The sequence below is a fragment of the Triticum aestivum genome, chromosome 3A (assembly GCF_018294505.1).
Source record: "Triticum aestivum cultivar Chinese Spring chromosome 3A, IWGSC CS RefSeq v2.1, whole genome shotgun sequence".
NCBI classification, from domain to species: domain Eukaryota; kingdom Viridiplantae; phylum Streptophyta; class Magnoliopsida; order Poales; family Poaceae; genus Triticum; species Triticum aestivum.
The window spans coordinates 555,117,309-555,189,397 of record NC_057800.1 but is presented as its reverse complement, the minus strand read 5'-3'; the positions used below and the strand labels follow the sequence as shown (position 1 = coordinate 555,189,397).

At 45.6% G+C, this 72,089-nt stretch overlaps 1 protein-coding gene across 9 annotated transcripts; it reads left to right on the top strand.

Annotated features, from left to right (window-relative positions):
- The first annotated feature begins 32,666 nt into the window (after window positions 1-32,666).
- LOC123062198 (uncharacterized) lies at window positions 32,667-57,527 on the top strand. Of its 9 annotated transcripts, XM_044485585.1 has the most exons (8): window positions 32,669-33,314; window positions 33,493-33,569; window positions 33,708-33,822; window positions 33,917-33,996; window positions 34,544-34,629; window positions 34,714-34,858; window positions 34,926-35,035; window positions 56,650-57,527. In XM_044485585.1, exons 1-5 carry the CDS (start codon window positions 32,945-32,947, stop codon window positions 34,565-34,567), a joined length of 666 nt encoding a protein of 221 aa, XP_044341520.1. In that variant the 5' UTR covers window positions 32,669-32,944; the 3' UTR covers window positions 34,568-34,629; window positions 34,714-34,858; window positions 34,926-35,035; window positions 56,650-57,527. The 9 variants fall into 9 exon arrangements, 7 of the variants coding, with proteins under 7 accessions (XP_044341523.1, XP_044341521.1, XP_044341526.1 ...); XM_044485588.1 differs by lacking the exon at window positions 34,714-34,858 and having other exon boundaries at window positions 32,667-33,314; window positions 34,972-35,035; XR_006429585.1 differs by lacking the exon at window positions 56,650-57,527 and having other exon boundaries at window positions 33,432-33,569; window positions 34,926-35,271.
- The last annotated feature ends 14,562 nt before the right edge of the window (window positions 57,528-72,089 follow it).

Genomic DNA, 72,089 nt, shown 5'->3' with positions numbered 1-72,089 from the left:
CTATCGCGAATCAATTTCACTTTCTGTTCAGACTCCTTTATCAGATCCGGTCCAAACAACTGGCGGTCTCCAACTTCATCCCAAGACAATGGGGTCCTGCACCTCCTTCCGTACAAGGCTTCGAAAGGGGCCATCTTCAAACTGGATTGATAGCTGTTGTTGTAAGAGAACTCTGCATACGGCAAATTCTCGTCCCAGCTAGATCCGTAATCTAGCGCACAAGCTCTTAGCATATCCTCCAAAATCTGATTGACTCTCTCGGTCTGTCCATCTGTCTGCGGGTGGAAAGCTGTGCTAAACTCCAGTCTGGTACCCAAAGTTTCATGCAACTGATTCCAGAACTTAGAGGTAAATTGGGTTCCTCTATATGATACTATGCTCCTTGGAACTCCATGCAGACAAACGATTCTAGTCATGTATATCTTTGCCAACTTTGCACTGGTATAGGTAGTCTTCACTGGAATGAAATGAGCTACCTTTGTCAAACGATCGACTACAACCCATATCGAGTCATAGCCTGAACGTGTTCTGGGCAATCCTGTAATAAAATCCATGCCTAGCTTATCCCACTTCCATTCGGGTATCGGCAATGGCTATAGCAATCCGGCTGGCTTCTGATGCTCTGCCTTTACTCTCTGACATACATCACAAACTGCTACATATTCCGCAATATCCTTCTTCATTCCGGTCCACCAGAAAATATCCTTCAAATCCAAATACATCTTGGTATTTCCTGGGTGAATCGAATACGGTGAATCATGGGCCTCTTGTAAAATTAACTTCCTGATCTCCGAATCATTGGTACATAAACACGGTCTTCAAACCATAAGGTATCGTGCTCATCCTCACGAAATCCCTTAGCTTTTCCTTTGCTCATTTTCTCCTTAATAGAGGCAATCTCCTTGTCAGTCTTTTGGCTTCTCTGATCTTATCCATCAAAGTAGACTGAATCTCCAATGCTGCTACATAGCCTCTTGGAACTATTTCCAAACATAGCTCTCGAAGATTTTCGGCTAACTCCCTTGGTAAATCTCCCGTCATTAGGGTGTTGACATGGCTCTTACGGCTCAACGCGTCAGCTACTACGTTAGCCTTTCCGGGGTGATAATGCAATTTCATATCATAATCCTTGATGAGCTCCAACCATCTCCTTTGTCTGAGGTTCAACTCCTTCTGTGTGAAAATATACTTCAAACTCTTGTGATCCGTGTACACCTCACAATGGTTTCCAATCAGAAAATGTCTCCAAGTCTTCAATGCATGCACTACGGCTGCTAACTCCAAATCATGCGTAGCATAATTCAACTCATGGGGCTTAAGCTGTCGTGAGGCATATGAAACAACTCTTCCTTCCTGCATAAGCACTGCTCCAAGTCCTCGACGTGAAGCGTCACAATACACCTCATAATCCTTGGTCTGATCCGATAAAATCAACACTGGTGAGGTAACCAAACGTTTCTTCAACTCCTGGAAACTAGCCTCACATTCCTCAGTCCATTTGAACTTGGTATCCTTCTTCAACAACTCCGTCATAGGCTTCGCAATCTTTGTGAAATTCTCAATAAACCTCCGGTAGTATCCTGCGAGTCCAAGAAAACTCCGGATCTCTCCAACTGTTATTGCAGCTTCCCAATTGGTCACGGTATCAACTTTAGTGGGATCTACTGCTATACCTTCTCCCGATATAACGTGTCTGAGAAATCCAACTTCCTTCAACCAAAACTCACATTTGCTAAACTTGGCATATAATTGATGTTCTTTGAGCTTTCCAAGAACCAAATGCAAATGCTCCTTATGCTCCTCTTCATTTTTCGAGTAAACCAGGATATCATCAATGAACACTATGACGAACTTATCCAAGAACTCCATAAACACTTTGTTCATCATGTTCATAAAATATGCAGGTGCGTTAGTCAGACCAAATGACATAACGGTATACTCGTACAGCCCATACCTGGTGGTAAAAGCCGTCTTAGGTATATCCTGTTCTCGAATCTTCAACTGGTGGTATCCTGATCGCAGATCGATCTTGGAAAATACCTTAGCTCCTTGCAATCGATCAAACAGATCATTGATCATTGGTAGTGGGTACTTGTTCTTGATGGTTACTTCATTCAATCCTCGATAATCAACAACCATCCTTAACGATCCATCCTTCTTCTCCACTAGAAGTACTGGCGATCCCCAAGGCGAAGAACTTGGGCGAATATATCCTTTATCCAGTAACTCCTTAATCTGCTTCTTAATCTCCACCAAATCCTTTGCGGGCATCCTATATGGTCTCTTTGATATTGGCCCTGTGCCTGGCAAAAGCTCAATCAAAAACTCAATATCTCTATCCGGTGGCATGCCTGGCAATTCTTCTGGAAATACATCGGGGAAATCCTTCACTACTGGTACTTCCTCCTGCACAACTCCTGTTAAACAATTTACTTGAGTCCTCTTCGGCACATGCCGGGATACATACTTGATCCTTCTCCCTTCTGGGGTGGTAAGCAAGATCGACTTACTGGCGCAATCGATGTTTCCTCCATACATCGACAACCAATCCATACCCAGAATTACATCCAAACCTTGTGATTCCAATATTATCAAATCTGAGGGAACACATGCCTACCTATACTTAATGGCACTTGAAAACATCCTTGGCTAGCCATATACTCCGCTCCTGGTGAGCTTACTAACATAGGTGTTCTAAGAACTTTGGTGGGCAGGTTATACTTATCCACAAATCCCCTTGATATGTATGAATGCGATGCACCAGTATCAAAAAGAACGAGTGCAGTAAATGACTTAACCAAAAACTTACCGATTACTGCATCCGGCTGCTCTTCAACCTCCTCCACGTTAACGTGGTTCACCTGTCCCCTGTTGAAAGGGTTCGGCTTCTTCCCAGAGCTTCCATTGCCATTACCATTCTGTGATTCAGGACATTCATTGGCATAATGTCCGGTCTTCTGGCACTTAAAACAAGTGACTTGGCTCAGGTCTCTCTTGGCTGGGGTCGATGGGTTGGTGCGGTTCTGGCCATTGCTTCCTCCATTCCCATTACCATTCTTGGTGCCATTGTGATTGTGCGAGCTACCTCCTCCATGGGTATGCTGAAAATGTCCTCCCGGTCTAGGGGTAAAACGTGGCTTCTGCTGAGCTCCTGAATTGTGCTTCCCTTGTCCATACTTCCTCTTGCGATTCTCAATCTGCTGCTGCTTCCCTTCAATCATGAGAGCACGATCTACCAACTCCTGGTAGTTGTTGAAAGTTGCTACCATCAACTGCATGCTCAACTCATCATTCAGTCCTTCCAGAAACTTCTCCTGCTTAGCTGCATCCGTAGCAACGTCATCTGGGGCATAACATGCTAATTTACTAAAGTCCTCCACATACTGGCCAACTGTCCGTCCTCCTTGGCGCAAGTTGCGAAACTCTCGCTTCTTCATGGCCATAGCTCCTGCTGAAACATGGGCAGTTCGAAAAGCCTGCTGAAACTGGTCCCACGTGACAGTGTCGACAGGGAAAGTGGCTGTGAAATTCTCCCACCATGATGCTGCGGGTCCTTCAAGCTGATGTGCGGCAAACTTCACCTTTTCCGCATCCGTGCATCCTGCTGTGGTCAACTCTCTAGCTGTCTTGCGGAGCCAATCATCTGCTACTATCGGCTCGGTGCTACTGGAAAACACCGGCGGATTCAGCCTAAGAAAACGGGCTAAGTGATCAACAGGGTGGTGGTGGTGGTGGGTTATTGTTGTTGTTCCCCTGATTCTGATTCTGGACTAGCAACTGCATCAATGTGTTCTGCTACTGGATCAACTGGGTGAGCTCCGGTGGGAAAGTAAATCCGGGGTCACGTCTCGGAGGCATCTGAGGGTCTAGAAAAGATGAGATTTAAGAATAGAGGGGGTCTAAAGATAAAACACTACCTATATGCACATGAGGCAAAAGCAAACAATTCACTTCATTCAATCAATCAAACAAGGGCATACAATCGATCTAACTATCGCAAAAGTGCTCGGACTACTATATTTACATGGTGGACTACTACTACTGATGAGGTGGTCTACTAGAAATATTCTTTGGTTGCAGACTCCATTATATCTGCTCCAGCTTCATCAACATAGTCATCATCGCTATCGTCCGGGTCGGTGTCGTCGATGATGATGTAGTCTTCCGGGCGAATCTCCTTGGGTTCTTCGTCTTCTTCTACTGGTGTAGGGCCTCCCATAAATATTCCGATCTTCTTGATCAGATCGTCATTCTTCTCCACTAATACTTCGATTTCCTCTTCATAATCTTCACGTGTAGCCTTGAGTTCTTCCTCCAGTTCCTTGATTCTTGTCCTCGCCTTCTTCAGATCTATCATGTCGGCGCACATCTGGTTCTCCTGACGTCGAATGTGCTGGTTTAACTCCTGGATAAAAGCTGCAACTGATCTATCCTTTCTGGTGCTGATCATCTCCCAGTGCTCATCTCGGCGCCCACAAATCTGGTAGATAGTATCCTTGAGATCATTGCGGTAAACTTCTCCAATGCGTCCCATGGCGATGTGAGCTGCCATGCTCTTTCCTAGACTCCAAGTTGGTGCATCAAAAGAAAACTCTATGGGCTCAGTGACTGGCATGAACGTCCTTCCTGGAACTTGAACTTGAATCATCCAGCGCTCTTCTTCAGGTAAAGTGGCGTTGTAGGTTCCGGTGAAGCTTGGTACTCCTATGTTCAGGTATCTAGTGACTTCCTTCAAGTGACGTCCAAAGGGTGTATCTTCATCCGGTTGCGTGAACTTGTTCCTTGCATCCGCCATCCTAAAAGAGTAGAAAAGATGAGAAGTCAGAAAGAGAAGAGAGTGAGTAGTGATCTAGGTCTTTAGCTTAGTGGTCGTGTCCTACAGTCAGCGTGTGCTCTGATACCATCTTGTAGCGACCAGACCTCAAACGGTCCAATCTCTGTGCTCAGGTGTCATCCCTGGATCAGTAATGCTGACACCACACAGTACTTGAAGGATTTATAACAGAGTAGCAATCACACACTTATTACATCGAGTGTCTCAAAAGAGAACTTATTACAATAAATATGGCTTAAGGCCATCTAATAACGATAACAGCGGAAGGCTTGGAAGATAAGTGAGTCCATCAACTCCAACGGCATCACTGAGTATAGAACCACGACCTAAAACACCTTAATCGTCGTCTGAAAAGTCTGCAACATTAACGTTGCAGCCCGAAACGGGTCAGCACATGGAATATGCTGGCAAAATAACACATAGAGAGTAATGGAATGAAATAGGCTATTCTATATGCATATTTGGCTGGTGGAAAGCTCTATGGTTACAGTTTTGCGTAAAGCCAATTTTTCCCTACTGCAAAGGAATAAATTTTATTTAACTATCATGGTAGTTGTTAAACATTGAGAATGGTTGACAGCATTCTCAATCCCAATTAAGCATCATCATTAACAAAACCCAACAAAATTAATTTTAGAGTAACATGTTGAGATTCACATGATAATCCAGGTACTAGATACTCAAGATGTCCATAACCGGGGACACGGCTAATCATGATTAGTTTATACACTCTGCAGAGGTTTGCGCACTTTTCCCCACAAGACTCGATCGCCTCCGTTTGGTTGCTCGCACTACATGGTGTTTGAGAAACGGATGACCGAGACATAGTCTTTCAGAAGCACTAGCACCTTACGATCGGGTAGACCGTTACACCTACTTTCCCCTACATCTGCTAGTCTACCACTGTAAGAGTTCGCACAACTTAATAAACTATGCTAGAGCCCATAATAGCTTGTGGCTGCACACGGAAGTTTCTAGCATGAATAATCTCATGATCCCTTTGAGCCTGGGTGGCGGTCCAAAAGAAAACAGGCAATCGCTGGAATACCCAGGTGCCTCAATCCACCCAGATGTGTATTTAAGTTGCCACCTTAAATAAACCATTAATTAACAATCTCACATCTGTCATGGATACACTCACCCAATCCACGTCTACTAGCATAGCATGGCATAATAAGCAAACGTAGAAGTAACTCCCAAAGGTTTGATAATAACAGGTAATAGGTACTACCTCAACTACTTCCCAAACCCACAATTTAATTAGATCCTAATCATGCAATGTGTGAGGTTTGATCTAATGTAATAAAACTGGGTAGAGGGAAAAACATGATCAAAGTGTTACTTGCCTTGCTGATGATCCGGAAAACCTAGCGATTCGAAGTAGCAAGTGGCGCACTCCGGGTACTCTATCGCAAACAAACAAGCATACAATAAGTACTCAACTAATGCACAGGTAAAACTCAAATAAGAGATCTAACCAGAAAGTTCAACTTAAGAACTCCAGTTGGCAAAAAGAATCAAATCGAACGAAGCAACGAAAGACAAACGGCAAAAGAAACAGGCTTCGTTTACTATTCTAGATCTAAGGCAAATTTTACAGTGGCAAAAAACTTGTTTGAGTTGGTTAAACAGAAAGAGGGTTTCGAGACGAAACTCCAGGCGCTTGAATCACCTGATTCTGATAAACGAGCGAAAAGTTAGACTAAAACAAAAATCGGATCAGAAATCGCGATCAGAAAAACCGCGGATTTAATCCGAGAAAAAGAAAAATGACAAACGTTCGTTAAAACGAACGAACGGACGAATGCTTGCTAAATAAATAAACCATAAAAACTGATCTATTTAAAAAACCGAAACTAAAAAAACAAACAAAACCGATGGGAAACCGATCGGTTTTCTAAAAAAACGGCGGCGCGAGATCTACCTCCGGCGAACGACGGCGGCGCGGCGCGGCGGCGGCAGCCTAGGGTTAGGGTTGGGGGAGGGCGCGGCTTGGGCTTGGCCTGGGGCGCTATAAAAAGGCCCGGCCAGGCGGAGTCCTGGCCGGTTACGGCCCAAGGTCGGTTCGGACTTTTTCTTTAAATAGTTACGCTCGGAAAAAACAAAAGGAATACTAAACGGACTCCAAAAATCCCGAAATAAATTTTCCCCGGCTTCTAAAATCAAGCCGCACAAGATGAACAATTATTTGGGGCCTAAATGCAAATTTGAAAAACGCGCATTTTTCCTAAATTCAAATAAAATAGCAAATAAAACCAAATAAAATTTATTTGATTTTTTTATTAAATCCCCAATATTTCTTTATTTTGGGAAGTCATTTTATTCCCTCTCTCATAATTTTTATAATAGAAATAATTGAAGATAGAATAAATAAAATCAAATGATCCTTTTTTCAAAATTTGAGACAACTCAAATATGAAAATAACGAAATCCCCAACTCTCTCCGAGGGTCCTTGAGTTGCGTGAAATTTCTAGGATCAACCAAAATGCAATAAATATGATATGCAATGATGATCTAGTATATAACATTCCAAATTGAAAATTTGGGATGTTACACTGATGCATAGGAAGAGCAGTTGAATATACAAACATTGTCAACAAATGCAACGAGAAATACAAAAGAAGGACGACATGATATAATTCACATATATGACGCTTGGCTAAACTGCATGGCATTGCATAATTCACATATATAATGCCTTGCAACAAGATGGCATTGCATAATTCACATATATGATGTCTTGCAACAAGATGGCTTTGCATAATTCACATATATGGTAATTAGACACTAAAGAGGTGACATTCACACAAAGCATGTCTAATTCAGCAAATGGCATAGCAATGCAATATACCATATGCACGATATGAGCAACATAACCCTGCCAAGTTAGAGCATGCACCTCGGGGGGAAATAGGACTGGTCATCTGTCTCTGAATCCTCCTCTAAGGAGCTATCTGTAACCAGCAAGACATGCACTTCGTCAGACAACATTGTCTGCTCTGGAGACCTTGTTTCCACTCCAGATTTTTCCATGACCGTGCCGAATGGCTGATGCACAAGAAGAGTAATTGAATGTTCTAAAATTGTTGAGAAATTTAACACGTAATAAAAAATGATGGCATGATATAATTCACATATAATATGACTGGCTAACCAGGGTGTCATTGTAAAATTCACATATATGATGCATGGCTAAACAAGATGGCATTGCATGATTCACATATACGGTAAAGAAACTAAACAGATGACATTCACATAAAGCATGTCTAAACTAAGTAGATGACATATTTGATGTATAAAGTAAGCAATGCAAGGCACCATATGCATGATATTACCAACATTAGCATGCCAAGTTAGAGTGAAGACCTCAGGGGGTAAATAGGAGTGGTCTTCTCCTTCTGAATCCCCCTCAGAACAGTTATATTCCTCTTGATTACAATCTGAAATGGGTGGAGGGGGGCTGCCTTTGCACCCACCATGGAGCGACGTCTGCATGAAATTTTATTGCCATGCAAGGCTCGTCTCTTTTGCTCTACATGTTCAGTTCCATTGTGTACAATAACTGACATGCATAGGAATAAAACATATATAGTGAGATTATGTAAGGAGTGCATGAACAAATCCAGAGTGCTGGTAGCAAACTGTGGATAGACCCAAAACCAATCATAGCAGACAGATAATAGCTTTAGTTAAAAAGATATAGATAATGGCTCCTTTAATGTTTGTTTGCACCCAACATGAAACTCATAGTAGACACCCGAGATTAACCAGATAGTAGACAGATGGTAGTGATTGATGCCCCAATATGTACCCCACAACCATTTAAAAACTCAAGTTTCAGCATTAGTTTGGCCTAACTCAGAGTCTAATAGGTGAACATGACGATAAAGTAGTATGTCATCATATTAAGTGATGCATAGCGTAAGCAGACACGGAAGAGTGCGACCTCTCTTGCAGACCCGTGTAGTCCTCAAGGTCATCTGCTCTATTGATGATGGTAATGCAGTTGTCGTGGCTGCCGACGGCGGGGAAGAAGATCTGAGGCGGCGAAAGACAGTATGGAGAGCGGATTCCTGCTGTGGTGAACCCTTCCATCGTTGGAGCAGCTAAGCTAGGGTGGAACACAGTGCAGCAGGAGCAGGACAAACCACACAAGGTTTTCTTTGGCACATATCTGTAACAGAAGTAATTGTGTAAGGGCTTGTTTGAATTTGAGGATTCTAACAATGGAGGGATAGGAAATATACAGGAATAGGATAGGAATGCACATGCAAAACAGAGAATTTAAAAACACATGATTTCTACCAATCTAGGTGTTTGGTTCACAAGAATTGGAAGATCATAAGATGCAAAGAAGCATGATGAAATTAAGTCAAACCATAAGAAAATATACGGTTATGATGCTATTTGATACTATCTCTTAGTCTTGTGCTTCATGAATAGGAATTTGAAAAGGAGGACAAGTGGAAATTAAAATTCCTATGGTTTTTCTTTCAAGGAGACACTAAAGGAACAGATCCTACAGTTTTCCTTTGCTCCATTCCTTTGAACCAAATGCATGAATAGTAGTACCATAGGAAACTTTCCAATTCCTATGTTTTTCCTTCACTTTTCCTTTCAAGCACTGGCGATTCTAGTAGGCAAGCTTGAGCAAGGAAAAGCCTACACTCAAAAAATGTTTTGTGCTACTTCTACTACTTTGGACCCAGGCCACTACCATACTAGCTCAACTCACAGGCCCATCCACAAATGCACAGCTCAAACGCACAGAGATAAATAATGATGGTGTTCAAGAGAGTCCATCACAAATAGCTAAGTTGTCTGGTACCTCAATGCTTGTCATAGAGTAGGATAAAATAATCGTATTTCACATTACTACGTGTGCTCAGTGGACAATAACTATAACATGTAGAGTAAAAAAGAGATGCATCAAGTGTACAACCTCTTTGGCGAAGCCATGTCGATCTCGGCGTGATTGGGTTGGTCGGTGAGGATGCTCTGGCTGACTTGGTTGTCGGAGGAGGGTAAGAAGATCTTAGGCGTCTGTAGATGGAGCACGGGGTACTGCTCCACTGTGATGGAGGGTTTCGTCGAGCAGCTTCGGTGAGTTGTATGACGCCGATGTTGAAGCGGGACAAGAGAGACAATGTTAACCTGAGTGGAATTCTAATAGCATCTCCAATAGGTGACGTAAAATACATAACCGCATAGTTCTAGATGTAAAATACATTAGCCGCTCATCTCTGAACTTAACTGTCGAAACTTAATTTAACTGTCAAAACTGAACTTAACTGTCGAAACTGAATTTTGCTGTCGAAACTGAACGCACTAGCGCAGAAAAGTAGTAGCAGCAGCGTGTGTGAGAGCCGGGGCAGCTGGTCGTGTAGCAGTTCATCTTCAACCTCCACCCCCCTGAGCCGCCAGCCATCACCGGCCAAGCCGCCGCCCCCGGCAGCCCGCGGCCGGTGGTGCGCTGCCCCGCCCGCCCCAAAACCACTCTGCACCATCTGTCTGCCACCGCCCCAGCCATCCCTTTAGGCCCCCCCCCCCGTGCCGAGATTTTTCTCCGGTGATTCCGACGCCACCGCCGGCGACCAACGCCCCCACCCTGAACCCTAAGATAGATAGTGGGGTACCTCTCTGGCGAGCCCCCCTCCCTGCTGCGGCTGGTTCTTCCTTAACTCCGGCGAGCCCCCCCTGAAAATCGACTGACCTAAAAGTCGATTCAGTCGCCTGAAGTGTAGCCAAATCAGAGTAGCATCTCAAGCAAGAGCAAGAGCGAGAGCAGTAGCGTGAGCAAGAGCAAAAGCAAGAGCAGACCAGGCAGGGGACCGAGAGCAAGAGTAGAGTAGCAGCGCGGGCGAGAGCTAAAGCAGCAGCAGCTCCTACTAATGTGGGCGTCGCCGCCGAGGGAGCGACACCGTGGAGGAAGTGGTCGGCGGTGCCGCCGTGGATGGAGCAGCACCATGTCGGCTCGGGACCAAGCGCCGACAGCACCGTGAGATCGAATGAATAAGGAAATGCGGCGATTAGTGTACAAACTCTTTGGTGGCGCCGATTAGGCATCAGCTTCATCCAAGGAAACAGTGATGATGATGCTCTTCCGGCGGTGCAGGTGAAGACGGTGGTGTGGGAATGGAGGTGGCGTGAAAGACAAGGGGAACATCAGGGCAGCTCCTTGGAGGTGGAGGATGGGGTGGCTGAACCGGCGGGACGATGAGATCGACGATGGATCCTCATCCGGTACAGTGGATGAGGGACGTCGAGGTGTTGTTGTGGACGACGTCGTCAGGGAAGAGGCTCCGGCTGGGCAGCGGTGAGGTGGCGGACGGAGGAGGGTGGGGTTTTGCGGCTGGAGTGGAGAGGTTATGGCGGCCGGGATTTCAAATGGGGAAAAGGAGGCGGTGGGAGGGGAACCATGGCTTAGGGACGCGCTTGTCCGAAATGTGGGGTAAGTTACGTAAGTACCCCCGCCGATTTGAGCTAGGCGGTTCTTTCGGTTCAGGGCTATCACAGGCATTTCGCGTGTCAGGATTTCGTAGGAGGTGGGAGTTTTCACGCTCGTTGTAATTTTGGGATAGCAAGGTGCGGGTTGAGATGGAGGGAGTTTTCGGAGCACAACGAGACAAAGATATATCTTAAATATTTCGGGGTAACAAGGCGCGGGTTGAAGAGGCGGGAGTTTCGCAGCACGATAGACAGAGATGCTAGCTTGAAATTTCGGCATAACAAGGCGGGGCTTGAAATTTCGAGAGAACAAGCTTAACGTGTACCCAAAAAAACAATTCGCACCTTATCACTAGGAGAGCCATGTCCTGTTTTACTATATTACTAGAAATACATTCAAATACAACAACAAAAACTAAAAGAATCAGGACAACAAACATAACGTGTAGAGTACCAAAACAATTTGCACTTCCCTCAATAATAAAAAAACAATGTGTGTTGTCTAGCATATGGACTAATTAAATTTGAGTACATTTTCCCTGTTTGAATGGGATTGTACTCGGGTTAGTTATACAACCATCTAAATATTATCTTCACAACACATGACATGAATATAGGAGAAGTAAATTCCTATATAAATACGAACTACATGTACATACGATCTCAAATTCAAATATATGTATCCATTTTATCTTGAATTCAAATCATAGTACATGTATGCTCTAGCTAGATGTTCGGAATCTAAACCATGTATGATACTACGTACAATGTGTTTAACACGCACAACACACACACAAACACCATTTAGACTGGTAAGGTACACGTGCATTGCACGCATGAGATTTGGCAACCAAATTATGAATAAATACCACATTGTAGCATGTAAGCTTTGAGTCATATATGCATGATGTAGATGTTCATTTAATTCTTATAGTTCATTTCATTCAAAATCATCTAGTTTTTATAAGAAAGCTAATCTATTTTAAAATTCATGGAATTGTGCGTTGTAAAGCATAAAGTAAAAACAAATAATGGCAAATCATGTAGAAAAACATTTGGGCAATTTTGATATGGAAGATTCTAGAACAAAGAAGAAGTGATCTTGTTTTCAGGTTTGTGCATTATGCTTAAGTTCAACCATGGAGTCTTCTAGATTTTACATGTGGCAAAATCTGGTGGAATCTAGATGATATCCAACGGCCAGTAGTGCTCAAATTTGTCATCTCTGCACCATCGAATTGGCTTCATCCAACGACCATCTTTCAAAGTTAAAGTTATCCGCACACTATATATAAAATATAAAATATAGGGGTACAGATATAGATATGTGATGCGAAAGCCAACCATCATCTCCAGTTAGAATAGTGTGTCCATGCACGGATGCAATGTGGCCAAACGATGTCTGCCATTGGTATCTCAAATTCAAATCAGTCTGACCTTGTTCAATGTGTATACATTACAACATGCTCATTTCCAAACCACACCAGACATATCTCAGTTATATTCATGCATGCATGGGTTTCAAACATCATGATCTCTTATTCAAATATTTGAATTCAACTTTACATTGATTATGACCTCACCTTGTCTTTTACACCCACACAGCCGTCTTCTCTTTATAATTGTACTACTAATTTTCTCTCGTGCATGCATGCACACACACTACCAGTCGGCATTATCCATCGCATACATGCAATCATTTTCTTCAGGTCGGTCTCCCATGCATGCACACACACACACCTCCCCCTCTCCATCATATCGGGCATTCTTTATCTCTCACGTGCATGCGCAACGATCGATGTTCCTCTAAATGGTTTAAGTTGATGAATTTTTCCTCCTCGTAAATTATTAGCAGTGCTTGGCCCCCTAGCTCATTTATTTCTCATGACTCCGCCACTGAGCACAACAGCGCATGTTCTCGCCCCCTATCTTTAAATATCGATCTCGCACATGTGCACTCCTTCATAGTCTCCCTCCACTTGGACCCTCGCACCATCTTCTAGCCCCCCACCGGATTTTGCCACATGTACAATCTAGCAGACTCCATGGTTGAACTTAAGCATAACGCACAAACCTCAAAACACAAGTGCTTCTCCTTTGTTCTATAATTTTCTGTATCATAACGGCCCAAACTTTTTTCCTAGTTGAATTGCCATTATTTGTTTTTTACTTTATGCTTTACAACACACAATTCCATGAATCATAAAATAGATTAAGGGCTTCTGTGATTCAAAGGATTCTCAAAGGAATTTTGGAGGATTGTAATCCTTAGGAATTTTTCCTATCTTGGTTGTTTGATTCGACGGATTGTAAACCATAGGAATTTTTCCATAGGATTCATTTGCCCTATATTTCATAGGAAACATCCCATCCACTCAAACTTGTTTGAAAGAATCCTGCGTTTTTCTATGCACAATCAAACACTCGTACAATCCTATAGGATTCAATACGACATTCCACTCTAATCCCATGTTTTTCCTATTCCCGCGTTTTGGAAATCCTACGAATCAAAGAGGCCCTAGCTTTTTTATAAAAACTAATTGATTTTGAATGAGTTGAACTATAAGAATTAAACGAACGTCTACATCAGGCGTATATGACTCAAAGCTTACATGCTATAGTGTGGAATTTATTCATAATTTGGTTGCCAAATCTGATGCGTGCAATGCATGTGTACCTTACTATTACTTCGAGTATCTACAAAAGACGTAAATTAGAATTCCAATGGCACGCTACACAGTGTCTCTCTTATAGTTCATGAAGCCACATGGCGCATGTGGAGGCGTTGTCGCGACCTCCTTGTGGGATTGATCACAGTGACGTGCTGCTGGTTCCAGAAGAATGTACTTGTCCCCTCTGAGGCACACTGGCGGTACATGCACGAAGCGAAGATGTGCACGCATGCCACACATACACTCATTCCCTCGCACGCACACGCGGGTACACGGGGGGACACATTTTTGTACTAAGATCCACCCCATGTGATACTTTGACGCGTATAAAGTCCTTCACTTCATTGATGGTCAATTAATACAGCGCATGCAAATTGAGTGGACGTGAGGGAGGAAGAAAGACATTACTACTCCACTGCGTGCATGCGAGTAGTTAAATCATGGGTTGCTACTTCCATTAGTCTCCTTCGTATTTTGTGCCAATTTTTTAGCATAGTTTTAAGTAACATAATATTTATGCATGTCATAAAAAGTGGCACAAAAAAGGGGCCAATAAACCAAGACGCAGGCAACATGATCAATTTTTGCCAGGGCTACTGTTGGTGGCCTTTGTATTTAAATATGGACGGAGTGCAGTAGTACTATCTTTATCTTAGCCTCGTAGGGCTCTCCCAGTGCCTAGACTTGCCTCCCCGCCTCGCCCACCGCATCCCGCCATGGAGGATCCCACCATGGATAATCCCTTAGATCCCAGGATCCGCCGGGCTGCCCTCTCGCTGCGGACCGCAGCACTGCCGCCTTTGAGCGAAACCCACATGTGTTTTAGAGGGGATCCATTGCTCTGGAATCACAGATCGGTGGCGTCGGAGGACATGCCAGGGTTGTGTTTCAGGTGGTGGGCAGCAAGGGCAAATCAGATCAAGGAAGCGTCGCATTGATTGGAGAGAAGTTCCAAGGAGCTACGCCTGGCGCAGCATAAGGCGGAGGCGCAAGTCGATCTCAGGGGAGAGATGCTGAGGGATGTCAGCATCTGGCAGCGTCGCATTGATTTCGAGCTAGGGCTAATGGCAGAGATCATATTCACAGAGTCGACTGCAGAGGAAAGAATGTGCATGCCTGCGTAATGTCATGAGCAGCCGGTGCAGCAGTTCAAATGGGCGGTAGAAGAAGCCAAATCCCGGGACCGGTTGCGGCGGCGCCGCTGGGCATGCATCGTAGGCAAGGTGATCTGCCCTCCTTCCCCGCCAGCGATGCAGTGACCTAGTTGGTTGCTGCTGCAGTGAACTTGCAACGCCATGTTGGTTTGCAACCTTGACAATCACTCCATCTATATGTATTGTATTCCTGTGAAAATACTTGGTCGTTTGGAAAAAAGATGGTAATTAATTTATCACTAGTTTTAGAATGCTTGGTCGTGACAATATACCGAAGCCACAACCAGAAGTCTCCATCGCGTAATACTTTACGGTCGGACGCACCAATAGACGGTCGGTCGGACCCACGTCTCACCGAAGGGACACGCATCGGCTTGGTCTGACATGTATGACCAGTTACATCACTGACTTGTGCGACTGCATTTGAGCAGTGTAGTACTCCCTCTATCTCAGTTTACAAGTCTTGCACGTGTACCTAGGTCATTAATTTGACCAACTTAATAACAGGCATACATTACAAAAAATCATTACAAACTTCAAATATTCAGAGTATTTGTTGTGTTAAACAATTTAATTTATATAAGTTACATTGATACCCTAGATACACGTGCAAGCCTTGTAAACTGGAGATGGAGGGAGTACATGAAATTTATGTTCCACTAAACTCATCGAGAGCCGTTTCAGGCCTCGAAACCACAACCATCAATTAATCTTTAGCTTATTCCCATCACATTCCAAAAGTGCATAAAATGCTCCCACCTTGTTTCTTGTTTCTTAACATATCAACCAATAAGAGATGTGGGGCGTGCATGTTTTCAATGACTCAAGACTACCAAACACGACATGCAGTGGTTAGTCCATTGCATGCAATGCTATTAATTAGCAAATAAACATTAAGTTCTCTTGTTCTCCCCTCCTTCTTGGTCATGGTGCACAACCTAAGATGACTTATTCACCTAGACGGAGGGAGTAGTATAATTAAGTGCAAACCTGCTCACACTTAGTACTTGTCAAACCTGAACATGTTCCCACTATGCATGTTTTAGTACTAGTGCTAGTACTAGGTTATAAAAAGGGGAACTAGTACCTAGCATAAAATCACTCTACCTCTTCCTCCTCATAAGTCTTTCTTGTTCATCCGTCCTTGCCATGGCCGGTTGATACGTCCATTTTGCATCATGCTTTTATATCGATATTTATTGCATTATGGGTTGTTATTACACATTATGTCACAATACTTATGCCTATTCTATCTTATTTTACAAGGTTTACATAAAGAGGGAGAATGCCGGCAGCTGGGATTCTGGGCTAGAAAAGGAGCAAATATTAGAGACCTATTCTACACAGCTCCAAAAGTCCTGAAACTTCACGGAAGACGTTTTCAGAATATATAAAAAATACTGAGCACAAGAAGTTCACCAGGGGGCCACACCCTGCCCACGAGGGTGGGGGCGCGCCCCTACCTCGTGGGCCCCTTGGTGGCCCTCCGATGGCCATCTTATGCTATATGGATTCTTTTGATGAGAAAAAAAATCATAAGCCATCTCCTCGGATGAAACTCCGCCGCCACGAGGCGGAACCTTGGCGGGTCCAATCTAGGGCTCCGACAGAGCTGTTCTATCGGGGAAACTTCCCTCCGGGAGGGGGAAATCATCGCCATCGTCATCACCAACGCTCCTCTCATCGAGAGAGGGCAATCTCCATCAACATCTTCACCAGCACCATCTCCTCTCAAAACCCTGGTTCATCTCTTGTATCCAATTCTTGTCTCCAAGTCCGGGATTGGTACTAGTAGGTTGCTAGTAGTGTTAATTACTCCTTGTAGTTGATGCTAGTTGGTTTATTTGGTGGAAGATCATATGTTCAGATCCTATATGCATATTAATACCCCTCTGATTATGAACATGATTATGCTTTGTGAGTAGTTACGTTTGTTCCTGAGGACATGGGAGAAGTCTTGCTATTAGTAGTCATGTGAATTTGGTATTCGTTCGATATTTTGATGAGATGTATGTTGTCTCTCCTCTAGTGGTGTTATGTGAACGTCGACTACATAACACTTCACCATTATTTGGGCCTAGAGGAAGGCATTGGGAAGTAATAAGTAGATGATGGGTTGCTAGAGTGACAGAAGCTTAAACCCTAGTTTATGCGTTGCTTCGTAAGGGGCTGATTTGGATCCATATGTTTCATGCTATGGTTAGGTTTACCTTAATACTTTTGTTGTAGTTGCGGATGCTTGCAATAGAGGTTAATCATAAGTGGGATGCTTGTCCAAGTAAGGACAGTACCCAAGCACCGGTCCACCCACATACCAAATTATCAAAGTACCGAACGCGAATCATATGAACGTGATGAAAACTAGCTTGACGATATTCCCATGTGTCCTCGGGAGCGCTTTTCTCTATATAAGAGTTTGTCCAGGCTTGTCCTTTGCTACAAAAAGGATTGGGCCACCTTGCTGCACTTTATTTACTTTTGTTACTTGTTGCTCGTTACAAATTATCCTATCACAAAACTATCTGTTACCACTTATTTCAGTACTTGCAGAGAATACCTTGCTGGAAACCGCTTATCATTTCCTTCTGCTCCTCGTTGGGTTCGACACTCTTACTTATCGAAAGGACTACGATAGATCCCCTATACTTGTGGGTCATCAAGACTCTTTTCTGGCGCCGTTGCCGGGGAGTGAAGCGCCTTTGGTAGGTGGAATTTGGTAAGGAAAATTTATATAGTGTGCTGAAATTTACTGTCACTTGTTACTATGGAAAGTAATCCTCTGAGGGGCTTGTTCGGGGTATCTTCACCCCGACCAGTAGAGCAAAGAGTTGCTCCTCAACCTACTGAACCTACTGAAAATGAAAATGTCTGCTTTGAAATTCCTTCGGGTATGATAGAAAAACTGCTAGCTAATCCTTTTGCAGGAGATGGAACAACGCATCCTGATGAGCACCTAATATATGTGGATGAAGTTTGTGGATTATTTAAGCTTGCAGGTGTACCCGGAGATGTTATTAAGAAGAAGGTCTTCCCTTTATCTTTGAAGGAAGATGCATTGACATGGTATAGGCTATGTGATGATACGGGGTCATGGAACTACAAACGATTGAAATTGGAATTTCATCAGAAGTTTTATCCTATGCATCTTGTTCATCGTGATCGCAATTATATATATAATTTTTGGCCTCGCGAAGGAGAAAGCATCGCTCAAGCTTGGGGGAGGCTTAAATCAATGTTATATTCATGCCCCAATCATGAGCTCTCAAGAGAGATGATTATTCAAAATTTATATGCTCGGCTTTCTGATAACAATCGCACCATGCTCGATACTTCTTGTGCTGGCTCTTTTATGATGAAGACTATTGAATTCAAATGGGATTTATTGGAAAGAATTAAACGCAACTCTGAAGATTGGGACCTCGACGAAGGTAAGGAGTCAGGTATGACACCTAAGTTTGATTGTGTTAAATCTTTTATGGATACCGATGTTTTCCGTAAATTTAGCACTAAATATGGACTTGACTCTGAGATAGTAGCTTCTTTCTGTGAATCTTTTGCTACTTATGTTGATCTCCCCAAGGAGAAGTGGTTTAAATATCATCCTCCCATAGAAGTAAAAGTAGCTGCACCTATTAAAGTTGAAGAAAAGACTATCACTTATAATGATCCTATTGTTCCTACTTCTTATGTTGAGAAACCACCTTTCCCTGTTAGGATAAAGGATCATGCTAAAGCTTCAACTGTGGTTCGTAAAAGCAATATTAAAACTTATACACCTCCTGAGCAAGTTAAAGTTGAACCTAATATTGCTATTGTTAAAGATCTCTTGGCTGATAATATTGATGGGCATGTTATTTATTTCTGTGATGAAACTGCTAGAATTGCTAAACCTTGTGCTAAAGATAAACCTAGACCTGTGGTAGGCATGCCTGTTATTTCTGTTAAAATAGGAGATCATTGTTATCATGGCTTATGTGATATGGGTGCCAGTGCTAGTGCAATACCTATTGACCTATATAGAGAAATTATGCATGATATTGCACCTGTTGAGTTAGAAGATATTGATGTCACAATTAAACTTGCCAATAGAGATACTATTTCACCAATGGGAATTGTTAGAGATGTTGAAGTCTTGTGTGGGAAAACTAAATATCCTGCTGATTTTCTTGTTCTTGGTTCCCCACAAGATAGCTTTTGTCCCATTATATTTGGTAGACCCTTCTTAAACACTGTTAATGCTAAGATAGATTGCAAAAAGGATGTTGTTACTATCGGTTTAGATGATATGTCTCATGAATTTAATTTCTCTAAATTTAGTAGACAACACCGTGAAGAAGAATTACCTAGTAAGGATGAAATTATTGGTCTTGCTTCTATTGCCGTACCTCCTAGTGATCCTTTAGAACAATATTTGCTAGACCATGAAAATGATATGTTTATGAATGAAAGAAGGGAAATAGATGAAGTATTCTTTAAACAGGAACCTATTCTGAAACACAATTTGCCTGTTGAAATCCTAGGGGATCCTCCTCCACCCAAGGGTGATCCCGTGTTTGAGCTTAAACCGTTGCCTGATACTCTTAAATATGCTTATCTTGATGAGAAAAAGATATATCCTGTTATTATTAGTGCTAACCTTTCAGAGCATGAGGAAGAGAGATTATTGAAAACTCTGAAGAAGCACCGTGCTGCTATTGGGTATACTCTTGATGATCTTAAGGGCATTAGTCCCACTCTATGTCAACATAAAATAAATTTGGAAGAAGATGCTAAACCAGTTCGTGATCATCAACGACGGCTGAATCCTAAAATGAAAGAAGTGGTAAGAAAGGAAATACTAAAGCTCCTTGAGGCAGGTATAATCTATCCCGTTGCTGATAGTCAGTGGGTAAGTCCTGTCCATTGTGTCCCTAAGAAGGGAGGTATTACTGTCGTTCCTAATGATAAAGATGAATTGATTCCTCAAAGAATTATTACAGGTTATAGGATGGTAATTGATTTCCGCAAATTAAATAAGGCCACTAAAAAGGATCATTACCCCTTACCTTTTATCGATCAAATGCTAGAAAGATTATCCAAACATACACATTTTTGCTTTCTAGATGGTTATTCTGGTTTCTCTCAAATACCTGTGTCAGCCAAGGATCAATCAAAGACTACTTTTACTTGCCCTTTTGGTACTTTTGCTTATAGACGTATGCCTTTTGGTTTATGTAATGCACCTGCTACCTTTCAAAGATGCATGATGGCTATATTCTCTGACTTTTGTGAAAAGATTTGTGAGGTTTTCATGGACGATTTCTCCGTCTATGGATCTTCTTTTGATGATTGCTTGAGCAACCTTGATCGAGTTTTGCAGAGATGTGAAGAAACTAATCTTGTCTTGAATTGGGAAAAGTGCCACTTTATGGTTAATGAAGGTATTGTCTTGGGGCATAAAGTTTCTGAAAGAGGTATTGAAGTTGATAAAGCCAAGGTTGATGCTATTGAAAAGATGCCATGCCCCAAGGACATCAAAGGTATAAGAAGTTTCCTTGGTCACGCCGGATTTTATAGGAGGTTCATTAAGGACTTCTCAAAAATTTCTCGGCCTCTGACTAATTTATTACAAAAAGATATACCATTTGTCTTTGATGATGATTGTGTAGAAGCATTTGAAATACTTAAGAAAGCATTGATCTCTGCACCTATTGTTCAGCCACCTGATTGGAATTTACCCTTTGAAATTATGTGTGATGCTAGTGATTATGCTGTAGGTGCTGTTCTAGGGCAAAGAGTTGATAAGAAATTAAACGTTATTCAATATGCTAGTAAAACCCTAGACAATGCTCAAAGAAATTATGCTACTACTGAAAAAGAATTCTTAGCAGTTGTATTTGCTTGTGATAAGTTCAGACCTTATATTGTTGATTCTAAAGTAACTATTCACACTGATCATGCTGCTATTAAATATCTTATGGAAAAGAAAGATGCTAAACCTAGACTTATTAGATGGGTTCTCTTGCTACAAGAATTTGACTTACATATTGTTGATAGAAAGGGAGCTGAGAACCCCGTTGCAGACAACTTGTCTAGGTTAGAAAATGTGCTTGATGACCCACTACCTATTGATGATAGCTTTCCTGATGAGCAATTAAATGTCATAAATGCTTCTCATACTGCTCCATGGTATGCTGATTATGCTAATTACATTGTTGCCAAATTCATACCACCTAGTTTCACATACCAGCAAAAGAAAAAGTTCTTCTATGATTTGAGGCATTACTTTTGGGATGACCCACATCTTTATAAAGAAGGAGTAGATGGTGTTATTAGACGTTGTGTACCTGAGCATGAACATGAACAGATCCCACGCAAGTGTCACTCTGAAGCTTATGGAGGACACCATGCTGGAGATAGAACTGCACATAAGGTATTGCAATCTGGTTTTTATTGGCCTACTCTCTTCAAGGATGCCCGTAAGTTTGTCTTATCTTGTGATGAATGTCAAAGAATTGGTAATATTAGTAGACGTCAAGAAATGCCTATGAACTATTCACTCGTTATTGAACCATTTGATGTTTGGGGCTTTGACTATATGGGACCTTTTCCTGCCTCTAATGGTTTTACACATATTTTAGTTGCTGTTCATTACGTTACTAAGTGGGTAGAAGCTATTCCAACTAGTAGTGCTGATCTAACACTTCTATTAAAATGCTTAAATAAGTTATTTTTCCAAGATTTGGAGTCCCTAGATATTTAATGACTGATGGTGGTTCACATTTTATTCATGGTGCTTTCCGTAAAATGCTTGCTAAGTATGATGTTAATCATAGAATTGCATCCCCTTATCACCCTCAGTCTAGTGGTCAAGTAGAATTGAGTAATAGAGAGCTCAAATTAATTTTGCAAAAGACTGTCAATAGGTCTAGAAAGAATTGGTCCAAGAAACTTGATGATGCATTATGGGCCTATAGAACTGCATATAAAAATCCTATGGGTATGTCTCCGTATAAAATGGTTTATGGAAAAGCATGTCACTTACCTCTCGAACTAGAACACAAGGCATATTGGGCTATTAAAGAGCTCAATTATGATTTTAAACTTGCCGGTGAGAAGAGGTTATTTGATATTAGCTCACTCGATGAATGGAGAACCCAAGCCTACGAAAATGCCAAGTTGTTTAAAGAAAAAGTTAAAAGATGGCATGATAAAAGGATACAAAAGCGTGAGTTTAATGTAGGTGATTATGTATTGCTATACAACTCTCGTTTAAGATTTTTTGCAGGAAAACTTCTCTCTAAATGGGAAGGTCCTTACGTTATCGAGGAGGTCTATCGTTCCGGTGCCATAAAAATCAACAACTTCGAAGGCACAAATCCGAAGGTGGTGAACGGTCAAAGAATCAAACATTATATCTCAGGTAATCCCATAAATGTTGAAACCAATGTTATTGAAACCGTAACCCCGGAGGAATACATAAGGGACACTTTCCGGAATGTTTCAGACTCTGAAAAGGAATAGGTATGTGGTACGGTAAGTAAACCGACTCCAAAACAGTTTTTAAGGCAATATTTCTCCATTTTGGAATATTTAGAAAAATAGAAAAATAAGAAGCAGTCTGAGAAGGACACGAGGCCTCCACGAGGGTGGAGGGCATGCCCTACCCTACTGGGCGCGCCCCCTACCTCCTGGGCACCTCGTGCGCTCTCCGGACTTTGTTTTCTTGCACAATACGTATTTTGGTCGGTAAAAATTCATTATATAATCTCCCGGGGGTTTTGACTCCCGTATCACGCAATTATCCTCTGTTTGTGTTTCGAGCTATTGCTGCTGCAGATTAGAGCAAGATGTCTTCGCAAGAGTCAGTCGGAGAGAGCCGGGTGTCTCATCTGGCACCGAGATCAATGACAAACAACAATGTTGACCTCTTTGGGCCAGCAACAGAGGAAGAGATGGAGGCTGATTTGAAGAGGATAGATGCCATGGAAGAGGATCAAGAAGTCACTTCCCGCTTCCGAGATGGATTGACAATGAGAGAACTGTAGAGCTCGGCTATTCCAAACTCGGTTATCCCTTCCAATGTTAGATTTCTTTCTTATGAGAATATGAAAAGAGTGTCACTGGTTCTCCCGCAGCTATGCAGCACCCTTGGGTGCAGGGAGCTTTGGCTGTTACAGGAAAACTCCGAAAGGAAATAATGGACCTCAAGCAGCAAGTCAATAAGCTCGAGGAGGAGAATCGTATCCTGAGGGGCATCATCGCCAAGAATATCACATCACCATCCCCGAAAAGAGAGACATAATCAAATGGCTATGGGTACTCCCCTTGGCAACTGCCAAGCTTGGGGGAGTGCCCCGGTATCGTATCACCATCACTTTTATCTTTACCGTTTTTCTTAGTTCGATCCTTTTGGTAATATCTTGATCTAGTAGAATAAAGTTTATGGCATGATCTAGTTTTGAGTTTTGCTTTATGATCCCTCTATGTAATCGAGTCCGTGAGCTATATATAATAAAGATTAGTGTTGAGTCAAGGGCTTGATTATTTTGCCATGATCCTAAGTGAATAAAAGAAAAGAGAAATAAATAAAAAGGAAACAAAGAGATCATATGGATCTTATGGAGAGTAATGAGCTCACATAGAAAAAGTATGATGAATAAAAGTTGTTGAGAGTTGACAAACATAGTTTTGGTCATCGTTGCAATTAATAGGAAGTAATAAAGAAAGAGAGGTCTTCACATATAAATATACTATCTTGGACATCTTTTATGATTGTGAGCACTCATTAAAATATGACATGCTAAAGAGTTGACGTTGGACAAGGAAGACAACGTAATGGGTTATGTTTTCTTACATCTGAGATAAATTATATTGTCATGGATCATCCAACATGGTTGAGCTTGCCTTTCCCCCTCATGCTAGCCAAATTCATCGCACCAAGTAGAGATACTACTTGTGCTTCCAAATACCCTTAAACCAGTTTTGCCATGAGAGTCCACCATACCTACCTATGGATTGAGTAAGATCCTCCAAGTAAGTTGTCATCGGTGCAAGCAATAAAAATTGCTCTCTAAATATGTATGACTTATTAGTGTGGGAGAAAATAAGCTTTATACGATCGTGTGATATGGAAGAAATAAAAGCGACAGACTGCATAATAAAGGTCCATATCACAAGTGGCAATATAAAGTGACGTTCTTTCGCATTAAGATTTTGTGCATCCAACCATAAAAGCGCATGACAACCTCTGCTTCCCTCTGCGAAGGGCCTATCTTTTACTTTTATCTCCTACCTTGCATAAGAGTCATGGTGATCTTCACCCTTCCTTTTTACATTTTATCCTTTGGCAAGCACAGTATGTTGGAAAGATCCTGGTATATATGGCTAATTGGATGTGAGTTTTCATGAACTATTATTGTTGACATTACCCTTGAGGTAAAACGTTGGGAGGCAAAACTATAAGCCCCTATCTTTCTCTGTGTCCGATTAAAACTCCATACCCATAAGTATTGCGTGAGTGTCAGCAATTGTGAAAGACTATATGATAGTTGAGTATGTGGACTTGCTGAAAAGCTCTTATATATTGACTCTTTCCTATGTTATGATAAATTGCAATTGCTCCAATGACTGAGATTATAGTTTGTTAGTTTTCAATGAAGTTTACGATTCATACTTGAAATTGTGATTGAATTATTACTCTAGCATAAGAAATCATATGACAAGAATTATATAAGTTGTTGTTCTAAGAATGATCATGATGCCCTCATGTCCGTATTTTACTTTTATCGACACCTCTATCTCTAAACATGTGGACATATTTTTCGATTTCGGCTTTCGCTTGAGGACAAGCGAGGTCTAAGCTTGGGGGAGTTGATACGTCCATTTTGCATCATGCTTTTATATCGATATTTATTGCATTATGGGCTGTTATTACACATTATGTCACAATACTTATGCCTATTCTCTCTTATTTTACAAGGTTTACATAAAGAGGGAGAATGCCGGCAGCTGGGATTCTGGGCTGGAAAAGGAGCAAATATTAGAGACCTATTCTGCACAGCTCCAAAAGTCCTGAAACTTCACGGAAGACGTTTTCAGAATATATAAAAAATACTGAGCGCAAGAAGTTCACCAGGGGGGCCACACCCTGCCCACGAGGGTGGGGGCGCGCCCTACCCCCTGGCGCGCCCCCTACCTCGTGGGCCCCCTGGTGGCCCTCCGATGGCCATCTTCTGCTATATGGAGTCTTTCGATGAGAAAAAAATCATAAGCCATCTCCTCGGACGAAACTCCGCCGCCACGAGGCGGAACCTTGGCGGATCCAATCTAGGGCTCCGGCAGAGCTGTTCTGCCGGGGAAACTTCCCTCCGGGAGGAGGGAAATCATCGCCATTGTCATCACCAACGCTCCTCTCATCGGGAGAGGGCAATCTCCATCAACATCTTCACCAGCACCATCTCCTCTCAAAACCCTAGTTCATCTCTTGTATCCAATTCTTGTCTCCAAGTCCGGGATTGGTACTAGTAGGTTGCTAGTAGTGTTAATTACTCCTTGTAGTTGATGCTAGTTGGTTTATTTGGTGGAATATCATATGTTCAGATCCTATATGCATATTAATACCCCTCTGATTATGAACATGATTATGCTTTGTGAGTAGTTACATTTGTTCCTGAGGACATGGGAGAAGTCTTGCTATTAGTTGTCATGTGAATTTGGTATTCGTTCGATATTTTGATGAGATGTATGTTGTCTCTCTTCTAGTGGTGTTATGTGAACGCCGACTACATAACACTTCACCATTATTTGGGCCTAGAGGAAGGCATTGGGAATTAATAAGTAGATGATGGGTTGCTAGAGTGACAGAAGCTTAAACCCTAGTTGATGTGTTGCTTCGTAAGGGGCTGATTTGGATCCATATGTTTCATGCTATGGTTAGGTTTACCTTAATACTTTTGTTGTAGTTGCGGATGCTTGCAATACAGGTTAATCATAAGTACTATCACAAAACTATCTGTTACCACTTATTTCAGTACTTGCAGAGAATACCTTGCTGGAAACCGCTTATCATTTCCTTCCGCTCCTCGTTGGGTTCGACACTCTTACTTATCGAAAGGACTACGATAGATCCCCTATACTTGTGGGTCATCACCGGTGTGCATAGCTCTAGGTTGAGAACTATCCGAACTACTCGTAACAAGGGAGCGGCCACCAAGGCTGCGGGAAAAAAGAGGGCGCGCCGCCTCGCAGAGACCTCGAAAGATCTCTCACGGGCAGGCGATGGCTCCCAAGAGCGCCCTAGCCGCGGAGGCGAACATGCCGGCATGCCCAATCAGCTCAATAAGCAGAAGGAGTTCATCCATGGCTTGGTGGATCTGCTGAAGGAGAGCCTCGATGACGTGCCCGCTGAGCTTAATGAGCAGGGGGAGTTGACCGCCGGCTTGGTGATGCTGCCGAAGAAGAGCATTGCCTCGGAGAAGAAGGCGCCCGACGAAATCTTGCAACTTCAGGAGGACAAGGCGAAGCTCTGCCACGAGCTCGACCTGCTGAAGGAGGAGAACGCCGGTTGGAAGAAGCTAGATGAGAATAGTAGTTCCTCAATAAAGATGTTGCGGGCCCTCGTCATGGAACAGAAGGAGGAGTTGGCGAAGCTCCGCATCGAGCACCCGGCTGCTGTCAAGGTACGTAATGCGGCCGTGGAACAGATGATGAAGGCTCGCGTCGAGAAATCCCGCGTCATGGACGGAATGAAGAAGATGGCAGAGGAGACGCGCAAGGAGATGGAGGTCGTGGAGGCGATGAAGAATCAGTTATGACTCCGCGGCCAGCAACCCTTCATGTAGTAGAGAGCAGCGCCCCAGACTTGTGTGTGCGTCTTCCTTCTTTTTGGGGGGTGATAATCTTCCTTCTTCTTTTGCCCTTGTGTTTCTTCTTTTGCTTCGGGTGTTCCGCCGCATGTGTCATGTTCTCTGTGAGGCATGAATAGAACAATGCTAACAATAAGATGACTAGCAAATTAGATCATTTTTATTGCCATATGGCATTGGGCTGCCGTGTTTCGTGCTCCTTCGTCGTACTACTCCAGTGGAAAACTTGAGTATACCGCACGGTTCTTTGCTCCTCCTCAGGTCGTCGGCACATTTATACGAGCAGTCAAATCACAAGGCCCCGCCTTCCAGCAGTAATGAGCCGTCAAATCACAAAGGCCCTCGCCTCTCTTGAAACCTACCAAGCTAGACTGCCCCCGCCTTCTAGCCTTTTAAAAATGTATACTTTCATACAGTAGTAGTATCGATGGATTGCGCCATGGAGCAAAACTAACAAGATGGAATTAAAGAAAAAAGGTGATACATAGAGAGCGCTCGTCGCCAAATTATGCATATAGTACTATTAAAAAAGCTAGTACATGCTTAAATGGGGTGCTAAATTATATTAAAGAAATTAGCATACCTATTTAATTCTTGGGTTCTTGTTATTTATGCCACTAGTTGTGTATCACTACCTAGTTTTGCCATTAGAAATTACAACTACTCAAAAATGTCATCGATCGGTGAGATGCCTGCTCAAAAATGCAATTATATATCTCAAAAATGGCATCGTTAAGTTAGATGTTTACTCAAAAATGCCATTAGAAATTGTGATTTTCACGTAAAACCCGTTGACCATGTTACATGACAAAAATAAGCCGATTCTCACAATGATAAGTGTGGCCCCACTTGTCAGGAGTAACCAAGCGAACAATTTTATAGGAAAATAAGAACTTGTTGGGATCAAGTAGGCCCCACACTTTATTTTACTGTAGTGAGATAAAGGGAGAGCTGCCATGTTGGTCCATCGGTATTTATGTCATTATAACATGGCAAAAGAGATTTGAGTCACAATAATGGTGTCCGGCACAACACACCCCTCAAATAAAACTAAGCACCCTGAAATTCTTTGACAAAACTAAGCACCCTGAAATTCTTTGACAACTAAACTGCTGGCTATATGATGTTGGCCATATATATTGTACGTATATAATGTGAAGAAACGAGTGGTAGTCGTAGTACGATACCAACTAAAAGATGAACTGTAAGAAATACTAGTATGTACGTACTGAAGAGTTAAAGTAATGAGAAGAAACATAATATAGTTCTGCTGGGGGCTCAGCACAACACACCCCTCAAATAAAACTAGGCACACCAGAAATTAAACTAAGCAACTAATCCGGTAGACACTGCATTAGAACCACCATGAGCAACGACACTGCCACCTTACTCGGAGTCCTCATCCACGTCCTCGACTTCGTCCTTGTCCCTCTTCCTCTTGGCCGATACTTCTTTGCTTGAACCGCACACTTGGCTCTTGCTCTTCATCCAACCCTTGTAGATATTGAAACAAAGGTAGCCAAACGTTGCAGCATAGTGGATGTGGTCTATATCTAGTACATTCCACTGCCATGCACGATGAAACGTGTGCGGAGGTTTCTTCAGTTTACCGTACGAAGGATGAACCATGGCTCCTGCCAGGGTCAGCATTGAAGGATGATCACGGAAAGGCACCAACCCTTCCTTCTGGAGGTCGAAGGGGTTGCCTACAATGAGGCCTATCTGTCCTAGGATTTCCTTGTCATTCCTAAAGTCTACAGTAATGAATTTGACTTGGTCGCCCTTGAGGAACTTCTTAAATTCCTCTCAATGTCGGCATGGCATATGTGGTAGACCAAGCATAAGTCATGCACGCAAACCTGGATCACGGCGGGCTTCTTCTTCTCTGCCTCCTTTAGATTCTTCTCGCTTCCCAGGACTGTGGTGTACTCAACATCTAGCCCAACGACCCACTCATCATTTGAGTTTTCGAACGTGCGTTTGAAGCGAGCAAGGCATTCTTTCACCGTTGCAGAAGAACGGGTGTAGATGACGTCGAACTCATCGCCGGTGATGGTTCTAACCTTGTACTCACCGCCAATCATGGAGATTTGGGACGTCATGTATTTGGGAGGAGGGTTAGGATTAGTGGAACTGCTGTAATGTAAAAGGACGGGACGACTAGGAGCAGTTTATCGATTGTAAAAATGCCAAGTGGGGGCGCGTGAACGGCAGGGTAGTGGCTTGCCTGGTGGATAAATGGATTCATGCACAGTACTATGGGGGCCCAATTAGATGTCATGTCTACTCGACGCCCAATTAAAGGGCTTTCGATGTCATGTCAAGCGTCGGGAAAATTATAGGTGATACGAAGCTCCCGAGAGCCCTTGGATCTGAGATCGAATGATTGCATGGCGTGATTCTAGACCTATGGGTGAATATCCTATCCTGGAGGGTTATTCTACAAATTTTCAGCAACTTAGCATGCGACTGTTCGATCTCAGATCCAAGGGCTGCCAGCAGCCCGTATCATGGTCGCGCCTAGCACGACCGTCGCCTCGCTCGCGCGGTCGCGCCCTTGGAGAACATGGTGTATTAGGCTACCTGATGTTGGCATATCATACATAGTCATCAATTAGTCACTCATACAACAAGGTTAGCTATAAGGTTGGCTATAAGAGTATTTTTTTACTTCTCTCTATCTCTTTCTTAATAGTATTTATTGCATTTGCCAAGGAGTGACCTCTTCCAATGAAATGGTAGTCTCAAGTCATTAAAAGCATGCACACCCCACATCTCTTATTGGTTGATATGTCAACAAACAAGAAACGATGTATGCATCGCGCCTAAGTGTTTTGGGATTATTTGGTTTTCGTAAAATGACTTGCACACCTAGACAGAGGGAGTAATTAACTTGCCACATCAGACTTTATGCCTATGTGGCAGGCTTAGCACCTATACGAGCAAGTACAATAGTGGGCTATAAGCCCACTTACATGGCATTTTTGGATATGTGGAGGAAAGAGGCAAGGAAAAAATGGAGGAGTGGGCTCTCATGCAAGAGCCAGCCTCTACATGGTGGAGCATTGGGAGAGGCACCTGTATACCATGAAGGTGGTCAGGAATCGGGAGACTCATGCCAGTCATAGCGCCGCAGTTAAAATGATAAAATGGCAAGTCAAATCACAGAGCCCCACCTGTCCAGCAGTAACTCGCTGTCAAATCACACAGCCCTACGTTTGCAGCAGCCTAGTCCCTCATCTTCTCGCGTCTTTGTCGAACCGACTAGGCAGAACTGCCCCGCCCTCGACTTTTAAATAGTACAGTATACTAATTTTGTATCCATGGATTGCGCCATGGAGCAAAGCCTCAAGAAAACGGCGGTACCCATGTACGGAGTATACAGCACGCCCATCACGTTCGCGTCCACCCCAGACGGTCGGTTGGTCTGGCATGCCGCTCTCCAAATGGAATGCGCGTCGGCCATAGGCACACTCCCCGGGCCCGCAAGTCGGTTGAGTTAATAGAAGAGAGAGACGAGCGATAGTACTAGAGAAGTGTTGTACAGACGTTGGTGCCTGGACGATCCCTGCATGACACGGAAGATCAGTTCATCCATGCATGTGACTAGACTCCAGCAGACACGCCTGGATTGGCTATCGTCTACATATCGTGCAGGCTGTGTTGTACAGGGTTGTAGTTCCGATGAGAAATCTAAAAAAGGTTTCTTGTCATCTCGCAATATTAGGTGTCATGTGCTTCAGATCACTGAGAGGGCTAAACAGCGACAACTGAGTTCCTCCAAGGCGCTGGTCATTGGGGACACATGCACGAAGTCTACTCGGCTGCCATCTAGGTCAAGCCGGCTATGTTAATTAGGACATCTATCAATGGACCCCTTTTCTACGAGTTTATCTTTAATTTGAGCTTTGATCCTCGTCTAGTTTGTCCGTCGGGATTCATGTTGTCTCCTTTGGGCAGTGAGGTTATGGTTTCTTGTCATGTGGCATTTTTTCGTGTTATATGTTATAATCCGGTCCTTCAGATCAAAATGACGACAACTGTGCCTCCGGGGCACATGCATGAAGACTTCTCGACAGTCATTGACGAGATCAAGCTAGCTCCGGTAAACAAAAGAAAACTAGTACTCCACTATATATGTAGGAGCCTCCGCGCTTGCTTGCTAGTGTTGCTCTCTTCACACTGTCTCGTCCTCTCCAAATCTAAACACGACAGCGGTGGGCACTCTCTCTCTCTCTCTCTCTCTCTCTCTCTCTGCTCACCGCTGGTCACAGATCCAGCCGGATCCTCTCCGTCGGGGAAGGTGAGAAGGTGCAATGTTCACGCGGTCGTCCTCGACGACGGCCCTTACCCACTATCGGCGCGTCCCGATCAGCGTGCCTTGCCATTCTCTCCCAAGCACCGCTGGCTAGGGAGGGCCTCCGACCCCTTCTTCCTCACTGTCGTAGTGTGGGCAGATTCGGCCTCCCGCCGCCCACCTAGCGACATCCCGGCGACCCTCAGGTATAACTTCCTTTGAAATCGGCCTTGCTCTACTTCCCAAGCTCCTGACGTCACTGCATTTGTATCTTTTACTATTTCCCAGGCCCCCTCGTAGATAGGATCGATCGGCTATTCGAAAGCCACCTAACTTTTGACTATTAAGAGGGAAAAGTAGTTCATGCACTCGAATCTAGTGCTACTTGGTTCAAACAAGGAAGAAAGGGGTGGGGTGGGGGAAGATCTGTTACCTGAATCTAGGACTTGGTCGAAAGAGGAAATAATGGGGGTGAAAAGTAGCAGAGACTGGTTATCCAACCGGTCTCTTGGTCTAATAGGGAAATAAAGGGAAACGCAGTACAAACTCAATATAAACCCGATCTATTGGTTGAAAAATGAAAGGAAGTGGGGACTGGGGGACAAGTCAATAGAGTGTGTCCAGCACTAGATTTGCTAGCCTCACACGGTATAAGGTGGCTATACCGAACAAAAATGGGACCAAACCAGATATCTTGTTCTGATGTTTGTTGCCCCGACCCACTCTTATGTAATGCCACTGGTAAAATGTAGCAGTCCCACTATTAAAAGTAAGGACACGTTAAAACAATGTTGTTTTCAATGTAATGCCTCCAGTAATATGAATCAATGGCACTTTTTCATGTCCTGCTAAATTTCCCATTAAGATAAGTTGCTTCCTTTCGTTAGAAATGCAACTGTCCTGGTCCACTTACTCTCCCGTGCCCAAATACCGACTCTGTAGCAGTTGTTAATGTAATGTTGCTGGTAAAATGAAGCAATGGCACCATTAAAGTAATGTCGTATTTAATGATTGTCATAGTTAATCCTAATGCCCACACTAATATCTAGCAATGCTGCTGCTTTAGAAATTGCTACTGTCCTTGTAGGATTGCCATTCAGATAAGGAACATGCTTCTTTTTATTTGATGTATGTTTCATCACTTGTTTGTCACCCTCCTTTCCACCTTTTTTGTGCAAACAAAGACATACATTTTACGCTTGATCTTAATTGAACTGCATAAATCTCTCCCTAATAATAAAGCACAGATTAAATCTTCGGGTTCACCGTCGCGGCGCTTTTGTAAAAGAATCCCTGTAGTTTTTGACAGTTCAACCCGCAGTCCTCATGTTAGTAACCCAAACCGTTGCGTGTGAGATATAAAAGAAAAAAAACAAGCAACCACTCCATCTGCCTCCCCGACACCTCCAACGCGTCGCCGCCTCCTGCAACGCCCCACCCTGCCTCACCACGCGCCGCTGGCCGCCGCCGCCCACCCCGCTGGCGCGCCTACCCCTACCCCGAGTGCCCCCACACCCGCAGCCTTCCACTGCCGGCGACCCGTGGCCTGCCACCGCCGACGACGAGGAACTGCCGGATCTCGACGAATCAGGTGGGGAATGGCGCGTAGGCAGCGAATCTGGAAGGAAGGCGGCCGGGGCTTGGAGCATGACGGCTGCCGGTGCGCCATAGCATTGGGGGGAGGGGGTGTCCCATGCTCCGTCCGTTTGTGTCCGCGCGAGGAGCTCACCCCCAAATAACTCCTCGGGCGTCCTGCGGGCCCAGGCTGGAGGCGGCAGGCCCCAGCGCGGGGAGCCCGCCGCGAGGGCAGACAAGAAGGTGTCGATTCGGATCTCCGGGTCCGACGACGCGCCTGGCGCCGGCGGGGGACGCGGGAGGGCAGCAGCTCATGGGTGAGGAGGCCCCCGCGACGCGGGGGGGGGGCCTCGAGGCCGGCACGGGCGGCGGGAGGGGGGACTCGACGTACCAGGGCTATGACGTGCAGTGTCTGGTGAGGTGGGTGGACCACGTGCTGCCCTTCTCCCTGCTCCTCCTCGACGTCTTCATCCTCCAGCACCTGCAAGGTACGCGAATCCGCGTGCAGCACCTATCTCTTTCTTCTCTATGAAGCGTGAGGTTTCCCTCATCAGGCTATACGCCTGAATTTGTGGCGCGAGTTTGGTTCGATCCAAATACTGTAGAGAGTTGCTTGTCAGAAGATGATGGCGAGTTCCTCATTCCAATTGAGTTTATATTGTGTAGGTTTCTTCGTAATGATTTGGATTACCGCAGTCATGTTCAAGTCAAATGATATCTTGTGCAAGCAGACCGCTCTCAAGGTTTGTGCTTCTTAACTAGTGTGTCAACATGCTTGTTCTGCTTCAAGAGGTTAATTTGTTAATTGTTCTGGCAAGCAGACTTCTCTCAAGGGCTTGCGCTTCTTATCTTGTGTATCAACATTATTGTCATTGTTCTAGCAGGCTACAAGGTTGGGGGAGCGACCCTGCCGTTGTCATGATGACTGCTCCTTCTGGCCGGATCGAGGCACGAAGACCTGTGGGATCCCCTCCTTCGGCAGGACCTCCTCATCTGGTGAGATTCCCTCCCCATGCCTGATGCCTCAAACCGTTCAGCAAGCACTAGCAAGAAATTCTGTTTACTGAGTAATTAAAGTATTGAATGCAAGATTGCACTCTTGCATGGACAGAGAGTGGAGCGCCAGCTTCAGTTTCTCATCTGATCCCACTTCTGGACTCCATGAATGAAGTAAGATAGCAATCCATTGGTCAATTACATTGCCTCTTTTGTTTTTGCTTTGTTTGTCCTGTTTAATCCCGTGCATTAAATATAATGGTTTTTTAGTGGGCATCAGACTTGGTTCAGATGGCTTTTGTTGTGAAAGAAAAGTTGGTTTTTTAAAGACTGTACTCTGAATCTTGCATCTCATACTTGACTTTTTTCATAATTTATTTAGTCCTGATGAGTGTCCAACGGTATGGGAAATTAAGGATTTGCATGAGACTGACGATTGTGATTTTGGCCCTGTCCTGAATAATTTTGGGAGCAACTGGGTGATGATTACAAGCCAGTTAACTGAATGAGTCCTTCAGCCGCTGGCTAGCTAGCTATTCTTATCTTACCATTATATGTCTTCCTCAGTATTGTTTTGTGAATTATTTCTTTTTTTGAACTATGCAGGAGGACTGCATGTGATGAGTTAAGAAGATCTGCGACCATTTTAGCTCCAGCAGTTAGTACACAACCAATCAACAGTGCATTTTCACGACCCAGGCTTCTGAATTCTGACTGACAGGCTCGCAGGCACAGCCACATATAATCTCACGCATTCAAAATGCTAGCTACATGAAATACGCCCAGATTTACGAGTAGAAATCCAAGGTAACACTTATCGCTTAAAAGTATTTACTTCATTTTTTATCTTCATGTAAAAAGAGAATGCAAGCTGAAATATAAAGTCTGCAGATTCCTCCTCTATGTTCAATTTTCCTAATAGGAAGAACCATACCAACAACCCTTGAACTAGATTGGTCGAAGCAGCATACATACATATTCATGTTTTACATTTTAAATTTGAAGACCAAGGCAACTCCCGTCGATTTAATTGGAGGTGAATGTCTGTTTTTTGTTTGTATTTAATCTTAGAAAACAAAATCTCATCAAGTGAAAATCCACAGGCATTGCAGTCCAATTGTTCTAAGGATTGGAACCAAAAATCCACAGGCATTGCAGTCCAATTGTTCTAAGGATTGGAACCAGACGTGTGACTCAATACTGCTTGGAACATGTGAGCAAAGTTTACGTACATGCACCTTCTTGGATGATACAACTTATCTATGTTTGTATCTCCTCGTCATTAAAACTTTGCAAACTTTATGAGTAAAAAGTAAGAAGTAATGTTCTTTGTCGGTGTCAAAACCGGCGGATCTGGGGTAGGGGGTCCTGAACTGTGCGTCTAGGCGGATGGTAACAGGAGGCAGGGGACACAATGTTTTACCCAGGTTCGGGCCCTTTTGATGGAGGTAAAACCCTACGTTCTGCTTGATTAATATTGATGATATGGGTAGTACAAGAGTAGATATACCGTGAGATCAGAGAGGCTAAACCCTAGAAGCTAGCCTATGGTATGATTGTATGTTCGCCCTATGGACTAAAACCCTCCGGTTTATATAGACACCGGAGAGGGCTAGGGTTACACAGAGTTGGTTACAATGGTAGGAGATCTATATATCTGTATCACCAAGTTTGCCTTCCACGCCAAGGAAAGTCCCTTCCGGATACGGAATGAAGTCTTCAATCTTGTATCTTCATAGTCCAGGAGTCCGGCCGAAGGTATAGTCCGGCTATCCGGACACCCCCTAATCCAAGACTCCCTCAGCAGCCCCTGAACCAGGTTTTAATGACGACGAGTCTGGCGCGCAGATTGTCTTCGGCATTGCAAGGCGGGTTCCTCCTTCAAGTACTTCATAGAAGATTTTGAACACAAAGGTAGTGTCCGGCTCTGCAAAATAAGTTTCCACATATTGCCATAGAGAGAATAATATTTACACAAATCTAATCTGCTGACGTATTCCGTAGCGTGATATCACACCACGGCCAAGTCTTTATTCGAATCGTTTTACTGTTCCACCTCAGCGCGTTTAGCGAGGTGGTTTCCTTGTCACGTCTTGTCAAAGCAGAGATCGTGTCCCCTTATTTCGGAATTCTCATCAATACGGGCGTGGGTAACCCAACCGCGCCATTGATTACGGCGCTTGGGAGATAAGCGAGTTTTACCAGGCTGGTGGGGACGCATAGTCGCGTCTGCCCATATAAGGGGATAAGGATCCACCTTTTCATCCACGCCTTCTTCCTCCTTTGCCTATCCATTTTCGCGCACTCGAGCTCTAGCGCCCAAGTCCGCACACCCCATCTCAACCTTCTCTAGCCATGTCCGGAGCGGGAGGCAAGTGAATGGTCTCCTCCGTCACGGAGGGACACATCAAAAAACCGAGAAAGGCCGGATACTTGTCTAATGACATTGCGCACCGGCTTCCCAAAGAGGGACAGCTCATCCCCACCCCTAGGCCCCATGAGAGGGTGGTGTTCCTCCCCCATTTCCTCCGCGGACTGGGCTTCCCTCTCCACCCATTTGTCCGGGGGCTCATGTTCTACTATGATCTGGATTTCCACGATCTGGCCCCGAACTTTGTCCTCAACATCTCGGCGTTTATCGTCGTGTGCGAGGCTTTCTTCTGCATCCGCCCCCATTTTGGCCTATGGCTCAAGACTTTCAATGTCAAGCCGAAGGTGGTGCGCGGCACCCAGGCGGAGTGCGGAGGCGCCATGATGGGCAATATGCCCAATGTCCTATGGCTCGAGGGCTCCTTCATGGAGTCCCTAAAGGGGTGGCAATCGGGGTGGTTTTATATCACCGAGCCGCGCGACCCTGAATGGGTCGCAGCCCCCTAGTTTCGATCCGGACCCCCTATGCGGCTCGCCTCCTGGAAAGAGACGGGCCTGTCATGGGATAAAAAAGGAGAGCTGACCGGACTCCAAACATGCGTCCAAACCCTGGTGGACAAGAAGCTCAAACTTGTCAACGTAGTCCAGGTTATGCTCATCCGTCGGATCCTCCCGTGTCAACAACGGGCTTTCAACCTGTGGGACTTTGATCCAGCGCGGCACCGAACTCTTAGCAGGCTCTTCGACACGACGTACGAAGATGCCTGGAAAGTGCTTTTCAAGGGCGCCGAGGCCCCCGCATCCGCTACCGAGGATCGCGGATTTTGCACACAACGTCACGCTCGTGCGGTAAGCTGTTTTTACCTTTTACAGGGTATTAGTTTTTCATAGTTTGACTCCATGCAGGATCTAAGCTCCCTTACCTTGGACATGATTGGCAGGAGACGTCCGGACAGATCAATTGTCCGGCTCCTTTGCCCGAAGGCCCAGCGGACACTCGCTTGGCGAAGCTGCTGGTTCTGGCACCCTATGTGGTGCCAGAGAAGAAGGCCAAGAAGAAGGCCACGGAGACTCGAAAGAGTGCCCGGCGCCAGGAGGTGTCGGATTCATCATCCGACGACTCCAAGGCGCACTCCTCCCATGAAGGCGAGGAGGAAGAAGAGACCTCTCCCCCTCCAGCGGGGGGAGGGAAGAAAAGGAAGGCCGCCCCAACTGGAGAGGCCGAAGGGTCCAAGAAGGGGAAGACCCCTCCTCCGGATTACTCCACCAATGCCGACGACGGCGAAGAGGAGTGGCCGCACAGGGCCAAGCCCCTGGCGAGATCGTAAGTATCCGGATACTAGAGTGATTCATAGTATTCCCCCATTGCACAGCTTTTCCTTACGTCGAACATGTTTATGCAGTCCACCCAAAGACCGGCTCGACGTGTCGTCGAGCGGTTCCCTGGATTCGTCAGATGTGAATTCGCTTCCGAAGGCTACCTCCCCCATCCTACGGACGACGCCGCGGTGGCGTCCCAACAGGTTCCAAGCCAGGAGGAGGTGGTCCTGGAGGCGCCGCAAGGCGACCTCCCGGACTCCAGGCGTAAAGGGGATAGAACCCCCAAGGGCTCCGAGTCCGGCCTTGACCCGGACACCGCGCCGGAACCTTCAACGGTTCCGGACTCCGGTAGGCAGGCTCCTTCCAAGAGGAGCAAGCCTATCGAGTCGGCGACCTCCGTCCAACCGGAGGCACCGGACAATTTGCTGGAGGTGCTTAACAGCGTCTCCATCGACGAGGAGCACCGCACTATTATGAGTGCAGTGATCCAGAAGGTTCAGTCTGCCAAGAGCGGACTGACTGAAGCCTGTGCCAGCCTTCTAACAGGCTTTGAGGTAAGTAAAGAATATGTAAAAATATTACCGCATAGACAGTAGCCCCTGATGCTTTGTTCGGCGTTCGGAAAGAAAAGCCGAATAGAGGATCTAATAACATTTGCAGGAGTCTAACATAATCAAGTCAATATGCATATGCAGGCTTCGCTGCTGGCCTCCGCTGCACTGACTGCGGAGGTGGATACGTTGAAGCAAAACCTCGCGCGGTCCGAGAACGAGCTCGGCCATGCCAAGAGGCAACTCGAGGAGAAGGAAGGTAAGTAAAACCTTGCGCAAGTATATAGAGAAGATGTGGTTGCAAAAAATGACAGGATCAACGTGCTATTATAGGGGCCACGACCGAGGTGGCAACCTTTAAGCAAGCGCTGTCCGAGGCCGAAAACAGAGCGGCCTCGGAGCGCACAGAGAGAGGGAAGCAGGAGGCGCGGGTGGAGGAGGTGCAGAAAGAGCTCCAGGCTCTCGTGAAAAAACACGAGAGTTTGGAGCTTGACTCAAAGACGCAAGCGTCCGAGCTTGCGGCAGCCCTCGAAAGCGCGAAGTCTGCCAAGGCCGAAGCCCAGAAAGCCCTCCAAGAAATTGAAGTGATGAAGAAGATAGCGGCGTGTAAGGCATTCATTATGCAAAGCAAGCATGTGAAAGTGAATTACTTGTTACTTACTCGAGTCCGGAGCTCTCCAGGAGCATTCACAGATTTGCCCCGTAGTGCGTTTGATGCCGCTGCCTACTACCAATCCAAGGAGCGGAGCTTGATGGAGAAGGTGTTCTGGTCTCAGTATGCTGAGGCCGGACACCTAGTGCCTTTGAGCGACCAGCTGAAGCAAATGGTCGAGCTCCACAAGGTGTCCGAACAGGCCATAAAGGGTCTCTTAGTTCGGCTTTGGCCTGGAGAGGCTCTGCCTGGGAGCTACTTCGGGCTGGTGAGGCGGCTGGTGGATGCCTGTCCACGGCTTGAAGTAATCAAGCGCTCCGTCTGCATCGAAGGTGCCCGTAGGGCGCTTGCCCGTGCTAAAGTGCACTGGGGCAAGATGGATGCGGAGAAGCTGGTGAAGGACGGGCCGCCGCCGGGCAAGGAGCATCGCGTCCCGGAAGCGTATTATTAGGGCGTCCTGAAGGGTGCCGCCTTATAGCGGATGAATGCTTCAAAGATGTAATTTTTGAGTAAACTCGCATTTGTGATCCTGTACGCTGAAAACTTGTTCATATGCGCTAAGCAACGCTTTTGAATTTAAAATATTACCTTCTGTGCGGCTGTTTATCAAATTTAAGAGATGGCGAGTCGTCGGCTTCTGCCCCCGTGCCACGAGTGCCGGGGTGTTTGGGATAAACATGAGCGCTCTTTTTCCCATTCTTGGGTCCATCGAGGAAGGCGCTCAACACAACGAACAAGGCAATCGGACTATAATGTTTGAACATTCTCACTTAGCCATACAATTCTATAATTTTAAATTTCGGCGAAGCCCCTAGTGTTCGGAAGACCGAGTTCGGGGCGCTATCCACGCCTAGGCCGGACAAAGCCGACTCCTCGCTCTAAGCGGCATAAGTCTTTAGGGACTCGAAAACCTCTCGAACAGCGACCAGCTCTCGCCTCATCATGACGGTCAGTTTTAGCTTTCTCTACTAAGGTGCTTAGCCCAGCTCAACTGGGGCACAATCGCAGTAGTTCTCCTAGTGCTACCTTAGCCGATATAACGGAACGTAAGGTACCAAAACATAGGAGCCGGGCAAACCCAACTATTGACCCAAGACATGATTCGGAGCCAATGCATATAATGCTATAAGTTCGGGGTGCCGCACTTGTGAAAGTGTTCGGACTTCTCACACCGTATTGTGGGGTACTTAAGCCCCTGGCGTATTGGCCGTACCAAAGTGTATGGATGCAACATGTCATTAATGAACATATATTCGTAAAAAAGAGTAATGCAATAATAGACGGAAGCTATGCATTGTTTATTTAAAAAGGCTGCGATCAAAGAAAAACGATACAAATAGTGCAATAAGCAAAAGATGGGACTATTTAACATGTCCTTTCCAGGGGCGAGCTGCGGAATGTTATGTGAAACAGGTATACTGCTCGTTATAGAGACCACCTTAGAGTTCCATAGTGCGGCGTAGCTTTCTGCTTCCCTGGTTGTATCGTTTGTGCGGCAATTGTACTGCCGGACAAGCCTTCCGAAGAATGGAGTCCTGAAAATAAGAGAAAATTAAGAAGTCGGCAGCCCCTAGTGTGGTTTAAGCCGTGTTTAGGGCGTGCCGTGATGGTGCCCCTCACCCTGTGCCCATGGTATTTTCAGAGCGTAGTTATGTACGCGCAACACTGGTTTCGCAAGTTCGCGAGGGCTGGGGTTGGGGCCGCATTGCTACGCTTGCTCGGAACATGCCAGGCGGTCTTGTTGTAAGTTTCTCCGGGCGCTCTTGACGGTGCCCAGACGTTTAATGGCCGGACCGGAGAATTGCCTTGAGAGGCTGCTTTGTACTTCCGCTGCGATAGCCGCCGTATGCTCCTCCGTTCGGAGAGAGCGTTCGGTGTTTCCATTGACCGTGATGACTCCTCGAGGGCCTGGCATCTTGAGCTTGAGGTATGCGTAGTGCGGCACCGCATTGAACATGGCAAATGCGGTTCGCCTGAGCGATAGCCACTGCCGAACGGGACTATGTCGAAGATTAACTCCTCGCTTCGGAAATTATCCGGAGATCCGAAGACCACTTCAAGTGTAACTGAGCCTGTACGGTTGGCCTCTACACCTGGTATGACGCCTTTAAAGGTCGTTTTAGTGGGTTTGATCCTCGAGGGGTCGATGCCCATTTTCCGCACTGTATCCTGGTAAAGCAGGTTCAGGCTACTGCCGCCGTCCATAAGGACTCTAGTAAGGTGAAATCTGTCAATAATTGGGTCTAGAACCAATGCGGCGAATCCGCCATGACGGATGCTAGTGGGGTGGTCCCTTCGATCAAAAGTGATCGGGCAGGAAGACCATGGGTTGAACTTTGGGGCGACTGGCTCCATCGCGTATACGTCCCTTAGCGCACGCTTCCGCTTCCTCTCGGGGACGTGGGTTGCGTATATCATGTTCACCATCCGCACTTGTGGGGGAAAACCTTTCTGTCCACTGTTGTTCGGCGGGCGGGGCTCCTCCTCGTCATCGCTATGCAGCCCCTTGTCTCTACTTTCAACATTTAACTTGCCTGCCTGCTTGAACACCCAACAATTTCTGTTGGTGTGATTGGCTGGTTTTTCGGGGCTGCCATGTATCTGGTATGAGCGGTCGAGTATTCGGTCCAAACTGGACGGGCCTGGAGTATTTCTTTTGAATGGCTTTTTCCGCTGACCGGGTTTAGAGCCTCTGAATCCGGCATTAATTGTCGTATCCTCAGCATTGTCGTCGTTAATGCGGCGCTTTTGCTTGTTGCGACGCTGAAAGTGCAACTATTCCTAGGTGGTTTTGGTAATTCCTAACAACATATAGCTCATTGAGCTAACATTATTCCAAGATTAATATTTCAGGAAAAGCTTAATGAATGGCATGGCATGGATGAGGAAAGTGGATCCCTCAAAATTCTAAGGACAAAAAGTTTGGCTCAAGCTTGAAGCTCAAGACTCTACATTTTATATTTTAGTGATCCAAGATCACATTGAGTCTATAGAAAAAGCCAATACTATCAAAGAGGGATGAGGTGTTGCTTAATGGCTTGCTTGCTCAAAATTCTTAGTGATATGCTCCAAAATCCTCAACTACCTTCCCACATCCACATATGACCTAAACCAAAAGTCAAACTCGACATCACCGATTCTTTCTATCCGGCGCCACCGAGTTTCAAATGTCATAGCCACTGCCACAAACCCTAGGCAAATCGGTCTCACCGATAGGGATCTTGGTCTCACCGAGATGGGTTTGTAATCTCTCTGTTTCCCTTCGTAACGTTTCGGTCTTACCGAGATGAGCGATCGGTCCCACGGAGATTGCAATGTAAACTCTCTGTTTCCCTTTTGTAACACTTGGTCTCACCGAGATGAGCGAATCGGTCCCACCGAGTTTACCTGACCAACTCTCTCGTTAGCTTATTACCAAAATCGGTCCCACCGAGTTTGTTTAATTGGTCACACCGAGATTACGTTATGCCGTAACTCTAACCATACCGGTCCTACCGAGTTGCATCTCAGTCCCATCGAAAATCCTAACGGTCACTAGGTTTGCTGAATTGGTCCGACCGAGTTTAACCATTCGGTCCCACCGAGTTTGGCAAATTGTATGTAACGCTTAGATATTGTGTGGAGGCTATATATACCCCTCCACCCACTCTTTATTTGTGGAGAGAGCCATCAGAACATACCTACACTTCCAATACATATTTTCTGAGAGAGAACCACCTACACTTGTGTTGAGGTCAAGATATTCCATTCCAACCATATGAATCTTGATCTCTAGCCTTCCCCAAGTTGCTTTCCACTCAAATCTTCTTTTCACCAAATCCAAATCCTGTGAGAGAGAGTTGAGTGTTGGGGAGACTATCATTTGAAGCACAAGAGCAAGGAGTTCATCATTAATACACCATTTGTTACTTCTTGGAGAGTGGTGTCTCCTAGATTGGCTAGGTGTCACTTGAGAGCCTCCGACAAGATTGTGGAGTTGAACCAAGGAGTTTGTAAGGGCAAGGAGATCGCCTACTTCGTGAAGATCTACCGCTAGTGAGGCAAGTCCTTCGTGGGCGACGGTCATGATGGAATAGACAAGGTTGCTTCTTCGTGGACCCTTCGTGGGTGGAGCCCTCTGTGAACTCGCGCAACCGTTACCCTCCGTGGGTTGAAGTCTCCATCAACGTGGATGTACGATAGCACCACCTATTGGAACCACGACAAAAACATCCGTGTCTCCAATTGTGTTTGAATCCTCCAAACCCTTCCCTTTACATTCTTGCAAGTTGCATGCTTTACTTTCCGCTGCTCATATACTTTTTTGCATGCTTTCTTGAATTGTGTGGAGATTGCTTAACTTGTGCTAAGATAGCTAAAATCTGCCAAGAACTAAAATTGGGAAAAGGCTAGATTTTTATTTGGTCAAGTAGTCTAATCACCCCCTTTAGACATACTTTCGATCCTACAAGTGGTATCAGAGCTTTGGTCTCCATTTGCTTTGATTTTCATAGCTTTTGGCGGTCATAGCCTTGGTTTCACAACCTAGGAGAGTATGGCGTCTAGCGAGGGAAATTATCACTATAGAGGTCCTTACTTTGATGGCACTAATTTTGCTAGTTGGAAGCATAAGATGAAAATGCATATTCTTGGACATAACTCCGCCGTTTGGGCTATTGTGTGTATTGGCTTGCGAGGTGAATTCTTTGACGGGAAAGAACCGAACCGTGAAGCCACCGCGGAAGAGTTGAAAATGCTGCAATACAACGCTCAAGCTTGTGATATCCTCTTCAACGGATTGTGCCCCGAAGAATTCAACAAAATCAGCCGTCTTGAGAATGCAAAGGAAATTTGGGATACTTTGATTGATATGCACGAAGGTACCGACTCCGTCAAGGAATCCAAATTGGATGTGCTTCAAAGTCAACTTGACAAGTTCAAAATAAAGGATGGTGAAGGTGTTGCTGAAATGTACTCTAGGCTTGCTCTTATCACAAATGAGATTGCCGGCTTAGGGAGTGAAGAGATGACAAATAGATTCATCATCAAGAAGATCCTAAGAGTCTTGGATGGAAAATATGATATCATGTGCATATTGACCCAAATGATGCCAAATTACAAAGATCTCAAGCCAACGGAAGTCATTGGAAGAATTGTTGCTCATGAGATGTCACTCAAGGATAAAGAGGAACTTCACAACAAATCAAGTGGTGCTTACAAAGCCTCATGTGAAGCCCCACATCATCAAGTGAGAAAGAAACCTTCAATGGATAATTCAGTTTAATGGTGAAGAACTTCAACAAGTTCTACAAGAGTAGAAGCAAAAAGAGAAGCTCCAAGTCAAGGTCCTACAATGACAAAAGATCTTCTAGTCAAGAGCGAAACTGCTACAATTGTGGAAGGTCCGGACACTATTCCAATGAGTGTACGGCCCCCTACAAGAGAAGAGAAGATTCTCCCAAGAGAAGAAGTAGAAGAGAAGAATCACCATCTAGAGAAAGAAGGAGTAGAGATGATCGTTATGAACGAAGACCCTCACAGAGAAGCAAGGATTCGGAAAGAAAGGACAAGTCATCAAGGAGCTACACAAAACTAAGACATCAATCTCATATTGGTGAATGGGTATCCGGCTCCGACTCCGACAACCACTCCGAGAGAAGCTATCACTCCGACTCCGAATATACTCAAGATGAAGGTGTTGCTGGTCTAGCACTTGTGACAACCAACTCCTACGACATATTTGACTCACCAAACGAAGGAGTTGGAACATGCTTCATGGCTAGAGGCCCAAAGGTATCACACCCCGAGTATGTTGATTTCAATAGTGATGAAGATGACTTGTTAGGTGATGATGATTTACTTGTTGACAACTCTAGTGATGAATACTGTGATGAAACGTCAATTAATCATGCTAATCAAGATAAAATGAATGACAATGATAAGGAGAAGATTGAGTCTCTAACTAAAGAACTAAACACTCTTAAGTTAGCTCATGAAAGTATCTTAGGAGATCATCGAGAACTTTCAAGGACTCACGAGAAATTACACTTTGAAAAGCTCAACCTTGAGCAAGAGCATGAGTTCTTAAAAGAAATCAATGATGATCTTCGTAAGAGAAGTTCTTCTTACATTGCCAAGCATTTACTCTTATCCACTTACATGCCTCAAGTCAAGTCTAGTAACAAGAACAAGAAAGATTCTTCCTCTAGTAGTAACAATAATCATGCTAAATCCAATATTGTTGCTTCTAGTAGTTCTCTTGATTCCATTAATGATTCTCTTAGCCAAGTTACACTTGAGCAAGAAAATAGCTTATTGAAGGGAATTATAGAGAAAGGTGTTTACAAGAGCCTTGCCAGAAATAAGCAATTCGAGGAAATTGTACGCAAGCAAGGAAGGCACCGGAAGAATCAAGGTGTTGATTTTAAACGAAAGTTCAATGCCAATGGAGTTGAGTGGGAAGAAGGTCAATACCCCAAGACAAAGTTTGTTCCTCAATAATAGAAGTATGATCCTACTTCTTTCAAAGGGACACAAGCTCAAGGTGATCTTCCACCACAAGACCACAAGCAAAAAGGCAAGGACAAGCTTCAAGAGGAAATTGATGCATTTGAAGAAGCTCCTAAGGCCTCGGTCAAGTGGGTTCCCAAGACTACTTCAAGTTCCACTTCATCAAGTACAACTACAACACCGAGGATTCCCATCAAGATGGTGTGGATTCCGAAGAAGAAGAACTGGAGAGTTCTTGAGGGTGACTCCGCCAACATACTTCACTCTTATCATCTTGGCAAGAACAAGTGCAATCAACTTCCATATCTTGCACTAGTTCAAGGAGTCACAAACCCTTTTGTTGGTAAGACAAGGGACAAGGTAACCTAGAAGCTTTCATAGACATCATCTTGTGTGTGCATCACTTTATGTCTATGAATATCCTTGCTTGTTCCTTGTGGGACTAACCCGTGTAGGTATTGAAAGTGCAACTCACTTCAATGGATAGCTTCAAATGATCTACATCAACATTGAGCATCCACATCTTCAACATCTACATGAAGTCATCATCGACAAAACCCAAGGTTAGTTCATCCCTCTTAGGGGGGATCTCACATCTTGGGGGAGCTTTACTCTAAGAATTGATCTAAAGCAACTCTAATGGTGTGAACACAACAATACTTTATGTAAAAGTGGTAACCCCACTTGTGCTTAAACGATGAGTATGACCTATGATCAAATGTTCTCATTTGACTCCTAAGTCAATATACTCATATATAGATGACCTAGTCATCGCAAATTGTTTGATAGATGCTAGAATTGGTTGTGCATGCTTTGCCACATATTTCAATTGCCATTTTATTGTGTGAGCATGTTGATTGCATATTTTACTCATTCGAGGACATCCACTTGTTGTTTTGATTGATTGGTTTTCTTTTCTTTTGCCAAGTGGATGGACAAGAATGCCTAAGAACCCTCTCTAGCTATCTATGCTTTTCTTGTCTCAAACTCTATTCATGCTACATCACAAAAATTGATCAAGTCAGATTCGAACCACTCTGTGTGAGGAGCACTCGAAGACCCCGATTCGTCATAGACTTAAAGTTCCAAAACTTCTTTGTGCCTTTCGGTCTGACCGATTCATCCATTTCGGTCATACCGAGATCACTAAGTCGATCTAGGTTTTCAATCTCGGTGCAACCGATTTGAACCTTTCGGTCACACCGAGTTTCAGTAACTGATTGCAGTTATGAATCTCGGTGCCACCGAGTTGTTCCACTCGGTCACACCGACAGGGTCGGGCTATATATACCCACGGGTCAAATTTTGGAAAACTTTCCAAACCTCCTCGACCCGCGCTTAGCCCGCTCTGCCTCCAGGGTCTCCGGATCGTCTTCCTCGTCGCCAGCCGCCTCCTGCCGCTGGTCTCCGCCGCCGTCAACGGAAATCATTCCCGCCGTTGCCGCTGTAGCAAGTTCATCGCCGAACTAGGGTATGAACTTGATCACTGTGCTATCCTCAATCCGATTCCTAGCACATTGTGTTTGCCATGAATCTTGCCACGATTGAAACGATCTTATCCAGCCAAAACACTCTGTAGATTAGAGTTGAATTGAAAATTTAGGGTTAGGTTTCCGCCGAAACCATCTCGGACCCACCGAGTTGTGGAACTCAGTACCACCCATTCGGCTCAGGCCATTGCACATGTAATTTTCGGTCTGACCGAGAATTGCAAATCGGTGTGACCGAGTTCAGGACTTTGTGAAACCCTAGCAGTCTCGGTGCCACCAAACTATGACTCGGTCTGACCGAGTTCACTAGTTTAGGTTCCAACAGTTGTTTCGGTATCACCGAGTTTACAAATCGGTTGATCCGAAATGCTTTCTGTGGAAAAGTAAAACTAAGTTTTTGACTCATTCTTTTGCAAAAACCTCTGCATTTTGTGATGCTCATCCACTCTATCTCATCTATATCTATTCACAGGGTCTGCTGTCAGTGTTTGCAATATGTCTGATCAGAGTGACAGCCAGAACAGGTCAGAGGAGCAGGTTCACCTGAGTGAGGGCACTAGTCCATCTAGCAGTTCAGATGATGGTAGCAGGAGCACCCCAAGCAACTTACCCAAAGCTGCCACTAGGGCCAGAAAGAAGAAGACCTCTGAATCTGAGGATGAAGACTATGTGGCAGTTGAGGATGAGGCCACTTCCAAGAAGAAAGTGGTTAAGAAGGAATATAGCACTGCTGCTACCACCAATCTAGGCATGAAGCAAAAGGTTCCTGCAAAGAGAATTCCAATGTCCACGGCCAGAGCATCTACTCAAGTCCCTTTGGGATCTGAACCCAAAGAGGCTGCTGCAGAAGGGAAGAAGAGGAAGGAGAGGACCACTGCTAGAGTGCTTGGGAGATCCTCAATCATGAGAGATTCTGAAGAGGAAGAGGAAGAAGAGGTTGCTACACCAGCACCCAAGGCACAAAAGCTGATGGGTGATGCTATAAAGTCAGGGGCTACAACATCAAAGCCCAAAGAAGCACCCAAAGCAGCCTCCAAGCCCAAGAGTGCACCTAAGAGGAATACCAGGAGTATACCAGCTATTGAGAAGAACAAGGCCCCAGTGCCTGAAGTTGCTGCTGATGAAGATGATGAAGGACAAGTCCTGAGGAAGCTCAAACCCAAAATCCCAGATCACAATGATGCTCATCCTGTGGCTGAGAACATGAAGATCAGGAGAGACTCAGGGTTGAGGCTATGGAGAGAGTCAGATCCATATGCCACCAGGAGAAGCACTACTGTTGATTACAGGTTCCACACAAAGGAACATCAGGATTTCTATGAGACAATTTTGTTGGACAAGAAGCCTATAGTGTGTGATATGAGGTGGGTCGACTGGACCTACATGAAGGAGAATGAAGAACACTATCCTGGAGTGTATGACAGCTTCAGTGCGTGTGGAGTTGCAGACTTTGTTGGGCAGAAGCTCACAAACTGGAATGATGAGCTCATTATGCAATTCTACTCCACAGCACATTTCTATCCAGATGGCAGAATAGTTTGGATGTCTGAAGGAATGAGATACCAATCAACTATTGAGGAATGGGCCAATCTGATCAATGCCCCAAAGGAAAGTGAAGATGACTTGGATGTTTATGCCAAGAAAAAGATGGATCACAATTCTATGTCACAGATGTACAAAGAGATCCCAGACAAAGCTCTTGAGACTTTCAAGTTTGGGTCAGTCCATTTTCTTCTGTCAGGACTGCCAACGATCAACTAGATCCTAAGGCACACTCTTTTGCCCAAGTCAGGTGACCACAACATGATCAGAGGGTATGCAATTAATTTGCTACACATATTTGATGTGCCACAAAAATTCAAGGTCATGAGCCTCATGGTTGAGACTATCAAGAGGACAGCAGCAGACCAAAAGAGATGTTGTGGATATGCCCCACAAATTTAGGAGTTGATTAACTCAAAGATGGGCATAGCAAAATATCTGTTGGATAAGGAACACTTTGTTCTCTATCCTGACTTTGAGGACAATCAAGTGGTTATGGATGAAGATGAACCATCCTCAGTACAAGCACAAGCCAAGAGAGAGAAGGCAAAAGCTAAAAAGGCTGCAAGGATGCCAACTACTGAAGAAGCATCTCAGTATCTCTTGAAGAGCAAGCAAGATCAGCTTGGCTACCTGATTGCATCCACTCTGAGGATTGAGAAGGGACTGGCCACCCTGACTCAAAACCAGGAGAGCTTGGAAAGAATCGTAGAGCAAAAATTCTATGACTTGGATGTGAAAGTAACCGAGATTCAGTCTGTTGTGGAGCAACTTCAACATGATATGCAGGAGAGGAAGAGCAAGGCAACCACTGATGCATTTGCCAGAGTGCCTAGAGCTCAGAGGTATGCTGCAGTGCCTGTTCCAGACACCAGAGCCACGTCATCTGCATTAGCTACAGATTCAGCGCAACCAGCTCCAGCACCAACTCCTTCAGCTCCATCCACATCAACTGAAGTCTTCGTTCAAGGAGCCATCTCTACGCCACCACCTGAAGATCAAGCTTGAGAGACGTTTTAGTGCTATGCATTTTTTATGAACTTTTTGGTATCTTGTTGCCAAAGGGGGAGAAACATGTATAGATCATAGGCTTCGAGAGAGAGCGTTGCTTTTTATTCTCTATTGGTTTGGTGGTTGAACTTTGTTTATCTTTTGATTGCTTGAGATACTATGCTATTATCTGTGAGACATTGATGATCATGTGGTTGATCATAAGCTACACTTATGCTTGTTAGATGATATTATCTTACTTATCCTTATATGATCATTCACTTTGCTTGGTGATGAGTGCATGTATTCAATCTTTATTATTTTGAGTGCTCCACCAAGATGTATGTGACATGGAAGAGTAACTCATGATCCTAACTTATTGTGCATTTGCAGTCCAAAGCAAATCTTAAGATATGCACAAATTTAGGGGGAGCTCTTGCTTTTCACATACTTCTTAAAGCGACAATATCTTTCACTCTTATTATCATTTGTCGAAGCTTTGATCTATATGTTGTCATCAATTACCAAAAAGGGAGAGATTGAAAGTGCAACTATCCCTGGGTGGTTTTGGTAATTCCTAACATATAGCTCATTGAGCTAACATTATTCCAAGATTAATATTTCAGGAAAAGCTCAATGAATGGCATGGCATGGATGAGGAAAGTGGATCCCTCAAAATTCTAAGGACAAAAAGTTTGGCTCAAGCTTGAAGCTCAAGACTCTACATTTTATATTTTAGTGATTCAAGATCACATTGAGTGTATAGGAAAAGCCAATACTATCAAGGAGGGATGAGGTGTTGCTTAATGACTTGCTCAAAATTCTTAGTGATATGCTTCAAAATCCTCAACTACCTTCCCACATCCACATATGACCTAAACCAAAAATCAAACTCGGCCCCACCGATTCTTTCTATCCGGCGCCACCGAGTTTCAAATGTCATAGCCACTGCCACAAACCCTAGGCAAATCGGTCTCACCGATGGGGATCTCGGTCTCATCGAGATGGGATTGTAATCTCTCTGTTTCCCTTCGTAACGTTTTGGTCTTACCGAGATGAGCGATCGGTCCCACCGAGATTGCAATGTAAACTCTCTATTTCCCTTTTGTAACACCTGGTCTCACCGAGATGAGCGAATCGGTCCCACCGAGTTTACCTGACCAACTCTCTCGTTAGCTTATTACCAAAATCGGTCCCACCGAGTTTGTTTAATCGGTCACACCAAGATTACGTTATGCCGTAACCCTAACCATATCGGTCCTACCGAGTTGCATCTCAGTCCCATCGAAAATCCTAATGGACACTAGGTTTGCTGAATCGGTCCGACCGAGTTTAACCATTCGGTCCCGCCGAGTTTGGCAAATTGTATGTAACGCTTAGATATTATGTGGAGGCTATATATACCCCTCCACCCACTCTTCATTTGTGGAGAGAGCCATCAGAATATACCTACACTTCCAATACACATTTTCTGAGAGAGAACCACCTACACTTGTGTTGAGCTCAAGATATTCCATTCCAACCATATGAATCTTGATCTCTAGCCTTCCCCAAGTTGCTTTCCACTCAAATCTTCTTTCCACCAAATCCAAATCCTGTGAGAGAGAGTTGAGTGTTGGGGAGACTATCATTTGAAGCACAAGAGCAAGGAGTTCATCATCAACACACCATTTGTTACTTCTTGGAGAGTGGTGTCTCCTAGATTGGCTAGGTGTCACTTGGGAGCCTTCGACAAGATTGTGGAGTTGAACCAAGGAGTTTGTAAGTGTTGGAAATATGCCCTAGAGGCAATAATAAAAGCATTATTATTATATTTCCTTGTTCATGATAATTGTCTTTATTCATGCTATAATTGTGTTATCCGAAAATCGTAATACATGTTTGAATAATAGACACCAACATGTCCCTAGTAAGCCTCTAGTTGACTAGCTCATTGATCAACAGATAGTCATGGTTTCCTGACTATGGACACTTGATGTCATTGATAACGAGATCACATCATTAGGAGAATGATGTGATGGACAAGACCCAATCCTAAACATAGCACAAGGTCGTATAGTTCGTTTGCTAGAGTTTTCCAATGCCAAGTATCTTTTCCTTAGACCATGAGATCGTGTAACTCCCGGATACCGTAGGAGTGCTTTGGGTGTACCAAACATCACAACATAACTGGGTGACTATAAAGGTATACTACAGGTATCTCCGAAAGTGACTGTTGGGTTGACACGGATCAAGACTGGGATTTGTCACTCCATATGACGGAGAGGTATCACTGGGCCCACTCGGTAATGCATCATCATAATGAGCTCAAAGTGACCAAGTGTCTGGTCACGGGATCATGCATTACAGTACGAGTAAAGTGACTTGCCGGTAACGAGATTGAACGAGGTATTGGGATACCGACGATCGGATCTCGGGCAAGTAACATACCGATTGACGAATGGAATTGTATGCGGGGTTGCTTGAATCCTCGACATCGTGGTTTATCCGATGAGATCATCGAGGAGCATGTGGGAGCCAACATGGGTATCCAGATCCCGCTGTTGGTTATTGACCGAAGAACGATCTCGGTCATGTCTACATGTCTCCCGAACCCGTAGGGTCTACACACTTAAGGTTCGGTGACGCTATGGTTGTAGGGATATGTATATGCAGTAACCCGAATGTTGTTCGGAGTCCCGGATGAGACCCCGGACGTCACGAGGAGTTCCGGAATGGTCCGTAGGTAAAGAATTATATATAGAAAGTGCTATTTCGGGCATCGGGACAAGTTTCCGGGTCACCGGTATTGTACCGGGACCACCGAAAGGGTCCCGGGGGTCCACCGGGTGGGGCCACCTGTCCTGGGGGGCCACATGGGCTGTAGGGGGTGCGCCTTGGCCTACATGGGCCAAGGGCACCAGCCCCAAGAGGCCCATGCGCCTAGGGTTTCAAGGAGGGAAGAGTCCTAAGAGGGGAAGGCACCTCCTAGGTGCCTTGGGGAGGAGGGATTCCTCCCCTTGGCCGCACCCCCCTAGGAGATCTCCTAGGGCCGGCGCCCCCCCCTTGGCCCTCCTATATATAGTGGGGGAGATGGAGGACTTCTTACCTTGACTTTTGGTGCCTCCCTCTTCCTCTCCAACACCTCCTCCTCCTCCATAGTGCTTGGGAAGCCCTGCCGGAGTACTGCAGCTCCATCACCACCACGCCGTCGTGCTGCTGCTGGAGCCATCTCCCTCAACCTCTCCTTCCCCCTTGCTAGATCAAGAAGGAGGAGACGCGGCTGTTCCGTACGTGTGTTGAACGCGGAGGTGCCGTCCGTTCGGTGCTAGGATCTTCGGTGATTCGAATCACGTCGAGTACGACTCCCTCATCCCCGTTCTTGAACGCTTCTGCTCGCGATCTACAAGGTACGTAGATGCATCTAATCACTCGTTGCTAGATGAACTCCTAGATGGATCTTGGTGAAACCGTAGGAAAATTTTTGTTTTCTGCAACATTCCCCAACAGTAAGGGCAAGGAGATCGCCTACTTCGTGAAGATCTACCGCTAGTGAGGCAAGTCCTTCGTGGGCGACGGTCGTGATGGAATAGACAAGGTTGCTTCTTCGTGGAATCTTCGTGGGTGGAGCCCTCCGTGGACTCGCGCAACCGTTACCCTCCGTGGGTTGAAGTCTCCATCAACGTGGATGTACGATAGCATCACCTATCGGAACCACGACAAAAACAACCGTGTCTCCAATTGCGTTTGAATCCTCCAAACCCTTCCCTTTACATTCTTGCAAGTTGCATGCTTTAGTTTCCGCTGCTCATATACTCTTTTGCATGCTTGCTTGAATTGTGTGGAGATTTCTTGACTTGTGCTAAGATAGCTAAATTCTGCCAAGAACTAAAATTGGGAAAAGGCTAGATTTTTATTTGGTCAAGTAGTCTAATCACCCCCCCTCTAGACATACTTTCGATCCTACAGACGTGACCTGCCACTGCTGTCATTGGTATCCGAATTACCAGGGCTCTTGGTCATGTTATTGCTGCGAGCTGGCCAGCTGTTTTCTCCCGCGCAAAAGCGGGTCATAAGTGTCGTGAGGGCTGCCATAGATTTTGGCTTTTCCTGTCCTGGGTGCCGTGCAAGCCACTCGTCGCGGATGTTATGCTTGAAGGCTGCTAGGGCCTCTACGTCCGGACAGTCGATGATTTGATTTTTCTTGGTTAGGAACCGTGTCCAGAATTGTCTGGCCGATTCCTCTGGCTGCTGAATTATGTGGCTAAGGTCATCGGCGTCTGGTGGTCGCATATAAGTGCCCTGGAAATTGTCGAGGAATGCGGTTTCTAGGTCCTCCCAACAACCAATTGATTCTGCTGGCAAGCTGTTAAGCCAATGTCGAGCTGGTCCTTTAAGCTTGAGTGGGAGGTATTTGATGGCGTGTAGGTCATCACCGCGGGACATGTGGATATGAAGGAGATAGTCCTCGATCCATACCGCATGATCTGTTGTGCCATCGTATGATTTGATGTTCATGGGTTTGAAACCCTCGGGGATTTAATGATCCATTACTTCATCTGTGAAGCGTAGTGGGTGTGCGGCGCCTCTGTATTGGGCTATATCACGACGCAGCTCAAACGAGCTTTGTCTACTGTGTTTGGCCCGGACAGATTTACTGTATCCGGAGTGATGATTACCGTCTCGTGTCGTGGGGCGCCCACGCGATCCGTAGATCGATCTTGTTTGCCTTGCCTTGTCTTCCAATATATCTCGCAGGTCTGGTGCATTTTCCCGTGCCTTGGTATTTTTTGAGCGGCGCCGGCATGTGGCTTGAGTGAAGGGCAAAGAGGCCTCTCTGTCGCGGCCACGGGGTGGCTGGTCGGTCGCATCATGCGCTGGTGATGTAGGTTTAGGTGCTTCGTCCTCTAATCGGGGTAGCAACCTGCGCTTTGGGTAGCTCTTGGAGGGGCATTCGAGTTCATACTCTTCTGCCGCAAGGACTTCAGTCCATCTGTCGGCTAGCAAATCTTGATCAGCTCTAAGTTGTTGCTGTTTTTTTTGAGGCTGCTCACCGTGGCCATAAGCCTGTGTTTGAAACGCTCTTGTTCAACGGGATCCTCCGGCATGACAAATTCATTGTCGTCGAGGCTTGTCTCGTCTTTGGAGGAGGCATATAATTATCGTCCTCGACCTCTCTGTATGCCGCTCTCTCATGAGGGCTGGCTTCTCCATCCTCCTGTGCTAAATCTTGCTGGAGGTGGTTGTCTTCGGCACCGTCCGGGGTGTTATTATCTCCCGTGCCGGAATCACCGTTTTTGCTTTGGCGGGATTTAGAGCGGCGCCGCTGACGCCGACGCGTAGGCTGCTTCTTGGAGGGGTCATCCTCCGCTGTTCCATCGCCATTGCCTTCTTTTGGGGTGTCCACCATGTATATATCGTACGACGAGGTGGCTTTCCAGTGCCCTATAGGCGCTGGTTCTTGATCGTCTCCTGCATCGGCGTCCATACCGTCGATGTCTTCGGAGTCGAAGTCGAGCATGTCGGTTAAATCATCAACAGAGGCTACGAAGTGGGTGGTGGGTGGGCTTTGAATTTCTTCATCATCCGCATCCCAACCTTGCTGACCATAGTCCGGCCAGGGCTCTCCTGATAAAGAGAGAGACTTTAGTGAATTCAGAATATTGCCGAAGGGCGAGTGCTAAAAGATGTCCGCGGCGGTGAACTCCATGATCGGCGCCCAATCGGGTTCGATCGGTAGGGGCGCGGAGGGCTCGGAGTTTGGAGAGGAGTCCGACTCCTTGGAGTCACGGGCTTCGCAGAGAATAGGGTTGGTGTTCGGCTCGATCGCTGTAGAGATTGCAGCCCCCGAGGCGGTGTCCAACCACCCATCCTCGATTGGCGCAGTTGGCTTCAAATTAAGGGTCGGAGCTGATGCGGGTGTGGCCTCCAGGGCACTGTTTGGTGGCAGAGCTAGATCATACCCATCGTGACAGTGCGGCGCGCTCGGCTGCGGCTCGAACCCGTCGAAGATCAAGTCTCCGCGGAGGTCGGCCGTGTAGTTCAAACTTCCAAATCTGACCTGATGGCCAGGGGCGTAGCTTTCAATCTGCTCCAGATGGCCAAGCGAATTGGCACGCAGGGCAAAGCCGCCAAATACGAAGATCTGTCCAGGGAGAAAAGTCTCACTCTGGATCGCATCGTCGTTGATGATCGGAGGAACCATCGCTCCTAAAAGTGACGACACAGAGGAACTCTCAATGAAAGCACCAATGTCGGTGTCAAAACCGGCGGATCTCGGGTAGGGGGTCCCGAACTGTGCGTCTAGGCGGATGGTAATAGGAGGCAGGGGACACAATGTTTTACCCAGGTTCGGGCCCTCTTGATGGAGGTAAAACCCTACGTCCTGCTTGATTAATATTGATGATATGGGTAGTACAAGAGTAGATCTACCACGAGATCAGAGAGGCTAAACCCTAGAAGCTAGCCTATGGTATGATTGTATGTTCGCCCTACGGACTAAAACCCTCCGGTTTATATAGACACCAGAGAGGGCTAGGGTTACACAGAGTCGGTTACAATGGTAGGAGATCTACATATCCGCATCGCCAAGCTTGCCTTCCACGCTAAGGAGAGTCCCTTCCGGACACAGGACGAAGTCTTCAATCTTGTATCTTCATAGTCCAGGAGTCCGACCGAATGTATAGTCCGGCTATCCGGACACCCCCTAATCCAGGACTTCCTCATTCTCACTTCTCTTTTTTATGACCATCATTATCTCAGTCTCAACAACATCCAGGAGATGTACCTACGTACCTACTGTTAGTTCAAAAGCCTTATTTCACAAGTTGGCAACATGATATTTAGGATGTTAAGCAGGTGTTATAGTTCTAATTTGCCTTCTTCTCATAAAACTTGGGTCTCAAAAACAGTAGAGACTGTAGCCCGATGTTGCTCACTGCACACTTATACTTATTCTGATTTCTGATGGCCTCCTAAATTTGAATTATCGTCTTGATGCCAGGTGGAGGACCTTTGCAATCTTATCAAGCTTGACGCTAAACTGGCACTCTTACTTCATCCCATATTACTCCTTCGAACAATTTGTGCGCAAAGTTGAGGAAATTGGGGACAATAATCGTGTTAGAATAAACTTCTTCCTTCCTTTTTCCGTACTGTGGGGCAGCAGGATCTGAGTCCCACTGCATCGCCCTTTGGTATGTTTCGTGGGGATCTTTTTTATTCAAGCATAAATGCTGATTCGTTCATGTGTTTATTAGAAGTAAGAGGCGCAGCATGCGAGGCGTCCTCGAAGTTGAAGGAGTAGTAGAGCAGAGGATCTATTTAGCGATTTGGATATACATAGTTTATGATACAAAGACCTATTTTGTTTTTGTACTGACTCTTGAATTTTCTGCTTTCTATTTCTGAACCCTTTTGACATGTTCTTTACTCCTGATTTCAGCCTTTTAAGGTATGTTCTTCTTCCGGGATTGCAGAGAGCATGGACCACCGTATGGAAGGAGATGTCATCCTTGACTGTCGTTGTCTTTGGCATGTTGCTACCATTTTTTTTAATACTTACACTGCAGAGACCTCAGTATATCCATGTAGGTCATGCCTTCAAATTAGTTTTTTGACTCTTATGTACGTGTGTGCTCTTGCATTACTTACTGGATCTTGTTGTATACGATGATCCAATGTCAGCTATACAAAGGCTCTGAATTAAATTTTTTGTCAAGTTCAGTTTAGATTTAATTTTATTCCACCTCTTTTTGAATGGACAATGTGTGTGCTGTTTAAACGAACACTATGTGACATTCATAGGCATTGTGAGGGCATGGAGAAAGGATTCAATTTTTTATTCTTTTTTTCAGCGTTCAGAGCTGTTACCTGCTACACCTACACACATGGGAAACTTAAATGTAGCAGTCCAAAATTAAGAAGCAAACTTTATTGCCGGTCATCAAAAAATCCAGTGACACTGCTGACACACGAGCAACTTCATTTTTTAGTAGAGTTAGTAGATGATGCAGATGACAGTTCTACCTGCAGGAGGTCCTAGAGGATCCTTAAATATTGTACTACATAATCTCTTTCCAGATTCTTGAAACTTGCACTCTTCTGTTGAATTTCGCATTTTGGTTGATCTGTACTGCTTCTTTTATTGTTGTCAGCCTAGAATTATATCGCATTTTAATCTTTAATGGGAAGATTCATAATTATGCTTTCATACCAATTTGACTGCATGATTTAATTAGTGGCTGCAATATTATTTCATGGTCCACAACAGAACTAAAGGTGTCAAAATGAAACATTCTTCTTCCCATGTATCAAAGTATTGAGCAACCTAATATGTTAGTATCTAAATTGTTATGTTTAGGATGATATGTTCCAAAGAGCCACATGTGCCCAAAACCATGGTGCCAAGCGCGTAGACAATGAAGCATTACCCTTTCTTGCTAAGGTACATATGTTGATTTCTGTTGTGTACCACGTGTTTGCTGTAATGCCTAGAGGAGATTATGAAGTGATTTTCTCTGCCAATTAAACAAATAAGCATTCCACCCTTAGATTTTGAAGAACATTTGTTTATGCAGGGATTTGCTAGGAAAAAACATCTTTGAAAAAATAGGGCCAAATTTGAATTCTAATAGAGTTGAAGAGACGCATAGAGCAAGAGACAGGGATAATACTTCCTGATGGGCTTCCTGAGAATCTACAATGAAGAATAAGAAGGGTGCGGTAACTAAGTATGCATGTCATAACTCATTCTATTGAAAATAGTTATTCAGGAAAATTAACCTATATTGAAATGTTGCATGGTTCATATATTGGGTCTATGAAGATTTGTTTATGCAATAAAAATGCATAAATAAAATCTCGTGTGGCTATGTAATTCACTTGTTATATGTCAAGTTCGATCTCCTAAGAACAGGGTGAAACTGTTTGTTCCGAAGAACAGATGTCACTGTTCGGGCTCTCTTTTGTTGTACTTTCTTTTCGCTTTCCTTCTTAGCCCCTTTTTGATAACTTAGTTTGAACCCCCCTCTTTAGGCCCCTCTGATGGTTAGACTGTTAATATCCTTTTAGATTTCCACTAGGCGGCCTTTGTATATACAGGTATTCCATTTTATTGATTAATGCTACAAGCCATGCTTTGGATTGGCTCATGACCTGTGTGTTGATGTCCATCTTTATATTTGAGAACTAAGGGCTCTGTTCTTTTAACCATGAACCAATTTAAGTAGCAAGTCTGTTTTTGTTGGTTAGTTGTATCATTGTTATTCAACACTGAGCACTAATTGACAACCAACCATGATCATTCTTTGAGAAAGCTATGGGACATACCTGAAAATATGAATTGTTCAAACAATGTTGTTATGTTATGGTTGTTTCATTACTTGCAAAGTTGTTTGAGTGGTATTTTTTCCAACTCTTTAAGCATATATTTATTTATTTTGCACCTGGTGCAACGCACAGGCACTTTTGCTAGTGATATCCAAATTATAGTTGAGCATTCCAGGAGCTTCACAACCAACCTTGATGTTGCTCAATTTTATTGCAACTAATGAAGAAGAAGCTCTGTGGGTTTCGTTTTCTGATGGAAATGGAACCGGGGGCTGAAGCCCTTTTCTTAAAAAATGAAGAAGAAGCTGCTAGCTCATGGGACATTGCTTCATTTTAGGTGAACTGCACCAAAAGGTTCCATGAATTGAATCATCCATGTTGGTGACTAGTGTCGTCCCTTCTATGATGGTGTTGACTGCAGACATGGTTCCCATCACGAGGTATGTTCCTTTTTGGTCTGACTGTTTGCCAAAGATCCTGCATGTTGAGTCTGCTCTTGTGCTACTGTTTTTAGCACTGCCATGTTAAAGCGGTAATGTTATTATTTTGCACCTTAATCTAGTGGCACTATTAATTTGAGGCAATGTTTTGGCACCGCTAGTGCCACTGATTTTTTTATATATCGAAAGAGGGGGTTTCCTCCGATTTCATTAAAGAAACCCTACCATAGAGAACCATTATCCGACAACATCTCAGTGTAAATGGGCAGTTATGCAACTACTACTAGACTGGACTGAGTACTAGCAGGAGACAAGTTTGCCACATAAGCTAGGCAGGTAGGGGGCCGCAGCACCAGCTCAACCAAGTTTGGATTAGAACCCAAATGCTACCACAGAAACATCAGGGGGGAGATAGAGCCAGTTTCAGCATCCCAGTCTAAGCACCCCCGTCCTCCATCCTTGCGACGCACGGTACACCTCATTTGCCACCTACTTGACCCTAGTGCCACTGATAAAATGAAGTAATAATACAGTTAAAATAGAGCGAGTGTCCTCTCTATCATTTCATTTCCAATGTAGATAAAGAAAGTGCTTCTCTTTGTTAGTATATGTTTCATCAACTAGTCCCATTGTTAATGTTTAAGCGTTTTTGCAAACTGGGGTGCTTAATTTTAGTTGATCTGCACAAAAATAGAGATTGGAATGTCTCAAGGCCCCTCCTTGTACTACCGTTGTACACTGATGTTCATCACTGGCAGAAAGTGTATCGGGGGGACTTGGGTCGATTTCTAGTATGAGGTGTACCATATGAGGCATCATAGGGCCCATCTCGCCCTCACAGCATCGCATACTATGATACTATCGCAATATTTTCTTCTATTTATTAGTGTACGTTTCATCAACTAGTGCAACTATAATGTAATCACGCTTTTTCATTATCTGTGCAAACAGGGTTATTCAACTACATTTTGGTGGAACTGCACAAATGTACGGATGGAACCGGCATATATGCAGAGTGCGAGGTGCCAAGTAAAGATTACCGACATCAACCCTGCTCCATCTAAGCATTGGCATCCACCACCACCAGTGGGATGTGTGGTGCTCACCGTGGACGGATCTTTCTTGGCAGTAAATCCTCTAACCAAATACTAGTAGCTTAGACTTCAAAAAATACTAGTAGCTTATATTGGCAGTTTTCTAGGGAGTACACTTTTCTAAAAGAAGCACCAATCTATTTTTCTTTATTTGTACACAGTGTCACAACTTTGACCCAAAGGTCCAGAGCTATTTTAGAGTGATTGGCATAGTACTCGGAGACAGATTGTAAGCATGGTTTTTATTAGCTGTCACACTGGTTGTAAGCACGAGAAGATGGACGATTAGGTTAGTGCGAAGCTTACCTTAAACCCTACCGACGTCGTTGAAACGAGGAGAGCGTCGAGGGAACCATGGAGAACGGTGGGGAAGGGACCTCGCACATGTCGTCGTTCTGGGAACGGGGGTCCCCAGACTTGCCTGCATGCGTCCCATGGCGTGGCTCTGCGAGCGGGCCCGTACGGCCCATCTTCACCAGCAAGGACTAAAGACCCTCGCGAGGGGCCAAGCCTCGCGAGGCGGACGACACAAGACCTCCTCAGGAGCGGCATCACCAGGCTGGCTCGCGAGTGGCGGAGAGATCAAGGCCAGGAAAACCTCGCGAGGTTTCGATGACGTGAGCCATGATGATCGAGATCAGGCGGGCATCAGGCGGGCGCTAGGCGGGCGCCAGTGCACATAGTGTCCTTGTTTCCTCTTTGGTGCTAAGGAAGCAGGCGCAGGCGCGGAGTACCGAAGCGTCAAGCAAAGGTTTCTATATCGGTGCAACGAGACCAAGACCAGCAGGACGACAAGATGGAGGTCACCGTGGAGCCCAAGACGGCGTCACCACCAGAGCCTTTGGCAGGCGAAGACTGCTTTTTTCAGGATAAGCTATACTAGTTGTCCCCTTTCAAATTAGCCGTTGTTGGCTCTCTTCTCGCTCAATATTTGAGGAGAGGACCAGGGCCTCTACAAATAGGACCAGCCAGCATCATAGCTAGGGGGATTGATCAGTCGGATCGAGAGAGAGCAGAACAACCACAAGTTCACCGAGCACAATAACACCTCTCCTCAGGAGGCTATTATTCCCCTTGTACAGTTCATCCTCAGCCCAAGAGGCAATCCACCACCACATACTAGAGTAGGGTATTACACCACAACGGTGGCCCGAACTAGTATAAATCTTGTGTCCCTTGTGTTACGAGTTCGTCGAGTTAGCCCGTAAGATCTTAGCAAAGCTAGGACGTGGATCGGTAGGGGGAGATCTTCGCGCGCACCCGAGTGTTCGAACCTTGAGGGTTTTGCCGAAACCCGTGATCCGACATTTGGCGCGCCAGGTAGGGGGTGCGCCGGAGTTTTTCCTCATCAATCTGTGTGTCGTCGCCACCTCGCTTCGCCCTCATGGAAGGCGCCTCGCTCCCTGCTCCGACGACCGGCACCGACGGCGGGGCCAGCGGGCTCCTAGCCTTGCCCCCCGCCCTGCGACGGGTGCAATGGCCTCCCAAGTTCAAGCCGGAGATGCCGCCGCGCTACGACGGCGCGGCGGACCCAACGGCTTTCCTGCTGGCGTATGAGGAGGTCGTCCTTAAGGCCGGGGCCGACGACAAGGTCATGGCCAAATGGCTTCCCATGGCCCTCACTGGCGCACCATGCGCCTGGCTGCTCAACCTCCCCGGATCCACGGCGGCATCCTGGGAGGAGTTGCGCGGCCTCTTCATTGCGCTCCACACGGCACTGGTACCCCACGCGGTTGCAGCCCTCCTCGGCGGCTCACAAGAACCACCCTCAGATCGTCATGCCAAGTCGTTCTTTCGCCAGGTTGGCGCTGCTTCCAAGCACCCCGGGGCTTCACCGGGCTGGGCCGCGCCCGAGGCCGACCTTACCTTTGACTCAGGGGATCATCCCGCCTCCACCGTCGGCTCGGGTGTGCTCCCAATGCTTTGCACGCCCACCATCTGCCATGTGTCCATCACCAAGACGCTCATCGACGGTGGCGCCGGCCTCAACGTGCTCTCCGTCGAGGCCTTCAGCCTTCTTCATGTACCGCTCGAGCGGCTCCGTCCTAGCAAGCCTTTCTCAGGGGTTGGCGGAGGCTCTGCCCGCTCCTTGGGGCAGATCCGCGTCCCCGTGACCTTCGGCACGCGCGACAACTACCGCACCGAGCTCATCAACTTCAACATTGCCCACATCGGCCTCCTGTACAACGCCATCCTCAGGTACCCGGCTCTGGCCCAGTTCATGGCAGCAACCCATCCGGCTTACAACCTCATGAAGATGCCGAGGAGCGAGGGTGTCCTCACCATCAAGGGGGATGCCAAGGAAGCCTTGATGACGCTCAAGCTCGCCCTCAAGACCGCCGCAATAGCGCAGCCCTCCGACTCGGATGCCTCCAAGGTCGAGGGAGCCGGACCAACCAAGAAGAAGCAGTTTTTCACTCGGGACAAGGCAGAAACCAAGCGAGTGCCAGTCGAGGAGGACGGCTCCTCAGGGGCAACCTTTACCATAGGCGTCAACCTCGAGCCTGCTCAGGAGGAGGCGTTGGTGAAGTTCTTGCGCGCGAACAAGGAAGTGTTCGCTTGGGAGCCTGATCAGCTGGTGGGGGTCCCAAGAGAGGTGATAGAGCATCACCTGAAGGCGTGCCCCAATGTACGCCCCGTGAAGCAGAAGGCGAGGCGGCAGTCCATGGAGAAGCAAGCTTTCATCGTCCAAGAAACCCGCAAGCTGGAGGCCGCAGGTGTCATTCGCGAGGTTCGGTACCTCGAGTGGCTGGAAAACCCCGTTGTCATCCCCAAGAAATGCGGGAAGGAGCAGATGTGCGTCGACTTCACCAACCTCAACAAGGCATGCCCCCAAGATGCGTTCCCACTTCCACGCATCAACCAGATCGTCGACTCCACTGCCAAGTGCGACTAGTTGTGCTTCCTGGATGCGTTCTCAGGGTATCACCAGATCAAGATGGCGGTAGAAGATGTGGAGAAGACAGCCTTCCTAACCCCGTGTGGGGTATACTGCTACACTTGCATGCCTTTCGGACTGCGCAACGCAGGCGCAACCTTCCAGCGGCTCATGCACATCGCCTTGGGTCGGCAGCTCGGGAGGAATGCTGAAACCTAAGTCGACGACATCGTGGTGAAGTCTCGGGAGGCAAGGACCTTGATACAAGACCTGGAGGAGACCTTTGAAAGCCTCCGCCAGGTGGACTTGCATCTCAACCTGGAGAAGTGCGTATTTGGCGTCCCTTCCAGCAAGCTGTTGGGCTTCCTTGTGTCCCACAGGGGGATCGAGGCCAACCCAGAGAAGGTCAAGGCCATTGAAGACATGAGTCCACCGCAAACCCTCAAGGAAATGCAGAAGCTTGCTGGACGGGTGATTGCGTTGGGATGCTTTATTTCCAAGCTGGGAGAGCGTGCCCTAGCCTTCTTCAAGCTGATCAAGAAGAAGGGCCCGTTCGAGTGGACCCCGGAGGCTGACCGAGCATTTCAAGACCTTAAGAGATACCTGACTAGCCCCCGAGTGATGGTGGCGCCGTGACCTCTTGAGCCCCTAGTGCTCTATCTTGCCGCCACTCCCTACTCCACCAGCGCGGCTTTAGTGGCAGTTCAGGAAGAACACCAAGCCAAGGGCGCATCGCGCCGAGCTACACCTCTAGCAGAGACGACGTAAGACCAGGAGGGTGCCACAAGGGCCGCCGCAGCAACAGCAGAAGAGCAAGCTCAGCAGGATGACGCTCCCGAACCCGCAAAGGCCTCGACAAGCAATCGAGCGTTAGGGGCTCCGCCACCTCAGGAGGCACCACAACTCCCGGAAGACGCAATCCTCATCAGTGCGCCTACCCTAGTCGAGCACCCGATATACTTTGTCAGCACAGTGTTGCGGGACGCAAGAGCGCGGTACCCCATGCCTCAGAAGCTCCTGCTCGCGCTCCTGGTGGCCTCACGAAAGCTGCGGCACTACTTTCAAGGCCACCCCATCAAAGTCGTCTTGGCCTACCCGTTGGAGAGGGTGCTCAGGAGCCCCAACTCTGCTAGAAGGGTTGCTGAGTGGAACATCGAGTTACAAGCATTCCAGTTGGAGTTCAGCACTACCAGGGTCATCAAGGGAGTCGCACTCGCTGATTTCTTGGCAGAATGGACAAACACCCCGGCGCTTGAAGTAGGCGAAGATCGGTGTGACGCCCCGAGACCGATGCGCGAGAATACTTCCATATGTTCCGGGTTTCACCATGTGTTTCATTTGTGCCTACCCTTTTATTTTTGCATTGCATCATGTCATCATGCCATTATCTCATAAATCTTTTGCAACTCAACTAAATAAATGGCATGGATCTTTGATCCATTTAAATCGAGGGAATTCACATGGTGATTCTCTTTATAACATATCCTCCCGATATTAGGGAGCTATATTAAATATTTCATTTGTTGGAATTAACCGGAACACACTTGCAAAATAAATCTCAATGCCTTTGTTATCACAAACTCTTGGCCTCTAACTTTGCCATATATCATTTCGTCATTTTCCGGAGCTGCACCTAAATTCTCAACATTTTTGGACATTTCTAATTCCTAGCCCTTGTTCAAACCTTTTCAATTAAATTCAAATGACTTTGAATTTAATTCTTGCAATCATGTCCACTCCTACTTTTCTTTGACCGTGCACATTTTTGTGAGTCCGGGGAAATTATCCCCGTGCCCAAATTCCTTCTCCGACCTTTTTTTTCTCTCATTTTCTTTCTTTGTTATTTGTTGTTTTGGCAAATAAAGAGAAGTATGAGGGAGAGACAGCAGACCAGGCCTCTGGCCTTTTCCTTCCCACCAATTTGGCCTAAGGCCCAGCCGCCGGCCTCTCTAGGAGCAGCCCCTCCCTCTCTACTGGGCCGGCCCAAGGCCAAAGCCCACCGAACCTTCCTAACCCTAGCGCGCACCCACTCCCCTCGATCGTGCCCTCGTCCTCCTGCGCCGCCAGAGACACACGCACGCAGGCGCGACCCCCTCTTTCTCTCGATCTCCCTCTCGGTCCCTCCCTCGCTCGAGCCCCGATCCCTCACCCTCTCTCCTCGCGTGCCCTCCAGCGGCAACTTCCAGGCCTCGCCGGCGACCTCGACCTTCAAGAGGCCTCAGCTCCTCCGCCCGCCTCCTAGTGGCCTCCCATGGTGATCTGCATCTGCCTCGCGCTCGCCTTCTTCTTCTCTTCCTCGTGCGCCCGCGACCATGGCCCTGGTCATCAAGCTCGCCTGCGTCTCCTAGGCGCCGTATCTCCTCCATGTAGCCTTCCCTCTCGTCGCTCCCGTCGTCAACCGCGCTCCCAGGCTCCTGCCTCCTCCCTGGCCGAGGACAGCCACCGCCGGAGCTCCACCCCGCCGACCGACGAGGCCACGACCAAGCTGGAGCCTCCTCTCCTCCCTCTGCGTCGCGCCTCCCGAGCAGCTCCTGGATCCTCTTTCCTCCCGCTGGGACCAGAAGCGCCGCCACCAGCTTTCCGCCTCGCCTCGCTTGTCCGCTGCCGTCGCCTGCTGTTGTTCCCAGCGCCTCCAGCCGCGCGCCCTACCTTCGTTGTCGTTGACCCGAGCTCCGTTGTGACCTCAAGGCCAGGGGCGCCCTGTCCACCGTGTGCTCCGTCGCCCACGGCCAAGCACCTCAAGACGAAGCCCTTTTTTCGTTGATGCAAACGGTTATACGAACATGACACAGATTCGAAACGCAAGACGATGCCTCCGTTGCACCCATGCCGAGCAGGAGTATTTTGGATTCGTCAAGTACGACTACATATCCAGGATGTGTCAAGTACCCCACCGTCAAGACCGAGACCGCCCGGAGACCACGAATCTGTGAGGTTCCACTACCGCCGCCGTGGATCCGACAAGTTCGCGAGTACCTCTACCTCCCACGACGACCTTGTACAACTACCATCGCCGACGACCCGAGTACCACTACCGTCGACCCTCGAAGACTCCGTGGACGTCAAGATCCTCGCTGTGACCTCGAACATCTACGGAATGTGCACGACTACAAATGGGTACCACGACCATTGCCGAAGACCCGTGTAACGGTATCGCCAAGTTCGACTACCACAGCAAGAACGACTACTTCCACTATCGTCGTCGCGAGAACGCCTACTTCCCTCTATGAACGAGAACCGTCCCCTTTGCACGCTCCGAAGGTATAACCCTGAGACGACGTCCGTGAACGAATGCTTTAGATGTTTGAGATGCTCATGTTTGCACTGTGTCCAATTTGTCACTCGTTTCCTTGTCGCCAACTCGTGGGACACCCGGTATCCGGGAGCGCCCCACCATCTTCTGCATGCAACCGCACACTTCTCCTTTGCATCGGTATCTCAATCGAGTTACTAGAACCGGAACGCTGCCGTGCCACCGTTTTTGTTATCGTTGTCGTGGCACCCCTTTCCTTTCCACCACGGTGACAAATGCTTCATATTGCTCTTGTCAACTTTTAATAAAATTGCATAAACTTGATCATGTCATCCGCATCATGTTAACAACATTAAGAAGGTTTAAATTGTTGTTTGCGATAATTTACTAATGCTTATGGGGATTTACCGGATTTGTTGTTTGCTTTATCCGGCCCCATTTAAATTGTTTAGATAGATAATCCCTTTATGTTTCACCTCTTGACATGCTTAACAACATTTAATATTGTTGGGTACATAACCGAGAGAGAACTAAATATTTGATGTGGTGTTTCGTCAATATGCAACGGTGTTACATATTGAGCTCCACTTAACTTGTAGTATTGTTTGTGCACCTTGCCATGCCATGAATCATTAAACCGGACATGCATCATACTTGATTGTGCATCATGCCATGATTATGTGGTGGTTGTTTACTATGTTATTTGCTCTTTTCCGGTGTTGCTTCTTCGGGTTGGTTCCGATAACGTCGCGTTTGTGAGGACCCGTTCGACTTCGCCTATTTGTCTTCTTCATGGACTTGCTCTTCTTCCTTGCGGGATTTCAGGCAAGATGACCATACCCTCGAAATCACTTCTATCTTTGCTTGCTAGTTGCTCGCTCTTTTGCTATGCCTATGTTGCGATACCTACCACTTGCTTATCATGCCTCCCATATTGTTGAACCAAGCCTCTAACCCACCTTGTCCTAGCAAACCGTTGTTTGGCTATGTTACCGCTTTGCTCAGCCCCTCTTATAGCGTTGTTAGTTGCAGGTGAAGATTGAAGTTTGTTCCTTGTTGGAACATGTTTACTTGTTGGGATATCACAATATATCTTATTTAATTAATGCATCTATATACTTGGTAAAGGGTGGAAGGCTCGGCCTTATGCCTGGTGTTTTGTTCCACTCTTGCCACCCTTGTTTCCGTCATATCGGTGTTATGTTCCCGGATTTTGCGTTCCTTACGCGGTTGGGTAATAATGGGAACCCCTTGACAGTTCGCCTTGAAGAAAACTCCTCCAACAAGGCCCAACCTTGGTTTTACCATTCGCCACCTGGCCTTTTTCCCTTGGGAGTCGCGCATCCCGAGGGTCATCTTTATTTTAACCCCCCCCCTCGGGCCAGTGCTTGTCTAAGTGTTGGTCCGAACTAGAGTCCTTTGCAGCGCCACCTTGGGGAAACTTGAGGGCTGGTTTTAGTTGTACGGAGCTCTCATCCGGTGTTGCCCTGAGAACGAGATATGTGCAGCTCCTATCAGGATGTCGGCGCATCGGGCGGTCTTGCTGGTCTTGTTTTACCTGTCGAAATGTCTTGTAACCGGGATTCCGAGCCTGATCGGGTCTTCCCGCTAGAAGGAATATCCTTCGTTGACCGTGAGAGCTTGTGATGGGCTAAGTTGGGACACCCCTGCAGGGATTTGAACTTTCGAAAGCCGTGCCTGCGGTTATGGGCAGATGGGAATTTGTTAATATCCGGTTGTAGAAAACCTGAAGTTGACCTTAATTAAAATGCATCAACCACGTGCGTAACCGTGATGGTCTCTTCTCGGCGGGGTCCGGGAAGTGAACACAGTGTTGGAGTTATGTTTGACGTAGGTTGTTCTAGGATCACTTCTTGATCATAGTTGTTCGACCGTGCTTTTGCCTCCTCTTCTCGCTCCCATTTGCGTATGTTAGCCACCATATATGCTAGTCGCTTGCTGCAGCTCCACCTCATACCTTTTACCTTACCTATGAGCTTAAATAGTCTTGATCGCGAGGGTGTGAGATTGCTGAGTCCCCATGACTCACAGATATTTCCAAAACCAGCTTGCAGGTGCCGATGAGACCGTGCATATGACGCAACCAAGTTCAGGAGGAGCTCGATGAAGATCTTGTCCTTTGTGTTGTTTCGTTCTAGTTGATCAGTAGTGAAGCCCAGTTGGGGTCGATCGAGGACCTTGTCGCATTTGGGGTTCTTCTTTTCTTTTGGTTCCGTAGTCGGACCTTGATTGTATTTGGTTGATGTAATGCTTTATTCATGTAATTGTGTAAAGTGGCGATTGTAAGCCAACTATGTATCTCTTTCCCTTATGTATTACATGGGTTGTGTGAAGATTACCTCACTTGCAACATTGCTTTCAATGCGGTTATGCCTCTAAGTCATGCTTCGACACGTAGGAGATATAGCCGCATCGAGGGCGTTATAAGTTGGTATCAGAGCCTTCCCCGACCTTAGGAGCCCCCACTGCTTTATCGAATTAGCGGACGAGTTGAGTCTAGAAAAATGTTTTGAGTCATTTAGGAATTATATATCGGAGAGTTTAGGAATTCTTTTTACTCCCCAGTCCCTTCATCGCTTTGGTGAGGCATCCTGACGTAGAGTTTTGACTCTTCTCTTCTCAAATTTCACTAAAAAAAATTAGGATCACGTGGGTATCTTGGAATCGTTTCGATGATTTTGTGACGAGAACATTGTTCTTGGTGCCTCCTGTCATTTAGGGGTTGTGGCAGTGTCCCGGGGAGTTGAGCTCCGAGGTGTTGTCGTCACAATTTTATCGTTGCAGTTCTGGAAGACCTGAGTTTAGTTCGCCGACATCGAAAATCTCTTTTATGCAGTTGTTGGTGAGATAACCTCGATGCCACCTAGTACTGGGGCGGGAGTTCGGGAGTATTGCCATAACTCGTATAACGGATGCTTTTCGAAGGTTGAGGTAGATGATTTCCGAAGGTTTCTTGGTTATGTGTTGAAGCATGGATACAGCTGGATGTGGGATTTGCTAGTTTTGGGTGAGATATTATGCTTCCCCTGTATCCCCAACACCTGATTGCATAACCGGAAAGGTTCGGGAGTTTCATAAGTGGGAATTCAAGTAGCTCTTAGGATATCTTTCCGACAGATGTATGATATGAAATTAGGGTTCGACGTCTAGTGGTCCGCCTATTCACGATTGGTTTTACAGTGGTCTCGTTGTGTCTTAAAGAGTCCTTGCCTATGCCGACTCGGGGACGCTTCGTATGTCATGTGCACTGCCTTGTACATGATGGTGCTGTACGATCGAGCCCGTGTAGGCCCCACCATGAAAACTTCGGACGAAATCTCTATCATATGTTTGTTCCGGCTTATTCTGCAAGCCAATCCTTTGTTTTTGTTTTTGAGTTGTGGTATTCGAGTTGCTTCGAAGTCAAATGTTGATTCCATACCTTTTCCAAGTGGTGCTCTCATATTTCTATGTGAATACCAACCCTTCTCGATCATCGAGTTTGTCATGTCAATCCTTTTCACCGGTGTGTTTCTCTTCAAGTGGATCCGAACATTTCAACATCCGCAAGATCCAATCTCAGTTCTTTTCAACGGTGTTCATTTCATTCGTCCCAAATTGCCTTTGTTTTCCCTCCCTCCCACCCTTTTCTTCAAGGAACCAGATTTCTTATTCAAGTATCCATTTTATTGATGGAAGTCTCTCCATTCTTTTTCCGCCAATATTTTATCCGGTGATTCTCATGAAGATCCTAACGGAACTTCAAGTTATCATTCTTTGTTTCTTCTCTTCTCCAGCGGTTTCAAATCAACCTTTTGGTGTTGATCATATCCTTTTTTCCCTCGTTTCTAATGCTTCCTCTTGCCTGTGCACCTCTTAACCATCCACTTCTCGTTATTCAATTGTTCCGGAGTGCTCAAGATATCTCGAGGATGTTATCTTATTCAAGTCTTTTAGTTCAACCGGTGCAATCTCTCTCTTTAAATCATCTCAACGGTGTTTCTCTTGAGTGGGTCCTAACCCACAGGTCTTTTTCCAGGATCTTACCTGACTCTTCTAATTCTCCCCGAGTTATTCTCAAATTCTTTTCCAAGTTGACGTAAGAATGATTCATCATCAGCCATATGCTTTTCTCCAAGATCTTTCAATTATTTTCATCATTGGTTCAACTTTTCTATTCTTCTCATCCCGGAGTATCTCAACTATTTGGTGGTGTTCCTCGTCGTCATTCTCTACATTTGAAGACCGAAGAAGAGTTTTCCCTTGAATCTTGTTTCGTTCTATCAAAGATTCGTGGTTCTAGCTTAATGTCATCCTCTCATAATTGTTTTGTTTGTGAGTATTCTTTTCACCTATCTGGAGCAATTCAAGATTCTTTTCAGTTTGTTTCTCCGGAGCCCATCATCTCAGAATTTATTCATTCTCATCTTTCAGGTATGGTTCTCCAAATCTTACCGGTGCTTCGTTCAAGTGATCTCTAATCAGTTCGTGATCTCTTCGTTCTCTTTTATCTAAATTCCCCTCAAGTATCTTCATTTGTTCTCTAATTCTTCCCGGTGCTTCTTTATTTTTTTCTCTTCTTCGTTCATTTTCAATTCTTATGGTGGTTCGTTCAAGATTCTTCTTACCTTGTTATCATATCAATTCATTCATGTTTTTCAAATTCTACCGGTGGATCGTTGAAGACTTTCTCAAGTTTGCGCTATATCTATCTTAATCTTTCTATGAGGATAAGTAGTATGTCAAATCCGTTGCTTGTCGGCAATTAAATTGTTGAAGGATACGCATAACATAATTCTTATTCTTGTTCCATCCAAATGATTAAGTCCCTATTCCGGAGGTTCATCAAAATTCTTGATCTCAATTGTTCATCTTATCTTTGTCCCGGAGTTCCTACCTCTCGCAATTATATCACCATAGAGATTCAACTAAATCATTACAAGGATTCACCTTGGGTCTTCAACTTCCCTTTCCTTTCGTTTGATTCATTCCTTTTGTTACCGGAGTTCTTCATGAAGGTTCTACATGATGGTCCATAAAGGACTTAATCCGTTCTCGAAACGTTCAGCAAGGTTAATTTCAGAAGATCTCAAGTATTTCTTCATCTTGCAATCCGGAGTGCATTTCTTTCTACCGTATCATTGGAGGTGGTTTTACATCATTCTTGATAATTTGAGTTCATGCTTCATGATTCACACATTGTTAAGAATGAGGTATTTTAAATCAATCAACCTATTCGTTGGATTTGTCTTGGGTTATATTTCACCTAAAGCCTTCCCTAAGGATTGTTGTTATATGGTGCTTATAAATGATCCAATTTCTTCATTTATCCTTTCCGGTGCGACATACTTTCTCGCCAATCTGTTCATACCAATCCAATTCTTTTCCCGCGAGTGGCAGGTTGTCACCTCTTAATTGAGATGTATTCCATAAGACCATATCAAGCGTATTCTTTTTGTTGTTGGTGTTCCAACAACTCCGTTCGACCCTTATCCTAAAGATGCCTTTTCAAACTCTTTTGTGGCAGAAGTTGGCATTTTCTTCTCCATTCTCCTATTTCTATTATCTATCTTGTATTCTTTCGTTCCGGAGGCATTGCGATGTTGTTATTTTCACCCATCATCTCATTTTGTCAAAGATCATGTTCTTTTCATGCCTATCCATTTAACCGGAGTGTTGTGCCCTTCTGTTCAAGTTCTTCTCGTCTTATCAAGTTTCCTATCTCTTTCTACCAGAGTGCTGTCCGAATTTGTTCTTCCTTGTCCCTCTTTTCTAACGGAGTGTTTTTCAACTTCGTGCATCTCCGTTGTATTCTTTTTCTCGAAATGGCTTAACCTCTCAAGGTTCTTTGGTTTCTCTCATTTGTCAAAGAAGCAACTTAGTTTTACC

What these genes read in the sequence shown, in the direction of transcription:
- LOC123062198 (XM_044485588.1), top strand. Translation starts at nt 32,945, where the DNA reads ATGCTCCGTCCGTTTGTGTCCGCGCGAGGAGCTCACCCCCAAATAACT. An exon ending in CATCCTCCAGCACCTGCAAG is followed by an intron (nt 33,315 to 33,492) that starts GTACGCGAATCC and finishes TATATTGTGTAG; the next exon opens with GTTTCTTCGTAATGATTTGG. An exon ending in CGGCAGGACCTCCTCATCTG is followed by an intron (nt 33,823 to 33,916) that starts GTGAGATTCCCT and finishes ATTGAATGCAAG; the next exon opens with ATTGCACTCTTGCATGGACA.